Source organism: Nicotiana tabacum, chromosome 12 (assembly GCF_000715075.1).
Source record: "Nicotiana tabacum cultivar K326 chromosome 12, ASM71507v2, whole genome shotgun sequence".
NCBI lineage: Eukaryota > Viridiplantae > Streptophyta > Magnoliopsida > Solanales > Solanaceae > Nicotiana > Nicotiana tabacum.
This window is the reverse complement of record NC_134091.1, coordinates 11193867-11265764: the sequence shown is the minus strand read 5'-3', so window position 1 is coordinate 11265764 and position 71898 is coordinate 11193867. Positions and strand designations below refer to the sequence as shown.

Here is a 71898-nt window from a genome sequence, read left to right as displayed (position 1 = left end):
GGAATAAAATTTACATGTACAAGGTCACAGTTTAGTTTTGAAGCGAAGGACATAAATTCTTAGGCAGCATGAACAGTTTTAGATGACCGGATAAATGATATTACTATCTGGTATAGCTTGATGAGAGTGTACATTTCAGAAGGGGCAGTGTGTTTTGATTTATGGGTACTTCGCTGGTATTGCGGCACTCTCCTGGTTGATCGACTGTTGATATTCAAATTTTTGCTAGGTGGCACGAAAGAATTTTTAAAGTATTTCTCGTGGGATGATTGTGTATGAGAGAGGTGTTAGGCATTCGGGCGGTGGAGGTGGAATCAAATATGGTGATTCATGTGTTCTATGGAATTGGAGATTGGGAGCTCTCAGGAGCAGATTGTTTCATGGTTGTGGACTGTGAAGTTGTGGCCGGAGCTAGCCAGATGATAGAAGGTGTTATGATTCCGTTATTGTGGACTTTCGGAGGTTGTTTATCTATTGGTGGCTGACCATAGTTGATTTGGGGCCCATTGTAGGCCCAATTAGGATGTATATTCTACACCGAGCCGGATTGATTGGTTCCATACTGCTATTATTGAAGGATGTACCATTCGGTTGATGTGAAGCTTATTCGTGTTTTGAAATGATCTGTGAGTTACTCTTCTATGCTACGAGGAGTTGTGATTCGTTGGTTATATGCACATATGGTGCGGTTCTATTATGGCCTTATAGCAGAATTTGAGCGAGAATAGTATTGGATATTGCTTGGTTGATGACGTATTGGTTATGTTCTTTTGGGTTTTATGTGGCATGGTATCGTTTGCTTCTCCGTGGTTATGGTAATGCACTTTGGGTACTTGATGTCGAATTTCGCATGGTTATTGATTTTAGCAGGGTGGCTTGAGGTACTTTTATATGGACCAGTATTTGGATAGGGTCGCGTATTGCAGCAGAGTTATGTGGAAATATGATCCCTCGTGTAAGATTCGTGTGTTATGGTTCTGCGGTGTGTGATGGGTTCTTAGCATTGCGTCGGGGTGGTACTCGTCGAGCTTGCGTAACGGTTCTCCTATTTGGGTCATTGTTACGATTGGGTACATTTGGAATGTTGCTATCTGGTGCATTGATTGCACGGGTTGTGGCTTTAGATTGTATTGATGTGTCATGTCACTAGAGTGGTCGTGTTAGATGAGACGGGGTTATTGGGCCTAGAATGGATGCTATCAGATTTGATTGTGGTATAATTAGGAGGATAATATCGGAAGTCGGCTTTGAAATTGGCTATAGTTCTTGTAGAAGGAATGGGAGCACCATGACCTATTGGTCTAATGAATGGTTATGAATTCGGCGTGTTTCTTTCATCACCGACAGTGTATGAAGGTTTTAGAACGAGGTTTTGTCTGATATGAGGCTTATTACCAGCACTGGGTTGATTTGAGTCGATATTGTGATTTGAAATCATTGCTTCGAGCATTCGAGCTATGCGGTATTTGAATTTGAGTATTTGATTTATAGTTACGGTTTTTGGTACAGCTTGTTCAGACTTATACGGTATGTAGATGCGAACTTCTAATCTTATAAGAAATTTCGGATGTCGGAAATTTGAATCGAAGGCTTGTGGGCTAGGTTGAATTGAGAAATTTTAGTTATGTTGTGCTATCAGACCTGTATGGGATAGGGTGACGTGGAATCACCCCCGGGTATGTGCATGGGAAAGTTACACAGCCATTTATTGGCTTTTGGAACAACTCTCGGCACGTTCGAGGAAGAACATATGTTTAAGTGGGGGAGGATGTAACAACCCGGACGGTCGTTTCGGGAGTTATAGCCCTGTTTCCCCCATTTCTGTTTTCTTTATGCTCTTAAGCTATATTATGATATACCGGGTTAGTTGGTTCGGGCCCGGAGTAATTTCGGAGTGGAATGAGATACTTAGTCTCTTATTTAGAACCTTAAGTTGGAAAAATTAACTGGATATTGAACTATGTGTAAACGATCTCAGATTCGAATTTTGATAATTCCAATAGCTACATATGGTAATTTTGGGCTTAGGAGCATGTCCGGAATATTATTTGGAGGTCCGTAGAGGAATTAGGCTTGAAATGCCGAAAGTTTAATTTTTGAGAAGCTTGACCGGGGGGTTGACTTTTTGATATCGGGGTCGGAATCCGATTCTAAAAATTAGAATACCTCTGTTATGTCATTTATGACGTGTGTGCAAAATTTGAGGTCAATCGGAAGTGATTTGATAGGTTCTGGAGTCGTTTGTAGAAATTAAAAATTTTAAAGTTCATTAGGCTTGAATTGGGGTGTAATTCATGATTTTAGCGTTGTTTGAGGTGATTTGAGGGTTCGACCAAGTCCGTATGATATTTTAGGACTTGTTGGTATATTTGGTTGAGGTCCCGAGGGGCTCGAGTTAGTTTTGGATGGTTAACGGATCAAACATTTGGACTTGAATAGCTGCTGGAATTTTCTGATATCTGATAACGTTTTCCTTCTACGCGATCGCGTGAATACGTTTGCGATCACGTAGGCTTAGTTAGTCAGTGAGGATATTTGTTCTATGCGATCGCGTGGGGATATCTGCGATCGCGTAGGGTTAATATGAGGCAGTGGCAATTTGTGCTTCGCGATCGCGTGAAGCGTGATGCGATCGCGTAGCTCTGAAATTTTGTGACTCGCGAACGCATGACGAAGGTCGCGTTCGCGTAGAGTAAGTGGAGCGGAGTAGAAGTCACGCGTTTTATTCTTCGCGATCGCATGGACTAGTCCGCGATCGCGTATGTCTGTGATGTTATGCATCGCGATCGCGTGGGAAAATCCGCGATCGCGTAGAGTAAAATCTGGGCGATGGAAATTGTTCTTCAAGATCGCGTGGGAATGTTCGCGATCGCGTAGAGCAAATGTCTGGGCAGAGAGTTTAAGTTCTGAACATTTTTTGATGATTTGGAGCTCGGATTGAGGCGATCTTTGGGTGATTTTCAGAGAAAACAACGGGGTAAGTATTCTTAACTCAATATTGGTTAAATTACCAAAATCCATGGTTGTTTTTATCATTTAATTGGTGAATGGAGTTGGGAAAATTTGAAAACCCTCTTGGTTTAAATTGAAGATTTGAGGGTCGAGTTGGGGTCGGATTTTGATAAAATTGGTATAGTTAGACTCGTGGTTGAATGGGCTTCCGAATTTTATAACTTTTGTTGAGTTCCGAGACGTGAGCCCCACGGACGATTTTTTTAGCCAATTTCGGGTTTTGGTCTAATTTTGTAGACTTTCCATTGGAATTTATTCCATTAGCGTATATTGATAGTATTGTACTGATTGTGAATAGATTTGGAGCATTTGGAGGCCGAATCCAGAGGCAAGAGCATTGCGGGGTAGAGATTTGACCGGTTTGAGGTAAATAACGATTGTAAATCTAGTCCTGAGGGTACGAAACCCCGGATTTTTTATCATTCTACTATTTTTAGTGACGCACATGCTAGGTGACGGGCGTGTGGGTGTGCACCGTTGGGGATTGGTGACTTGGTCCGTCCCGTAGCAACTGTAAAGTTGCATATTTTGTTGAAAATATATGATACTTATATGTTTTAGAAAGAGTTTCTGTAAATTGGGCTAAATGCCATGTTTGGGTCTTGCGCCAGTGCTGTTTGGACCCTTAGGGGTTGTTTCTTACTATCCTCTCATTGTTTTCGATTGAAAATCTATACTCAGTCATGTTTATACTTGTTTACCGCATAAGTCAGTTTTATGACTCTACTTGGATGCATATAAATGTTTTGGGCCAAATGCCCTATTTTACTGAAATGCTCGAGTGGCTTGAGAGGTTTATGACTGAGTAAGGCCGAGGGCCTGATTTGTGAGGATGAGTGTGGATCGGGGCTGCCCACCTGCAGCATACTTCATTATTATAGCACGTGAGTTGTCCGTGCAGCACGTGAGTTATCCGTGCAGATTATAGCGCTTGGACTGAAGGAGCCCCTCCGTAGTCTGTACACACCCCCAGTGAGCGCAGGTACCTACTGAGTGTGAGTACTGTGTGCTGAGTGACTGGGAGGCATGAGTAATTGTGAGGTATGACCGAGTGGCAAAAGTGATTGTGAGGCATGCCCGAGTTGAACGAGTGACTGTGAGGTTCGCCCGAGGGGCTGTATATGACTGATGTTTTGCCGAGGGGCTGTTTATGATTTCATCACTTTTGCTCACCTTTGCATTCTTCCTCTGTCTGAAAACTGTTGAAAAATATCTCTAAATGATTTTTACTGGAACTGGGTTAAACGAGATATTTTGATTCAAACCCTGATTTTAAAAGCATGTGGTATTTTACTGAGATTTCCCGATATGAATGTTATATGCTTCATTGCTCGTCACTACTGCTCAGTCTTTATTTATTGTTGTTACTTACTGAGTTGGCGTACTCACGTTACTCCCTGCACCTTGTGTGCAGATTCAGGTATAGTTAGACATGGTAGCGGTTATTGATTGTTCTAGTTGCAGATTTTCTTGGAGATAGCAAGGTAGCTGTTTGGTGATTGCAGCCCATACTCTTCTCCCTCTTATCTTCCTCTAGTTTTATTTAGTCATTTTCCAGGCTGAGTTAGCCTTGATATTATTAGACAGTTTGTAGTAGATGCTCATGACTAGTGACACCCCGATGTCGGACTTTTTTTTCCGCACTTTTATTTTGATTTGAACTCCTTTACGAAGGTTTTTTTATGTTAAATAGCACTGAAATTATCTTTGAAATGAAAATATTGGTTTGTTTTGGAAATGAGTCGGCTTGCCTAGTTCCACAATAGGTGTCATCACGACAGGGCTTTGTTTGGGTCGTGACACTTTATAATCAATGCCTCATTTTTTAGTATAACCCTTGGCAACAAGTCTGGCTTTGTATCGTTCAATATTGCCATTTGAATCACGTTTGGTCTTAAAGACCCATCTATACCCAATTCTTTTAGAACTTTCTTGCAATTCAACAAGATCCCAGACTTTATTGTATTCCTTGGATTTTACCTCTTCCTTCATGGCATCAATCCATTTGTCAGACTCATTACTTTCTATGGCTTGTGAAAATGAAACCGGATCCTTATTAAGACCAATGTCAAAATCTGACTCTTGCAAATAAACCACGTAATCATACGAAACATCCGATTTTCTAACTCTTTGAGATTATCTTAATGTCATTTCTTGTGGTTCATTTGTGTCAGATATTTGTGAGTTAGTTTCTTCATGAAGTGTTTCATCCAAATGTTGCTCGGTGTTGTCAGAGTGTTCTTCAACAACTGGAATAATATTTGGTATTTGTGTGAAAGTAGGCACATTCGTGGGTAATAGAATATTGACCCTCACCTCTTTTATTTCCACACTTTGCTTTTCAACACTCCCACTAATTTTACCATTCTCAATGAATCTTGTATTACCAGTTTCAACAATTCTCGAACTATGGTTTGGACAGTAAAATACATACCCTTTAGATTTCTCTGGGTAACCAATAAAGTAACCACTTATTGTTCGAGAATCTAATTTTTTTTCCTTGTGGATTATAAACTCTAGCTTTCGCTGGGCAACCCCAAACATGCAGGTGCCTTAAACTAGGTTTCTTTCTTGTCCACAGTTCAAAAGGGGTCTTTGGAACTGCCTTACTAGGAACCCTGTTTAATAAATATACAGCGGTTTTAAGAGCATACATCCACAATAATTTGGGTTAATGAGGAATTACTCATCATGCTCCTAACCATATCCTTAAGTGTTCGATTACGCCTTTCTGCAACACCATTTTGTTGAGGTGTTCCTGGCATAGTATACTGTGCACATATGCCATGTTCCTTGAGGAACTTTGCAAATGGGCCTGGACATTGTCATGATTCATTATATTTTCGATAATATTCACTACCTCTATCTGACCTAATAATTTTTACCTTTTTATCTAATTTCCTTTCAACCTCATTACCAAACACCTTGAGAGCATCTGTTGCTTGAGATTTTTCTTTCAGCAAATAGATGTATACATAACGTGAAAAATCATCGATAAAAGTGATAAAATATTTCTCTCCACCAAAAGATGGAACATCAAAGGGTCCACAAATATCGGTGTATATAATTTCAAGAAGATGGATGCTTCTTGTGGCACCTTTCTTACTATGTTTGGTTTGCTTTCCGTTAATGCAATCCAAACATACAGTAAGATCAGTAAAATTTAGATTCGAAAAAATCTCATTCTTTACTAATCTTTCTAACCTTTCTTTGGATATATGACCCAAACGTCTATGCCACAAGTAAGCAGAACTTTTATCTAGTGAACTATATTTAATTCCAATATTATGTTGAACATTAAGAAAGGATTCAGAAAAACCAATATCGAGTTTCAATTTATATAAACCATCACTAATAAAACCAGAACCATAAAAAATATCATTCTTATATAAATTAATACATCCATTTCCATACTTTAAATCAAATCCGAAAACATCAAGTCTTGGAAAAGAAATCAAATTCCTAGAAACTGAAGGTACATAAAGAGTCTGTAATAGATCAAGGTGACGTCCAGTCTCCAGGATCAAATGATAAGTCCCTATGCCTTCAATTGGAGCCTTCATACGATTTCCCATGAACAAGAAATCCTTATTTGGATTTGTAGTTTAGATCGTAAGGAATTCCTACAACGTAGTAGATACATGAGCAGTTGCACCAGAATCAAGCCACCAAGTATTATTAGAAACTTCTATTAAATTTGATTCGAAACATACAAAAGCACTAATTGTACCTTTCTTTTCGAACCAAGCTTTACGTTTCAGGCAATCTTTCTGATAGTGTCCTTCCTTGTTACAGAAATGACACATATCCACCTTATGTTCCTTCTTAGCATCCTGTAGAGCTTTAGCGTGAGCTTTCTTCTTCTTGAACTTGTTGGGCTTCACTTTAAGTCATTTACCAGCTCCTTGACCCATGAGGTTAATTGAATGACTCCCTTGTTTCTTAAGTCTTGACTCCTCCTGAGTAAGCATACTGGACAATTCACTAACATTCCACTTATCCTTAATAGTGTTATAGTTAATTTGAAAAGGTCCATACTCAGGAGGCAATGAGTTCAGAATAAACTGAACCAAGAAGGAATCATCCACTTTCATCCCCAAGGTCTGAAGTCTTGCTGCAATGTTAGTCATCTCGATGATATGGTTTTGCATACTACGCGACCCATCAAATTTCATGGTCGTGAGTTCAGCCATTAGTGTACCAGCGAGAGACTTATCTGCAAAACGAAAACATTCTTCCACAAACTTCAGGTATTCCCTGGCACTTTCTGTTTGTGGAATAGTACTCTTAATGTTGTTGGCAATATTCATTCGCTTAAACATAAGGCTTAGCCTGTTAGAGCGTATCCATGCTTTATGGAAAAACTTCTCATCCACACTGCTCGAATCAGTAATGGCAGCAGGCTTATCATTCAGCAAAGCCAAGTCAAGATCCATCACACCTAAGTGGAATTAGACTTGTTCACGCCATTCAGAGAAGTTCAATCCGTTGAACACAGTAACAGACGAAGCAAGCGAATGAAAAGGAATATCTGCAAAATAGATAATACATGCTCACAAATCAATATGGATGCAACAAAACAGTTAAAGCATATCGTAATTCTCCTTTGGGTAAATACTACGATACACAATCATAATATAAATGCCATTTAGTCTTTAATAGGTAATGAAATATTTTTAACCAAATATATATGTCATCTTTGGACAAACAATATATATTTAACTAAAGAATATTAATTTTACCTCATCATATTCACTATTCATAGAATAATTGATTCACCTTTGGGTAAATCCTTAAGTTCTAGCAATAGTAAAAATTAATTTATCCACTAATTTTTTAATTATAGGCATTTCATTAATTTCATGGATAAACTATAATTTTATGTATACATATTTCATAAACATACTAGTTTGGCTACTTTGGTGACTAACAAACTATATGAACATAAATGCACACATAAAAAAAATATCAGAAGATCTTGTATATGTGAATACTTTAAATAATCTAGTTTAATCACTTTGGTGACTAACAAACTATATAATCAATAATCACATACATCAAATAAACAATGAATGGCTTTATAAACCAATAGTCCACAACATATTACTTAAATATTGACTTCTACGTCTAAAACAGAAACAATAATGAACCAAACTTTATATCAAACAATTGCTAAAAGGCAAGGATTAGATAAACTGCCCAGACATAAAGTATCTCATTATTACCTCTTATATTTTATATTTGGTGGGCCATAATCCAATTATTATTACCTCTTATATTTTATATTTGGTGGGCCATAATCCAATTACCATGATGTTTTTTATCAAAACCCCAAAGCTGTCGTTTTCTATCTTCAATATACTTTTATTATTTTAACATCAAATAATCTGAAGCGAAGGCGTAAGAATTCTCATGCTACTTTTAAGAGTGAATAATAGAGATGAATTTAGTGGATAAAATCAATGAATTCATAATTAATAATTAGGGATTTAACTTCCACCATCCAAAACTAAAATCGACAAATCAAACAGAAAGCCACTAGAGTTTATATTCATCGTAATATTTAATCTATAAACAGAAGACTTCACACGCACAATTAAATTTTTAAAAATATGTGAAGTTCTGATTTTATAAAGCAACATCATAACGCTGACATAATCAAAATATATAAAACTTATTTTATGAAGATTATCATTTCAAACAATCTAGGCTCGGATACCACATGTTAGCATAAACTTTAATTGCATATCAGGATTTTAAACATGATAATCTTACATAAAATTATTACATAAAATATACCTGAATCGTAAGTCATCATCGTGAAGCGGAGGCCTTAATTCAAATTGGTTTCTCACCTCTTGCCCTAGCTTTCGGTACCGCCGACTTTAGTGATGGGCCCTAACTTTCGTTACCGCCGACTTTAGTAATGGAAGAGAGAATAAAATACGATAATCCTAATCAGGGGCGGAGCTACAGTAGTGGGTGCGGGTTCGGGCGAACCCAATGACTTTTTTCGGAACCCTGTATTTGTATTGAAATATTTACTAAATTTATATAAATATATATTGTCGAACCCAATAATAAAAGGGGTCTTGGTTCAACGGTAAGGGTTGTGGGTTCGCTGGGAAAGATGGGATATTCTCGCTGAATGCAGTGTTTTATTTTAAAATTTAGAACCCACACACTTAAAATCCTAGCTCCGCCCCTAGAAGTTCTCACTTAATCTGGTACGTCCGTCAAAATCTTACAACAGCCACTTCGAATACTTTCTCTTCTAGTTTTGAATCCCAAAAATGGCTATTTAAGTCGAAGATGCGAATTCCTAAGCGTTCAGTTTCTCTTTGTCTCTCTGTGTTCTCTCCTCCTCACCACCTCGTTTCATCTCTTTACAGAAGGTTCCATTTCAATTTCGGAATTCTCAGTTCTAAAAGTTCCGACTATTTCCCGGAAAGTGGGAAACCAGTTCGTCGTAAAAGTTGATGCTTTTCTGCTCTTCTTTTTTTTTATATATATTTATTTTTGACCTACTTTTATTGGTGTTTATAGCAATATTGAATTTGTGATTGCAGTAAAGGAATTAACTTCTTTCCCTTTGGGCTTTGGTATAGTGGTAAGAGCGCAACGTGTGATGTGTAGGTATAGGTTAGGGGCACGTCACGAGCCTGATTTGGTATTTAAGTTTATGCACCAAGTTTCAAATCTTGTGTTATTGATCCTCGAGGATTTCCTGGTTATAAAAATATTAGTAGCTTCTTTTTTATTTTGGCATTTTGGTTTTGTAGGAGGGGGAGGGAGATGGGGGAAGGGGGTGTAGAGACGAGGGGTAGATGCTAGAAGGGAAAAGGTTTGTCTCTTTATGTAACGACTTGGCCGGTCGTTTTGACTATTGTAACCACGTTCCCTCATTTACTGCTCAAATTGTGATTTACGGTTGTTATTTGGCTTGCCGGGGTAATTGGTTCGGGTCCGGTGAGGTTTTGGAATGATTTGGAACACTTAGTTCCAAGGTTTAGAATTTAAGTTGAAAAGGTTGGCCGGATATTGACTTATGTGTAACGACCCCGGAGAAATTTTATTAAGGAAATTAAGATTTTGTAGTGCCGAGGTAGATCAAATAGTACAATTGGGTTGAACAATGTACCGATGTCTAAAGGAAAATTTTGTCGGAAAAATGGTCATTTCTACGACCACTATGCGTTCGCAGAATCACTCTGCGGATCGCATAATAGTCGCAGAGTGGATCAGGAGAGGGGCAAGATTTGAGGAAAATCTGCGGTGCACTATGCAACCACAGACCTGTTCTGCGGTACATTATGCGATCGCAGAACAGGTATGCGGGCCGCACATTATGCGACCGCAGAACAGGTATGCGGGCCGTATAATGATCGTAGACCGGGTCAGTCACGCCCAATTTTGGAGACCAAATTATGCGGTCGTTATGCGGACCACATATGTGTTATGCGATCTCATAACTGCGTCGGAGCTTCCATTTTTTTTAATTTTTGACCCGACTCGACTTCGATTTATAGCCCTTGAACTTCATTTTTTAGCCAAAATCTGACATTTTAGAGAGAGGTGAGAGCATTTTAGAGAGAGAAAGTGAAGACTTAATCATTTATCCATCAATTCTTGTTCAAGGGTTGAAGATTTCACAAGGATCTTGCTAGGGCTTCAAAGAGGTAAGAATTTATTTTTTCAATTCTTCAATTTCGGGTTCGGAGTAAAGATGAGTAATTAAAAGTATGACTCTTGGGTGTTAGAGTCTTATTTATACATACACATACCAATAAGGTTAATGGAAGGATTATTGAGTTCAAATGGGTAAAGATTGGGTTGAAGATGGTAAAAATCTTCAAAAACTTTAATTGAAGATTTGAGGGTCGAGTTGATGTCGGAATTTGGTGAAATTTGTATGGTTGGACTCGTGGTTAGATGCGCGTTCATATTTTAAAATTTTTTGGGGTTTCGAGACGTGGGCCCCACGGATAATTTTTTAGTTAATTTTGGATTTTATTGAAAAAATTAGTATTTTTTCATGGAATTAATTACAATAATTGGTATTGACTGAATCGAATTAATTGTGGCTAGATACGAGGCTTTCGGAGACCAATTTTCGTGGCAAGGGCATAGCGGAATAAAGAATTACACGATTTGAAGTAAGTAACGGTTTTAATTCTGGTCCTGAGGGTATGAAACCCCAGAATTTGTGTCATGTGACTATTTTGGAGGTGACGCACATGCTAGGTGATGGGTGTGTGGGCGTGCACTTGGGGGATTATGACTTGGTCCATCCCGTGGAAACTGTAAAGTTGAATAATTTGTTGATAGTTATGTGTCCTCGATGTGTTGTGAAAATTTGACTATAAGTCATGTTAGAAACCATATTTAGGCTACATGTTGGTATTGTTGGGACCCACAGAGATCGTGTACATGTTGAGTTATCTGCTTAAATTGTTATTTTATACTCAGTCAAAGTTTACTTGATTATTTTATCTCAGTCTTTATTGTTCATTATTGATGTATCATATCATTGTTGTTTGGGCTGATTTCATGATTGTTGATAGCCCGAGAGACTAGAGAGCTTTATGACTGAGCGAAGCCGAGGGCCGGATTGTGAGATATTATACTATAGCACGTGAGTTGTTCGTACAGCACGTGAGTTGTCTGTGCAGATCCTTATATTATACTATAGCATGTGAGTTGGTCGTGAAGCACGTGAGTTGGCCGTCCGGATCCTTATATTATACTATAGCACGTCAGTTGGCTGTGCAGCACGTGAGTTGTCCATGCAGATCCATATATTTATGTTGTCCGTGCTGCACGTGAGTTGTCAGTGCAGCACGTGAGTTGTCCGTGCAGATTATAGCGCTTGGGCTGTAGGAATCTCTCCGGAGTCTGTACACCCCAGTGAGCGCGAGTACCCATTGAGTGTGAGTGTTGAGGGCTGAGAGCCGAGTGGTTGAGCTGTTGTGACGAGTTGAGTGACTGTTGCCCTGAGAAGCTATACTTGATTTTCATTTGTTGTTGCACTTAGTTGCTATTTGTCATTGTTGAGAAATTCTCTGAAAGATTTTATATCCGGATTACATGAACTGTATAAATTGACTTGACTTAAACTGCTGGATTTGAAAGCATGTCTACTCTGTGTTGGAAATTACTGAAAATGAATTATAATTGTGTAGCTTGTCACTATCTTCAGTTCCTTATTTATTATTGTTACTTGTTGAGTTGGTTGTACTCATACTACACCCTGCACTTCGTGTGCAGATCCAGGTATTTCCGGACATAGCGGGTGTTGATCGTTTCGCGCAGTTGATTTTTCGGAGATTCTGAGGTAGCTGCCGTGTTCCGCAGACCTTGTCTTTCCTTCTCTATCTTCTTGTTTACTGTATTTGGTCTCAGACTATTATAGACCGTATTTTTCAGATTTGTATTCACATTAGATGCTCATGTACTCAGTGACACCAGGTTTTGGAGAATATTTGTATCAGTATTTGTGGGATTTTGTATTGTATTTAAATATTATGTTTTCAAACTTAGAAGAATTGTGGTTTATTGAGATTATCGGCTTGCCTAGTATCGAGATAGGCGCCATCACGACAGATTGAGATTTTGGTTCGTGTCATTTTAGCTACTTAATCATCTTTATTTTCATTAGCAAACTCAACACTGGTTTTCTAGAGCATGCTCTTGTTGTTACTTGAGGTGTTATTTTGGCCTCATTGGATTGGTCAAAAACTTTTTTTTTTGGTTTGAGTTCTCTCTGTTAGCTCGTGTTGCTTTTCCTGTTCCTAAAGCATCGAACAGGAAGCCCTGTGAATGCTGCAATTTCAGATTGGTAATGGAATTTGACAAGTTCATATACTATCCTCTACTAGCTAATTTTCATTATGATTATACCGTTCAGGGATTGTTCAGTTACATACAAGTTGTACAATGGATGGTGTGGTGTTGGTGTAGATAACAGGACGACGCTGATTGAGAAGAGAAATGGTGCCAATGGTGGTCAACAATCCTGCATATGGTCATCTCCCGAAGGAGGGTGTGAAATTGACATAGGAAAGCAGATATTCTGCAACAGGTCCTTAAACATGAAAAGTATAGTTGATGTTGGCTTTGACATGGATTACACCCTGGCGAAGTACAAACCTGAGACTTTTGAATCTCTTGCATATGAAGGCACTGTCAGAAAGCTAGTCTATGATTTAGGATATCCTCCAGAGGTACGTGAAAATTACTATTAGTACTTTTATACGGAAAAGTCTCAATAAGAATTGATATGCGCTAGTTCGTTGTCTCAATGTGCACTTATTCCTCGGGCACAATAAGATTATTCATCTTAGTTTATGGATATTATGCTCAATGACATGTTATATGTGTATTAGCATCACTAGTGACTTTTAATGACCTAGAACGTTGTATTGGTATGTATATATGTATATATATATATAGTGAGATATTATGTGTAATATTGTTGAGTTGAACATGTATAGTAAATCTATCTCCACTCAAATAGGTGTAAAAAATCGCTAGCTCATCCACGGTTAATGAATAGTAAGACAGTATTAGATAGAGGCTACAAAGAATTTTAACGCCACAACCAGTTGCTCTAATAGTTAAAAAATATTAACAAGTGCGAGATACCAAAAAAAAGTGAGAATTCAGAAGCTAAACATGTAATGGTAAATATATCACCGGTGGCGCGCCAAGTCAGACGAAAGAGTCGTTAGAATCGTGCCACGTGTCAAAACGACAAGACATGCCAAGTCAAATTAAAAGGCCAATGAAACTGTATCACGTGTGCAGGTGACATGTTCTGGCCAATCAAATGATGTTTTGGCACTTCAATTTGATTGGTTGGAAAGAGTTTGTTCTTATCAGACCTCAAGCACTTGGATTAAAATAACATAAAATTCAAGATTAAGCGCGAAGATTCTTTTATTTACTGTCGAAAAGTAGAATCAGGGGATTCATAGAGATTGTACACTCATATTGTTTGAAATAAAATACTACGATTGTTGCAATATTTTTCGATCTTGATCTTATTTTATCATGTAATTTATTGTCTACAAATGGCTCCCATAAAAAAATACTTTTTTTTTTTTTATGTTTTCTCCTATTTGAAGTGCGGGTGGTAAACACATAGTATCACATATGAATGGACTTATCTAAAAAATATGAAAAGACGTTAGACATTGTACTTATTTAAGACTAGCGCAGGTACCAAGAGTTCAATAGGGCAAATGTAAAGCCGAAGGTTGACATTAAAATCAGTAACGGCGACTAGGGGAGATCAATTGGCAGGCTGATGATAAATGTGATCAAATTTATTTTTTATTACCAAATAATTCACAAACTACAAAATTGCATGGTTTAAGAGTACTGAAGGCCTGTCAAATGATGAAGAAAAAAAGATTAAAACTCTATTGTTAGAGAGAGAAAGTGAGAGCAATCTGGAGAGAAAGTGGAATGAAGTTAGGAATTTTATTCTATAAAACTATATTTCTATTTATCAAAATTTTACGTTGTATTTCATTATTAGGTTTGTATGCAGAAAAATTAAGGATAGGAAAATAGAAATAAATTACACTACATTCATTTTTAAAATTAAAGCTCTCACGTAATAATGGGTTAAAGAGAGGTACGCGAGAAGAGCAAATAAGTATAATTAGCAATGGGTTGAAAAACCACCAAAACAGATGCGGGGGATCGAACCCAATTCCTCTCTCATGCAAAGTGTGCGCTTTACCATTTGAGACACATCCCCTAATTGACTGTTAGAGTGTACAAAATTTTATTAATTTGTTTTTCTTCGTTTTTTGGGAATTAAATTCAAAGAATATCCTACAATGTTAGTAGACATTGGACAATATTCGATTGAATTTAAAATGAAAAAATAATTGAAGTTGAAGAAGAATATTTGAAAGTTAAAGCTCCGTTTGAAATAAATTTTAGGTAAAAAAAATTAAGTTCAGTACATGCAAACCATTACTAATATTTCATTTGAAATACTTTTCGAACAAACTTTTTAGTTTTTCACCGATGTTCAAATACTGAAGTATAATATAGGTAAATAATGATGATTTAATCATTATTTTGTAAAAGGAAATTTAATATTTACAAATATTAACATATTAATTATTTATGGCTAGATATATGGTTAAGTAATGTCACATCCCTTTTTACCCCCCACAAAAGATATGTGTTATGTTATGAATTATGGTGGGTTAAAGAGTTTTTTTAATTAAACTTACAAGTTTTATATAGGGATTATTTTATTTATAGAGTCGCCACTTGGAATTGAATTTTGGTGTTCCAAATCACCTTATTGAATCCCTAATCAAAAGAAAATTGACTCTACTTATTATTGGTCTACGAAAACAGGTCTAGGTAAGGAATTCTGTTGACCGGGGGGGAGGTGTAAGGCATTCCTCGAGTCCCGTGGTTCTAGCACGATCGCTTTATTGACTACATTTGACTTGAATTAATTTTGGACAAACTGTATTTTATTGGATTTTCATATTTCACCTATCCTCTTTTAATTATTAAAATTATTAAAGAAAGATCTGAATAATATTAAATTGTCCTAATCGCACCACGCACGCGGATGTGCAACCGAGATAAATTTTATTAATTTTGTCATAACCGCGCTATGCTAGCGAATCCGCGATCATGACATGGGTTATTAGTACGTTATTACTTTTGAAAAAAATTACTACATTCAAAGAAATTATATAGACCGTATTATTATTTTTATTTTTTAAATTTTATTGAAAGTTACTATCGCGCTACGCAAGTGAATTCGCGATTATGGGAATTAATAAAATTAAAAATTAACTAAAACTATTGGATATGGGATGAGATTATTGAATTAATTTAATAAAAATAATATCACGTTATGCAAGCGAGTCCGTGAAGTTAAAGCGCGCCTACTAATTGCCTAGCATAATTATTAAGGAGACTAAGTTGTAAAGTTATTTTAATAAAAAAAATATGATTTTTATTGAGATTATTTGACTAAAATAAAAATATGAAAAGTTGGGCTAACTTGTTATTTTAAAGAGTAGACAACCATTGATTTAAAAGGGAATGAGCCAACTAATTGAGTATCAAAACTGCTGGCCCTTTTTGAACATGCTTTGGCATTGGGCCAACCCTTGCTTATTAAAAACGAATAGGCCAGATTTGTTATCAGTGAAAATTGGCCAACAGGTTAGTTCATTTGGCCATTTATTCTTGTTAGCCCAATCTTATTAAATACTAAACTAATACATTCTACCTACTTTCAAATTCTTCATCATCAAGTCTTTAACAATTTTTCTTTTTCTACAACATGATCAAGATTTTCATAAAATACTACTTAAAGGTTAACAGAGAAATGCTAAGAGGCAATAAATAAATAAATAAAGCAAAAAAAAGTCATGGATTTAACATTATGATCCAATACTTGATTTCAAGATTGAAACCTCAACATTCATCCATATAGTAAATTTTCTTGCATATGCTTCAAGTAATCTAAACATGCTAAATTCCTCATCAATTTCTATTAAAAGAAATCTGCATTACAGAATTTAAAGGTTACCTTGGTCGCAGAAAATAAATATAGCAATGAAGAATAAGAGCTCAGCAATAGAAAGCAACAGAGAACAGCAGCAAAATCGGCAGAAATCCAGCAGCAAATTATGTTTAAACAGCCCGAAAACTTTAGAGAAGAAGCCTAGAAATAACTCTAAAGAAGACTTCTACTTTTCTAAAAGTTTGCACTCTAAGATTCACTCACAAAGCGCAGAAAATTTTAGCTTACTAAAGTATTCAGCTGCTGATTTTTTGTTCAAAGATATGTGTGTTCAAGCAACTCTCCTGCTCCTTTTCTTTTTCTTTTTTCTAAGTGATAGAGTGTGTGTCTTTTATAGGAGAAGGAATCATGCATTCATGATTAAAAATCAGTCTCTTTTGACAAATTTTTCCCCAAAATCTACTCTAAAATACAAAGGGCAAGACTTTCTTGTTCAATCTTGTCCAAAAGAGAGTATTTCAACCAAAATCTGCTCTTCACTATTCAAAGACAGACTTTTGTTCAAAAATTGTCCAAAAGTCCATATTTTCTTATCAAACAAACGAATTTTGAGTTTTGTACTCAAAAAAATTTTGTACTCAAAAGATCTCTGAAGCAGAGCAATCAATCAAGCACTCTATACTTTCAAGTATTCCTTAACTACCTCACTTTTATCAATATAAAACTATTCTACTACTTCAACAAGTGCAAAAAATAGAAAATTTAGCATTTTAAATTTTAAAAACTAATGCTAAAATAATTAATAAGAGACAAAATAAAATCTGAAAAAATAAAAAATCAGCAATGAAAACAAAGAGAGAGAAAAAGAATAAGTATTTTTAACATTTCACAATTCAAGTGGCCGAAACAATGGTGGTATGCCAAGCGAGGGCATTCGGAGAGGTCGCCGGAATTTGGACGGATTTTCGGGGCGGCATTGACATCAATAGATAGGTCTTAAGGAGCTCTATCCGTTGATATAGGTATTGTGGGGTGGTAGTGGTCGGAGCTTCAAGAATTTCGGCAAAAATATGGCGGCTAAAGTTTTCTAGATCTAAAATTCAAGGAGTTTGAGGGGTTTTTGAAGGAATTGATTTGGAGATATGGAAAGAAGAGGTTGTAGAGATTACATGATGTGAATTTGTGGGTGTTTGGAGGTGGTCCGCCACCAGTGGGTGATTTTCGGCGGCGGGGCAGAGAGAAGAGAGAGAAGAGGGAGGAAGAAGAAAAAGAATGATGGGAAAATGGGGTAAAATTTCAGCATTTCTAAGTCTTAAATACCTAGTTGAGAGATTGATTGTGGACCATTGGACGAGAGAGAGATGAATGGATAAGATTTAATCTTGATTCACTTAATAAAATAAAACTACGCCATTTTGGACCAAGTCTTGGCCAGCCATTTTGGACTGGGTATGGCCGAATTGGGCTCAAAATTTGGGCCAATTTTGGCTCAATTTTAATTAAAATACACCAGCTCAATCCCTTTTTCCTCTAATGAAATTATAGTCTTATTTAGTCCTAAAGAAAATGTACAAGTAGAAAGAAAATTTTTTTGGTATATATAATTTAAAGATGCAAACTAAAATATACAAATAAAAGGTAAAAAAATATTTTTGGTACTTTTTAATTAAGGAATTCACATAAAAATGCGCAAATAAATTCAAAGAAAAATAAAAAATAGCTAAAATCATCCAAAAGTTATTATTATTATTATTATTATTATTATTATTATTATTATTATTATTATTATTATTATTATTATTATTATTATTATTATTATTATTATTATTACTACTACTACTACTACTACTGGCTAGAGCATGCAAAAATTAGGTATTCACAGTTGCCCTTCTTTGCTCGAGAATATGAAAAGTTTTCGTGCAAAGATAGTAAATGCCATGATTAACTCTTACTTGCCTATGACTCTAATGAAAGCATTTTTGAAAAAATGTGACCAAACCTTACTTCCGAGGTTGCCTACATATCTTTGGCTATAAGGAAATGTAACAAAGGGTTGGCACCTTGTATTACTGAAAGGAGTGTATCCAAGGGTTGGTAACCTGTATTACTTAAAGGAGTGTAACCAGGGGTTGGTACCATGTATTAACGAAAAGAATGTAACCAGGGGTTGATACCATATATTACTGAAATGAGTGTAATCTGGGTTGGCACCCTGTATTATTGAAAGGAGTGTAACAGGGGTTGTCACCCTATATTACTGAAAAGAAATGTAACCAGGGGTTGGTACCCTGTATTACTGAAAGGAGGCATAAGCAGGGGTTGGTACCCTGTATTACTGGAAGGAAATGTAACCAGGGGTTGGTACCCTGTATTACTGAAGAGGAATATGACCAGGGGTTGGTACCATGTATTACTGAAGAGAAATGTAACCAGGGGTTGGTACCCTGTATTATTGAAAGGAAAATATAACCAGGGGTTGGCACCCTGTATTACTGAAAGAAAAATATAACCAGGGGTTGATACCATGTATTACTGAAAACAAAGTGTAACCAGGGGTTGGTACCCTGTATTGCTGAAAGGAAATGTAACCAGGGGTTGGCACCTTTATATTACTGAAATGAGTGTAACCAGGGGTACTGCTACTCTGAACTATGAGGTGGATCCCCGTAGGCGAAAGGTTCTACTTGGTTAAGCTACGTAAACAAGTCTGAGCGAAGAGTACTTCTACCCGAAAATATGAGCTGGATCCCCCTAGGAGAAAAGGTTTTACCCGGGTTAAGCTATGTAAAACAGGCCTGGGTGAAGAGTACTTCTACCCGGAAATATGAGCTGGATCCCCCTAGGAAAAAAAGGTTCTACCTGTGTTAAGCTACGTAAAACAGCCTGATTGAAGAGTACTTCTACTCAGAACTATGAGCTGGATCCCCCTAGGCGAATAGATTCTACCTGGGTTAAGCTATGAAAAGCAAGCCTGGGCGAAGAGTACTTCTACCCGTAAATATGAGATGGATCCCCTAGGTGAAATGGTTCTACCTGAGTTGAGTTATGTATAACAATCTGAGCGAAGAATACTTCTACCCGGAACTATGAGCTGGATCCCCCTAGGCGAAAATGGTTCTACCTGAGTTAAGCTAACATAAAATAAGCGTGAGCGAAATGTACATCTACCCGAAAATATGAGATGGATCCCCCTAGGCAAAAAGGTTCTACATGGGTTAAGCTACGTAAAATATCCTGAGCGAAGAGTACTTCTACCCGAAACTATGAGCTGGATCCCCCTTAGCGAAAAGGTTCTACCTGGGTTAAGCTACGTAAAACATCCTGAGCGAAGAGTACTTCTACCCGGAACTATGAGCTGGGTCCCCCTAGGCGAAAAGATTCTACCTGGGTTAAACTATGTAAAACATCCTGAGGGAAGAGTACTTCTATTCGGAACTATGAGCTGGATCCCCCTAGGAGAAAAGGTACTACATGGGGCTGGGTTAGCTTCGTAAAATATCCTGAGCGAAAAGTACTTCTACCAGGAACTATGAGTTGGATCCCCCTAGGCAACAAGGTTCTACCTGGGTTAAGCTGCATAAAATATCCTGAGCGAAAAGTACTTCTACCCGGAACTATGAGCTGGATCCCCCTAGGCGAAAATGTTCTACCTGAGTTAAGCTACATAAAATACCTTGAGCGAAGAGTACTTCTACCCAGAACTATGAGCGGATCCCCCTAAGAGAAACCGTTCTACCTAAGTTAAGCTACTTAAAACAGCCTGAGCGAAGAGTATTTCTACCCAGAACTATGAGCTGGATCCCCCTAGGCGAAATGATTCTACCTGAGTTAAGCTACAAAATGGGAGGTATGAACAGTAGAGATGCATGTTGTAAATAAAAAAAATAGAGATTTTGCGGAAACTTACCTTTGGTGATATTCGTCCTTTAATAATCACCATTCTGCACTGCTTTGTTCCTACTTCAAACAAAGAAAAATTGTGAGTTTTAAAAGTGGTGGTCGGTTCGTGCCCTTGATGCCTTTGGCAGCTTGGCTTTGTGCCAATTCGCTTCAGGAAGACCGACTGTATTGGTAGTTGGCTACATTGCTGGTAGACTCTGTTGTTGCTTTCAAGAGATTTTTGCTCTCTGTACCAACCCTAATTGTGTTTGTGGCTCAATCGGCCTTTTCCTAACTGGAGATCTTTACTTAGGTGACATTTTCTGATATCTTGAATGGCATCTTGCTTTTTGAGCAATTTTTTTGTCAAAGAGAATCGCAACTGGGTATGCATCTTTTGCATGATATACACAATTCATATTCTCTGTTCAGTACTATAGGAAACCCGTAATCAATATTGCGGTCTTTTATTTGCTTGTTTTTGACAAGTAGGCAGACAGAAATATCTTTCGGGGAAACCTTTGTACTGCACGAATCCTCAAGACTTATCGACTGTAACAACTGTGTGTGCATGTTACTTCTCCAATGATGTTATCTTGAATGTTCTGGCCATAATTTGCTTTGAGCAACTGAAAAGCTGGTAGCAGATTTTGAAATTCTTTCTTACTTGTTTTGACAAGGACTGACTCAAAGAAAAGGATATAATGATGCGAAGAAACAATATTTACAAGAGATCCCTTCACCAGGAAGGAAAGCCGAAGGGTAATATATATATATATATATATATATATATATATATATATATATAAAGAAGAAAAGTGGTTTTTTTAATGAGGTAACTAACCTTAATGATCATGACATGCATTTTGGACTCAACGACTTGATCTATCAAACTGATCTAATCATTCCTTTTGTTATTCCTTTGGGCCTTGAAGTCAGGCTTGTTTGTGTTAATTCTTTGCATCAGTTTCATGACTTACTTTCGACTAGTGGTGCCCCGAGAGATCTTCACCAACAAGTCTCTCTCATTTATTTATCTCTACTTACCGTCATCTTACAGTGCCTGTGAGGGTTTTCACTAGTAAGACTCTCTTATTTATTTATCTCTACTTACCGTCGTCTTACAGTGCCTGTGAGGGTTTTCACTAGTAAGACTCTCTCATTTTTTTTCTTGATTCCTTGAGTGAGAACCATGACCATGTCCTCCATATGACAACCATTGCTCATTGCGGATTTCCCTTGGCATTCTCAAAACTGATCAGGAGGTCTTGTTTGGAAGGCTTTTGGATATGGTTAGAAAGAAAGGACGACATGAAGGCATAAAGTAGACTCAATATGATAGGTTTTACACTTACAACTCTTGGAATCGACTATTTCAAAAAAACTAAAACAAACTCATACCCCAATTTTAGATACTGGATTTTTTTTTATTTTTTATTTTTTGAGTTCTTATTTGGATGGACCGAACCATGTAAGGCTGCCTACGTATCCTTTTTTTAAGAAATCAAGTCAAACGTAGTTCAAACATCTGACCTAACTAATTTTTTTTTATCTTTCTTTCTTAATTTTTCTTTTTCTCTTTTTTTCTTTTTTTTTTCTCAAAACAATTTTCCTCGGCTTTTATTTCCTTGGGGAATGGATCTTTGATTGTTCTTTTCTTGTTCTTTTTTTTTTCACTTAAACTTTTTAAGAGTTGCCCCAGTTTGTACTCTTGGGGCATGAGCTTTTGTTTTTGTTTTTATTTTGACTTTTGACTCTAAACTTGATTCCAAAATAGGGTGGTCAAAGAAAATAACATAATCTTAAAAGGGGTAACGAAGGGTATAAAGTATTTGGATAGCAGAAAAAGGGTCTCCCAGCCTCAAGAACGCCAAATATAGTATCCTTTCGTGATCACAGCATTGATGAACATGTCTGTCTTCTTAGTGTGTCATGGTCAAAAGACACTTTCCATCAATTGATGTCAAATTTTCCACCAAACTTCAATTAATTCTTCCTCAAACCCGATCTTCACATTGATTTGAAGGTAAAGATCATTAACCCCATGTGTATGACTATTCTAGTTCCACATGAATTTAAACCGAGCTTAATTCCAAAGTGTTTCGACTGTGTATTCATCCTTAAAAGTGTCTTGTTCTTAGTTAACTAGTTCAAGACTAAATCAGTTTTCTAGGATCTGGCCAAAAATTTTGCATGCATGTCATGTCACTAGAACTAGCATGAAAAGAACTATGCATAAAATGGACACAAATTGACTGACTATTTTTTTTATTGAATAAAGGATGGCGGGATCTCATAACATAAAAAGAAGAAGAAAGGACGACAAAATAAGCTACCATGTCTCCTTAATGTATAACAGATGAGTGACTTTCCAGTTAGTAAGCGACGTCTTAGCCACAGACTTGCACATCAGCATTACTACGACATTCAACCATTTTTAATGCTATGGATTCAGCATTCAAATTTTGACTTTTGATAAAACCGCTCCCCATATTGGCTGTTGGATTTTAGGACTTACAACATGTGAACTTTCACAATAACTAATTTTCCAAAAGACTTCGACGAATTCTCATGTCGCCCTATCATCACAGATCATCCAAGCAGAATATGTCTTATTGCTCAAAACTGATAGAAGTCAGCCAACATTTGCCAACATTTTTATCACCAACTTGTCTACTTGCCTTTTCATGACCTTAGTTGGATCAACAATAGTGGTTCTTGTTCCTTCAGTTGAGAAGATGATAGAGTGATCCTGGATTGTTATCGTGATTCACCATTGCAAACCAACAAACCAACCACATTTAACTAGCTTTTATTTCAAAATAACAAGCATGTTAGAATGCACACATTCTTCCTCTCTTTCTTCTCTTTTTTTTTTAAATCATTCGATCGAACCTGATGTGGGTTGCCTACGTATCTTGCATAATTTGGAAAGATTACTTTTATCAATATAAAACTATTCTACTACTTCAACAAGTGCAAAAAACAGAAAATTTAGCATTTCAAACTTTAAAAACTAATGCTAAAATAATTAATAAGAGACAAATAAAATCTGAAAAAATAAAAAATAAAAATAAAAAAATCATCCATGAAAACAAAGAGAAAAAAAAAAGAATAAGTATTTTTACTATTTCACAGTTCAAGTGGCCGAAACAACGGTGGTATGCCAAGCGAGAGCATTCAGGGAGGTTGCCGGAATTTGGTCAGATTTTTGGTCGCCAGATTTTCGGGGCGAAATTGACATCAATAGGTAGGTCTTGAGAAGCTCTATCCGTTGATGTAGGTATTGTGGGGTGGTAGTGGCCGGAGCTTCAAGAATTTGGGCAAAACAGTGGCGGATAAATTTTCCTAGATCTAAAATTCAAGGCGTTTGAGGGGATTTGAAGGAATTGGTTTGGAGATATGGTAAGAGGAGGTTGCGGAGATTACATGGTGTGAATTTGGGGGTGTTTGGAGGTGGTCCGCCGCTAGTGGGTGATTTCCGGAGGCAGCGGCGGGGCAGAGAGAAGAGAGAGAAGAGGGAGAAAGAAGAAAGGAGTTATGGGGGAAATGGAGGCAAAATTTCAGCATTTCTAAGTCTTAAATACCTAGTTGGGAGATTGATTGTGAACCATTGGATGAGAGAGAGATGAATGGATGAGATTTAGTCTTGATTCACTTAATGAAATGACGTAGTTTTATGATAAAACTACGCCGTTTTGGACCAAGTCTTGGCCAATCATTTTGGACTGGTTATGGCCGAATTGGGCTCAAAATTTGGGCCAATTTTGGCTCAATTTTAATTAAAATATACCAGCCCAATCCCTTTTCCCTCTAATGAAATTATAGTCTTATTTAGTTCTAAAGAAAATGTACAAGTAGAAAGAAATTTTTTTTGGTATATATAATTTAAAGATGCAAACTAAAATATACAAATAAAAGGTAAAAAATATTTTTGGTACTTTATAATTAAGGAATTCACATAAAAATGCGCAAATAAATTCAAAGAAAAACAAAAAAATAGTTAAAATCATCCAAAAGTTATTATTATTATTATTATTATTATTATTATTATTATTATTATTATTATTATTATTATTATTATTATTATTATTTTATTTTTGGGAAGAGCGTGCAAAAATTAGGTATTCACAAGTAACCCTTACACAAATTTCCAAATATCTTCTTCAAAGAGGTTGGTAGCTTATCGTTGATAAAAAATGGTTAAAAGTTGTCACGACCTAAAATCCCACCACAGGCGTCGTGATGGCACTTAGTCTCTAAAACTAAGTAAGCCGCTTATATAACAATACAAGCATTTTTTTCAATACAAGTGTCAACACTAACAACAGAAATATTCAACAAATAACCTCCCAAGACTGGTAATACTGAGTCACGAACTCTAACTGAATACATGGAATGATCTCGAGGACCGAATGTACAATACTGTTCGGATAAGAAATTAACAATACAATAAAAATGGAAAGACTCCAAGGGGCTGCGACGAGCAAGCAGCTCTACCTTGAATACTTGCGATCACACTTTAACTCTGTCCGAGTCTGATATATTCAATACCTGACTCTGCACAAAAAAAATATACAGAAGTGTAGTATGAGTACACCACAGTCGGTACCCAGTAAGTATCAAGACTAACCTCAGTGGAGTAGTGACGAGGTACAGTCAAGACACTCACTAGTCTAATAACCTGTGCAATATAGTATACAAAAATAATAGAAAATAAATAACAATGATGGCAACACTAATCAACTAGTGGTATATACAGCAGGGCAACAAGAACACCATTAATATTGCTCAACAAATAATGAATACAAGTACAACCAATTAATCAAGTCCTTCAAATATAAATCTTTCGCCTATATGCTTTTCAAATAATAATCTTCATGATATAATACTTTCCAATAAATATATTTCGAATATACTCCCTTCAAGTAATTATCTTTTAAATATAATTCTTTCAAATAAATCTCTTTCAAATATAATTCCTTCAAATAAATATCTTCAAATATAATTCCTTCAAATAAATATCTTTCAAATATAATTCTTTCAAATAAATATCACCGTGTGACACCTCATTTAACTTTCATGGTGTGAGAAATACATTCAATATATCACATCAAATGACACAGCAATACCTTCGTGCACTTGTCTCATTCTCACCCAATATATATATGTAGATCAAATCAATTGACACGGCAACACCCTTCGTGCATTTATCTCTTTCTCACCGTGCATACATATAACAATACCTACTAGGTGGGAGAAGTGCCAATAACAATAAAAGAAATAAAGTGGGAGGCACACAGAAAGCAACAACGACTACAAGTCACATAGAAAACGTAGGTGCACAATAACATCTCAAGATAAAGGCCTGAATGAACACACAGCGAAAAGATATCACAATATAATGTATGTCTCTTATCCTCGCCTGCACGGAAACACCCTTCGTGCCATGAACATATGATAATATAAAAATAATGGCACGGCCTCACCCTTCGTATTTTTACTCTCATCCTCATCTGATAATATAAATGAAATGGCACGGCATCACCCTTCGTGCTTTACACTCTCAATGGCACGGCATCACCCTCCGTGCTTTACACTTTCAAATGGCACGGCATCACCCTTCGTGCTTTATACTCTCCCTCACATGATAATGTATATGAAATGGTACGACATCACCCTTCGAGCTTTACACTCTTCCTTACCAAGCACATGAATATCATTAACAAGTAAGGTAGGAAGCATAAATAACATCAAGAAGAGTGTTTAGACGACAACACAATACAATAATTCATATCACAATTTGCTCACTAACCACAACCAAACTCCAAAGATGTAGCACAATCAATAAATTTCTCAACAAGTAGCCCAAGTCTCCACACAACGTATATAAAACCTCAAAAACAACAATATAGATGGAAACAATAATTGAGCATAGTACAACACTTTCTTTAATCTCAATTTTTAGATAAAAATATTAATACCTCTTTTAAACTTATTTAATCAATTATTTGTAGATGAAAAATCCATAATATAATTATTTTCAATAAATATCAAATCAACAACTCACGGAATTCACATAAAAATTGAAACGACAATCACACTCAATTATCATATAAAAACAAATTCGACAAACAAGGAATGAGGTATGACAAATAAAGGATTTAATAAATGTCAATAATTATCCAATTTACGATACAAAAATGCCTAAGACTTTAACCCAATAAATTTTGCACATATAAGCCCGAGTACGTACTCGTCACCTCGCGTACACAGCTTTCAATCATACAACTTTCACATAAGACTCAATGCCTCAGGGAAAATTCCCCCACTCAAGGTTAGGCAAGATACTTACCTTTTTGAAGATAGGCTGATATTCTAAAATCACCTTCTTGCTTGAATTGACCTCCGGATAACTCAAATCTAACCAAATTAATTGTATAACTTTATTAAAATTCATCAGAAATAATTCCGGATAATAAAACGTCAACTTAAAATTTTGCATTAAAACGTTAACCAAAGTCAACGTGGGGCCCGCCTCTCGGAACCTGACATAATTTTTACGAAATTCGATCACCAATTCCGTTACGAGTTCAACCATACAAAAATTATCAAATTCCGATGTCAAATGGGCCTTCAAATCTTATTTTTGTTTTTGGAAAGTTTTACAAAAATTTCAATTTCTTTCATCTAAATCCGAAATAAATGATGAATATAGACATGGATTTATGAAATATAATCACTCTTGGTTATAGAACACTTATCCAATGAATTTCTTGAAAAATCCACGAAAAATTGTCACAAACCGAGCTCCCAAAGTCCAAATGTGAAATAATACCCAAACCCTCGGTTATATAGTACAAGAATCTGATCCCCATTGTGCTGACCGCACATTCTTTTGTGCGGTCGCACATCCCAGGAGCTGCGGTCGCACTCCAATTTGTGCGGCCGCACTTTAGCACTCTACATTACCAGGCTTCAGTAAAATGCCCATAACTTTATGTACAAATGATTCATACTATACCATTTTGGAAATTAGATTCAAAGCGCTACAACTTTCATTTTTGAATCATCTCTAAATTCGTTGTATATTAAAAGATATAAGCATCCGAAGTCGGACCATCGAACCTGCAGAACCCCCTGAAGTGTGGCTGGTCCACACTTTTCCTCTGAAGTGGGGTCGCACATAAAATTGTGCGGTCCGCACTTGTCCTCTATAGTCCGCACTTTTCCAAAAGTTTCAGAACAATATTAGAGTGCCGAAATGTCCAGACTCGCTCAAAACTCACCCCGAAACTCATCCGGAACCTCCCGGATACAAACCATATATGAATTTCAATAATAAAATATGGACCTGCTCACGCACTCAAAACACTAAAAAGAGTTAGTCTTGACCCGATATTGACCATGGTCAAACTCCCAAATTTCTTAACTTTACTAATCTCTCAACCAATGATCCAAAAATACACCCAAGCCTCTTGGGACCTCAGTAAAATATACCAGCACGTCCCAAAATACAATACGAACTTAGTGGAGATTTCAAATCATTTCGAAATTACAAATCGCGCCTCGAATCGAATTATGAGTGTTCAAATCTTCCAACTTCTATATTTTACGCTGAAACGTATCAAATCAATCCGGAATGACTTCAAATTTTGCACACAAGTCATAAATGACATAATGTATGTATTTCAATTTTTCAGAATCGGATTTCGGCCCCAGTATCAAAAAGTCAACTCCCTGGTCAAACTTCCAAACTTAAATTTCTATTTTAGCCATTTCAAGCTTAATTTAGCTACGTGCATCCAAATAATTTTCCGGTCAAGTTCCTAAGTCCAAAATCTCCATACATAGCTATTGGAATCATCAAAACTCAATTACGGAGTCGTTTGCTCAAAAGTTAACTCTCCGGTCAACTCTTTTCTTTTAAGCTTCTTAAATAAGAATTGTTCTTCCAATTTGATCCTGAATCATCCGAAAATTAAACTCGACCACACACGCAAGTCATAATACACATCACAAAGTTTTTTGGGACCTTAAGTCGTTGAATGAGACACTAATTCATAAAACAACAAGTTGGGTCGTTACAAAAGCATAATTAGATTGCAGAACAATGCATTAAAATTAGAATGCACAATTTTTTATATTTATGTCGCAAGGAAGAAGAGGTGCTCCTACTAAAGATTTTTGGTTGTTAATGAAAAGTTTGTATTTCATTTATAGAAATATTTATTCTCTCAACATACAACTAACAATAATTTAAATGTTTTTATTTGTGTAATTAGTAGTGTTAAGAAGAATTTACGTAATTCTAATTTAAACTTTAATTCTAATTTTTAATACTCTTTTTAACTTTTTAATTAGATAAAACTTAAATGAGTTATATTGGTAATATATATATATATATATATATATATATATATATATATATATATATATATATATATATATATATATATATATATATATATATATATATATATATATAGAGAGAGAGAGAGAGAGAGAGAGAGAGAGAGAGAGAGAGAGAGAGAGAGAGAGAGAGAGAGAGAGATGTAAACACAAATGTAAGTTTTTTGTAAGTGTAATATTTCTCATAGTAAAGACGAAACAACATCTAATTCGCTATCAGTTGCTAATCTTTTTGTAAATTTATTGATATTTTTAAGATAACGCGAAGTGCGGATAAATTTACTAGTATTAATAGTAAAACTCAAAAATCCATATTGTCTTTTGAAGCGAACCCCATCAAACAAATCATTCACAAAATATTGGAAGAGAACCAAAACATACATTATCAATTCGTCAATTTCTTTTCGAACAATATCAGGTGGACGCCACAAAGAAGTTTGAAGCCACAATAAGTTTCTCCAATATATAAATTTTTATAGACAACAAGAAATATTTAAAGTGTTAAAATCTACGCTTTGACTGTGAGTGTCCACTTTTCATTATTACCTTTGCTATTCACATACTTAGAAATATTCCATATGAACACCAATTGCATTTAGGAAAACACCACTTTTCCCATGAAAACCAACGATCTTTCCTCTAGCAGCTGAAGAGCTAAAATAAGTTCCAATTTCAGTTCCATAGGGTCCATATTTTCCTTTATTTGTATAAAATGCAATCTGTCTTATTGTGTCTAGGCCCCCATTATCATCCACTGGACTATAAAATCCTTCAATTCCAACCAATATCTCACTTTCACCATCAATATGTATCTGCATATCAAATCTCAAACGAGTTAGAATCAACTACATTCATTCCTTTTTGTTCAAGTAATTTCATTATTTAGATGATTAATTGTGAGGATCAAATGGGCGGGTTGGGTTGATTTTAGGCGGGTTAAAATATTTATGCATGGCGAAAGGGGCATTGGAATGGTCTTATCTCCTGAATATTCAGACAATAAAAAGAAAAACGAAAAAAATAAAATTGAGACAGTTATGAATTCCATTCAGTTTTCTTTCTTGATCGAACATCCCAAAATTCAGTTATTTCGATAGATTAAAAGATCCTGAATGGAATGATTTTTGAATATCGGTTTATTAGTAAAAAAAAACCTTCTCCAACTTTTGAATTGTCGAAACAAGCTAAGTCAATAAATGGGCGAGTCAATGGCTCACTCAAAAGTTACTTGGGCCGAGTTGGGTTGGGTCAAAATGAGCTAAAACTTGTAGCCCAACCCGTCCAACTCTTATCAAGCTTTAATTAATATGTTTGTTATTATGATTTGTTTAATTATCAAATAAGACTTTTTTTCTTTTGTTATGGTTATATATAACATATCAAACAAAAAAGAATTATTTTAAAGATATTCTAGCAAAATTACTCATGGATCAATATGGGTTAAAAATCAGCCCAACTTTAGATGGATTGAGATGGGGTGAGTCAAGATGACATGAGTTCAACAAATAGGCGAGTCAAAGAACGGTCCAACCTTGGACGGGTTAAATAGGTTTGGGCTCAAATTGTCATCCATAATTAATTGTAGACTACTTTTACGAACTATTGTAGCCTTCTTTATTTAGCCTTGAGATAAAAACAACAACCCAGTAAAATCCCAGAAGTAAGGGGTTTCGGGAGGGTAGTGTGTACGCATATCTTACCCCTACCCCCATAGAGTAGAGAGATTGTTTCCGATAGACCTTCGGCTCAAAAAAACGAAAAAGAAGAAAGAGATAAAAAGAGGATATTAATTCATACCTTTCTTATTGTGTCATTCCCAGCTCCAAGACCACCATGAAGTTGGGACCAAAATGATGTTTTATCTTTCTTTTCATACTCAATTTGAATTCCTGATATAGCTGAGATATGCAAATTCATATGAACGCGCACTTGTTTGATAGTAGAAAATACTCCATCGTCCCAACCTTTTCCACTATATCCTCCCCAAGATCCAGGACTTCTTGGCACAATAGTCTTCATCACGTCCATTTTCTGTTTGCAACGTGATATATAATGTTTAAAAAAGGTGAAAATTATATCGTTATAAGTGTCATATTAATTAAAGTACTTTATCCAGTATAACGATAAATTAACTAAAACTTACTCATTGTAACAATAAAGCTACTATACTATTTTTTTTTTTTTGTAACATTACAGTAACTAAAATTTACCGATTAAAATGATAAAACCTACCTATTAAGGTGGATTTATTGTTATGAAATGTATAGTTTCTGTCATAGTGGGTAAGTTGTGATTACTTTAATGCAGTAAAAGGGCAACCCGGTGCACTAAGTTCTTGTTATGCGCCGGATCCGGGAAAGAGCCGGATCACAAGGGTCTATTGTACGCAGCCTTACCTTACATTTCTGCAAGAGGTTGTTTTCACGGCTCGAACCCGTAACCTACTGGTCACAGGGCGGCAACTTTACCAGTTACACTAAGGCTCCCCTTCACTTTTAATGTAGTAAGTGAAATGAAATTTATCCATATTTAAATTAAGAGAAAAAGTAATATGTACATCATGGATTTCAATTTCTTCAACCATAGGTTCATTCGGCTCAATTTTTTCGGCTTGAGGTTCCTTTGCCGAAGTGGGAGGAGTAAGCTTCTGCAAATAAACACCAATAGCATCAAGGTATAACCCAGAACGGCCGTGAAATCCAACAATAGCTCCACCTTCTTTCATCACAAGTGAAAATGGGGTTCCACCACCCTCAGTACCAAATGGTCCATAATTCTTTGCATTAGTTATAAAACTTAGAGATTTCACAATCAAATGGCTGCCATGATGTCCCAATGTTCCTTTTATGCCTGTCAAATATTCCAACGGTGTTGCCTCAATATTAACCTGACATTGGCGCAAATCACATATGGTTTAAATTAGTAGTGAAACCAAGAATTCTAACAAAGATTTTAAAAAGTGCTAGAACATCTCTCGTAAGGTTTGTAATTTATGACCTAAACAAGTTTAAATCACCTTTGTCACTATATTAGAAGCTTCCCATACATCGAGAGAATTCAATTAATTTATATTTATATATACAAACAAATTTTGCTTTTAGCCTTTTTGCACAATGTATAATTATCCGATGAAGAGAATTCAATTGAGCTTCATCCTCGAGCTCGAAGGATGCCTATAGTCAAATCAACATATAATACCTCTCCAGTCTTTTATCAACAACTACAATAATTATTGCTATAAGGTTTTCAACTATAATCTTTTTAATTGCACTAATAATACTAAAAAGAATTATTTTGTCATGTGACATGACACAAAATTAGCTTGAGAAGAATGTGCCAAACATGTGAAAATAATATTTTGGCCACAGTTTGTGACCTACCTTGTCTCTTCGACCTCCCCCATTGCCACCAAACTTTGGTGAATCAACTATGGTACTTTCTTTAGTAACGGTTCTGAACATGATAGAATCTATAATAGATCCATGGGCAATGACTATTTCTTTAATGGGACTTTTTAGCTTGTAATTCCACTCTGATCCACCTTTGCCTCCCCACGGCTCCACCAATATTGACTCCCCTTCATCATAACTTACTTGATTTCCCTACACATACATATCAAATCATTGACTTCATTATCAAATAAATAGATAATAAATAATAAAGATATGGGGGATGCCTAGGCAGTGGCAGAACCAAAATTTATACAAGAGAATTCAAAAATAGGATGGTCATAGTTGAGATTTCAACCAATGACCTAAAGCAATTTTCGAACCCCCTTTACTACAATATCTGAATTTTTCTTCACGTCAAAGGGATTCAACAGCTCATATATAATCAAATAAAAAAATATTTTTACCCTATTTTTACAGTATAATTTTTCAACGAAAGACCTTCACTCTACGTAGTTCCGCGAGGAATGCCAAGGTGAGGAAGCATTTCAGTTAAAATATATGAATGCATGAAAGTAAAAGTCAGAGAGAGATAAACCTCAAATTTTATTAATTCTTATATAGGAATTTGTTGGAGCAATTTTGGCCTTATGTAGAAAGGTTACAGAGATCTCACTATCAATTTCATCCGGTGGAGTAGTAGTTATTGACTTATTTATTACTAGTAATATTGTTTTGCGTTGGAAAAACAAAATGGCAAAAAATAAAGAATGTAGACAGTTATAATGTAAAAGCAGAGAAGCAAAAGTACCATATATTTTGGTGATTTGCTGCGATTTTTGAAATGTTCCTTTTCTCCTAATATTTCGTATGCTTCACTTCCTGATCATCTCCTTTTAAGTTTTAAGTGTTCATTTTATATAAGGTGTTAGAAGAGTAACATACTAACACACTAGTTTTAAGAAAGGAATATGTGCTTGTTTAAGTATGAGGTGAAGTAAAGGAATTGTAGAGATGATTAAGCAAAGGAGGGAATAACAACTTATGTGAGAATTTTTGGTGAAGCTAAAAGTTATTTCTGTATATGTATATATCAACTTGCGGTTGTAGAGTTATTTTTGGTAGGAAACGCTTTGTCCCTAGAGAATTCGGGTTAGTCAAAATATGTATCAGGACATCGGGCGAGTAACAAAAAAAAATGCTCTTCCAAAATGAAAATTTGAAAGAAATTTCTCCTCCAGATTGTTAAAATGTTTTCTTCAATAGCATTAGTCTAGAAAACAAATTTTAAATTAAAAGCTTTTACAGAAAAAGATTTTGTATCTAATTAAATCCATTCGGGTTGAAACAACAACAACAATAACAAATTCAGTGTAATCTCACATATTGGGGTCTTGGGTAGAATATACGCAGATCTTACTAGGTCCTACTTTGTGAAGGTAAAGAGTCACTTAATAATTTAATATTGTTTGTTTCTTTTAATTCATAAATATGGTTATTGGTCAAAGTTCCTTTTACCGTCAATAAGTTCTGTATTTAAGTCAAAGTATTCATCTTGACCCAACTCTTTTTAGCCCGAGTAAACTTTAGACTGGGTTCCCGGCTTGATTAAAGGAAATTTTACCTCCTATAGCAAAGTTTTACACCTTATTTATTATAAATAAATATCCTTTTAAAATATTATTTTCTATAGCTACCTTTTAGGTTTTATAGCAAAATATGTATTTATGGTCACTTCCTACTTTTTAGCCATTACATACGCTGGGTAATATTTTTCTATCCTACTTTGTGTTCTTTCTCTCACAAGACCACCGTATAGTATACAACTTCAGAAACCAAGATCTCTCTCCACAATCTCTTTCTCTCTCTCAACGCCAGTCTCTTCTCTATGAATACAACCATGATTCTCCACTGATTCATCTCCATTGTTTCGCGAAATTTTCAAATTGTTTTTGCTCCAAAAAGCTGTGGTAAGTGTTAAAGTTGTTAGATTTTCGCTGATACATTGCTTCTTCTGATTCTCTTTACTAATTTTTTTAGAAATAATCACCATTGTTATGCTTTCACTAGAAAACTCGAAATTTCATCTCCAATGGCTGATTCAACAACTCACAAGAGGGTTACCCGATATTGAAACAAGCCCAATTTGAGAAATCTTCTAAAGAATCAACACTTTCTGATGCGGAAAAGAGAAGAAAACTTATGGATGATGATTCGGGGGTTAAGGGAAAAGATACTTTATTTTCATTGTATTCAATGTATCTCGTTGTATTCCATGTATTTCATCGTATTAATTGTCTTTAGTTTTTTCTACTTTTTCAATATATTCACTGTATTTAACTGTATTCAAGTTAAATACAGATTCAGGGGTTAAGGGAAAAGATACTTTATTTTCATTGTATTGCATGTATTACATTGTATTCATTGTCTTTAGCTTTTTCTATTTTTTCAATATATTCACTGTATTCAAGTTAACTATATAATTTCAAAGTTTCACTTTGTTTCACTATTTTGTTCAGCAGTATATATTCAGCAATATGTATTTAATGTATTGTAGAATGTATTCATATGTTTTTTAATTAATATAATTTATGTATTCAAATGTATCTGCAATATGTATTCATATGTTTTGCACTATAAATGACCTGCTATACTTCATGTATTCAATGTATTGTATGTACTTAACTGTATTCAATGTAAGTATATAATTTTAATATATAAATCTATTTGTAAAGATACCACTAAAAAAAGAAAGGATGGATTGAATCTCTGAAGATTGCTCTATTTTGGGGTGTTTTTGGACTGTGAATCTTTTCTATAACTAAAAATATAAATTTTGCGTGTTATAATTGAGTTTGTTGAGCTATATTAGGAGTCTATCGCGTTAATTGATACACTTACAGTTTTTAAACAGTTGTAGACCTTATTTTTCGCAGATTTCCGTTACTGTATTCACGAATACATCTCACGAATACATATGAATACAGTCTATGTTTAGCTGGACTTCCTTGTTTTTCGCCAAATTTTGCTATTGCATTCATGAGTACAGTAGCTCGAATACATCGAATAGCTCGAATACATCGAATATACTCTATAACAAGTGAAAACATAGCTATATGAAGTAATTAAGTAAATGATAGCTATAGCAAATTAACAGCTACTAAACAATAGTCATTTCTAAAAATTACTCTTTATTGATGAATAAATCTATTTTAACCCGCCCAAATTCAATTAAATCCGTCCATTTGTCTCCCCTATGTATAACTAATTCACCCATCTTTCTTTCCCCTGAGACCCTGAATGAACATCCGTTGTCATTCCAGCTATAATGGAGTATAATTTGTAAAAATCCTTTGTTTTTAATTAGACAACGACCTGGTGATGTTAATTGTTTTGACAAATGACAAATAAGAAACGAATGGTCTTGATTTGATTAATTTCTGCACGTGAATAAATGCAATGCAATTTATAGTACGTAATTTTTAAAGCCAAAAGCAAAGTGGACGATTAAGAACGATTAGACCAATAAAGAAGATTCTCGTGATCGGGTAATTAAGTTAAAATTTCCTTCCAATTACCAAAGATATGTTAAAATATTATTATTGATTAAAACTTTCTTGATTATAAGATTACTCTCCATTAAAAATGTGAATATATCTTAATTTTTTACCAATTGAGTCAAACTTTTATTTTTCTTTATTTAATTATCTGGTGTTCTGGTTCTATTCTCAAAGTTCGAATATGAATATTTCTAATTAAGCATAAAGAAACATTTATTATTTTACTATAATTTTTTGAATGGTTAAACTCCTTTCGTAATAAACACATGAATATTTACACTAATCTAATAAATATATAACACATATGTCTACTCCTCCTTGGTAGGGCGTATGAGATTGTATTGAATATAGTGTATTAAGTTTGATGAGATTAGTTATGTTGATATTATTTCTTATCGACTGTTTGGTTTGGTGTATTAAAAATAATATGTATTGCATAAATATGTTTTGAAAAATTATTGAATACAAAAATACCCTATGCATTCTTTTGAAAATGGTTTGGAAAAGGTTTTGAAAGGGCAATTTTGTCTTTATACATATTTATCTATATATTAAAAACTATGATATTGCTAATGTCATTATTTGCTAGGTATAAAAATAATATCAAATATAATGTATAACTAATATTAAGTTAAAAATAAAAAATTAATAATATTAAAACTAATACATTTATTATTTTCCCTTTACATCCTGCCAAACGATCCGTTATTATTAGTATACGTTTTATCACTGAGGATGAATATTCAGTAATGGAATAAAAAAACAAATATATATATATATATATATATATATATATATATATATATTACCGCGGTAAATTTAGGTAGCAGAAAAAACGGTCGCCTCTAAAATTGTAATGGCAGTGAAAATTTCACCAGTCTACATCCCGACCCCTAAACTAAATTACGCTTCCGCCTTCCGCCATTCTTCCTTCTACCACCACTTTCTGCGTCACTCTCCGGTGATTGACAGTCGGAACCCTAAACTTAAACCGCCACACGTGGCAACCCACCGTATAGTCACGTCATTTCCTTCAAGCTCACGATTCAGAAGAATTCGATTCCGTATAGAAATGGGAAACGGAATTCAATTCCCGTAATCCAAACAACCATTTTTCTAATCATAAATACAAAAGAAAAAAGTATATACAGTAGAATAGAATGAGAACTATCCGCTTCTGTAAATACTTTATGTTAAATTATATGTATGAAGGGGACAAGTTGTTGTAATGATCCTATAAGCATAAGAATAGCATCATTATCGGTAACAGCCACTTCGAATACTTTCTCTTCCAATTTTGAATCCCAAAAATGGCTATTTAAGTCGAAGATGCGAATTCCTAAGCGTTCAGTTTCTCTTTGTCTCTCTGTGTTCTCTCCTCCTCACCACCTCATTTCATCTCTTTCCAGAAGCTTCCATTTCCATTCCGGAATTCTCTGTTCTAAAAGTTCCGACTATTTCCCGGAAAGTGGGAAACCAGTTCGTCGTAAAGGTTGGTGCTTTTCTGTTCTTCTGTTTTTTTTTTATATTTATTTTTGACGTACTTTTATTGGTGTTTATAGCAATATTGAATTTGTGATTGTAGTAAAGGAATTAGCTTCTTTGGGCTTTAATATAGTGTTAAGAGCGCAACCTGTGATGTGTAGGTTAGGGGCACGCCACGAGCCTGGTTTGGTATTTAAGCTTATGCACCAAGTTTCAAACCTTGTGTTATTGGTCCTCGAGGATTTCTTGGTTATAAAAAAAATAGCTTCTTTTTCATTTTGTCATTTGGGTTTTGTAGGAGGGGGAGGGAGAGGGGGAGGGGGGTGGAGGGACGAGGGGTAGATGCTAGAAGGGAAAAAGTCCTCTTTAGCTACTTAATCATCTTTATTTTCATTAGCAAACTCAACACTGGTTTTCTAGAGCATGCTCTTGTTGTTACTTGAGGTGTTGTGCGGTCCTTTATTTATTTTTTCTAATGGTTTCTTAATTCTGTAGGAATGGGTTCTTTATGACCAAATCTATTGTGACTCAATAAAAAAATCATTGTAGCCTGGGATTTAGAGTTGTGTGGCATTTTTCATGGTAGTTGACTCTTCTTTGTTTAAGACTAAAAATGAATGAATGAATTCAGTTTATAATCTGTCATTTGAACTTTATTTTTCGTCTTAGTTTTGTTATTATGATGATTTATTTTGTCTGTGGAACTTCAAAATATTGAGAATTTTGGTTGTGCAACTGGTATGAGCTTGAACAAATTTTTTAAAGGAGCAGAATAGATTCTGTATCTGGGAAACTAGATTAGGTCCCGTTGAAAGCTGTTTTTTTAAATTTTTTTTGTTACTTTGATGTCCTTTCAATGTGGCAAAACCCGTGATCCATCTCTCTCGTTTCTTGTCTTAGTTTTGGTTTCTTACGAGCACTATTATGAGACTATGCTTCTTGAATAGTTGATCCAGAATAGACTGTTCTACTTACTAGTAGGTTATTTGGAGTTTGGCGCATATTAATAGGAGTTCGATTGTAACGAGTGAAATTCACTTTGGTGAAATATAGGTATTCATTGGAGCATATCTTGGAGTATAGGCTTACACGTTGGGACATAAATCTGGTGCTTTGAGTTGGTTTACAATTGTGATTAAAGGTAAGATACTAAGATTTTGGTTTTAGGATAGAGTCACTTCACTCAAAAGTATACTCCTTTTCTTACGGTTTTTGTTATTTTCCTACACTACCAAAGTTACTATCTGTAGTACTATTTTCCTCTACCTGAAGAAAGCTGAGAAGGTTGGTGTTGATGAGTTTGGTGTATGTTACTGTTATATCAGAGCTTGACATTTGGAATTTTGAAAACTCATTTTAGATGCGGCTGAGATTCACATTCAAAATTTCTCTTTGTACCTTCGCCTAATTTCCCTGCATGGTTTGTTATTAGTATACAGTGTTTGTGCAAGAGATGATTCTGATAAGGTTATGTAATCTAATATAAGATAATACTAACGTAAGATAGCAGTTGATGAATACCCATAATGAATTTTTAATCAATGAAGAAAGGCTTTAACTGAGTGATTGTGATCAAAGGCCAGAACGATATGCAACTCTTCATGGGTGCCAATTCTATAACTCTCATTTCTAAGGCTACATTTTGGCCTTGTCTTATTGAAACCAGCATTGGATTGGTCAAAAACTCTTTTTTTGGTTTGAGTTCTCTCTGTCAGTTCGTGTTGCTTTTCCTGTTCCTAAAGCATCGAACAGGAAGCCCCGTGAATGCTGCAATTTTCAGATTGGTAATGGAATTTGACAAGTTCATATACTATCCTCTACTAGCTAATTTTCATTATGATTATACCGTTCAGGGATTGATCAGTTACATTCAAGTTGTACAATGGATGGTGTTGGTGTAGATAACAGGACGACGCTGATTGAGAAGAGAAATGGTGCCAATGGTGGTCAACAATCCTGCATATGGTCATCTCCCGAAGGAGGGTGTGAAATTGACATAGGAAAGCAGATATTCTGCAACAGGTCCTTAAACATGAAAAGTATAGTTGCTGTTGGCTTTGACATGGATTACACCCTGGCGCAGTACAAACCTGAGACTTTTGAATCTCTTGCATATGAAGGCACTGTCAGAAAGCTAGTCTATGATTTAGGATATCCTCCAGAGGTTCGTGAAAATTACTATTAGTACTTTTATACGGAAAAGCCTCAATAAGAATTGATCAGAAATATCTATGTGCTAGTTCGTTGTCTCAATGTGCACTTATTCCTCGGGCACAATAAGATTATTCATCTTATTTTATGGATATTATGCTCAATGACATGTTATAGGTGTATTAGCATCACTTGTGACTTTTAGTGACCTAGAACCTGGTATTGGCATGTATATGTAGTGAGATATTATGTGTAATGTTGAGTTGAACGTTTTCGTTTTCATGATTTAGATATTGAATGTCCAACCTTATTCTGTCTTTGGTGTAAAAGCAGTTGGCTGTTTTAGGATCAATTGTTGACGGATGGTGATTGCCTTAAAAAATCACTGCTCATTTATTGTATGTGCTGGCGGTTTATTTGACTATTGAATCTGATGTTTCATTTTCATTATTACTGATGTCTGAAGTGATAACTGGAAAATTTTTCACCATGTTGGATGTTGTGTAGCTGTTGGAATGGTCATTTGATTGGAGCTATATGGTCAGAGGTTTGGTTCTTGATAAAAAGAGGGGGAATATATTAAAGGTTTGTCGCGACGTTGTCCTTGCATTGTAATTGTTTCCTGTCTTAATCATAAATTTCACTTCATCCTGGTTATGGTTGTAGTTGCACTTCTTTCTTATTTAAATATTCTTCCTTTTTCTGCTTGCTCATGTAACAGATGGACCGACACAAATATGTGAAAGTTGCTTACCATGGATTTAGGGAGATGTCCAAAGAAGATAAAGTTGCTACCTATGGCAATACCTTGCTTCGGGATTCATTTGATGAACCTGACTATGCACTTATTGATACCCTTTTCTCTCTGGCTGAAGCCTACTTATTTGCTCAGTTGGTGGACTTCAAGGACAAAAATCCGGGAAAAGTTCCTGAAAATGCAGAGTAAGAGAGTAACCAGAACTCTTTTTTTACCTTTTACGGACATTAATGTTAATCTGTATTTCTGCCAATGTGTTCTTTAATCCGGCTTTGCATGCATTTAATTTAAGTAGCGTCTCGTCATTTCTTTTTCTCTTTTCAATTAGCTAGGAGGTGTAAACACGGGATTAACAGATTTTCTTTTTCTCACAAATATTATCTACCAATCTATCTTTTTCTCACAATCTATCTACCAATCTAATTCTAGCTATCTGTTTTTGTAGCTCTCACTTGTAGTAGCTTTATTGAAGCAATTAGATTTCTTCAATGAGGATGCACCGTAGATATATCTTCAATAAGTGATTTCGTCTACTTTCAGCTTGTTCCATAGAGATGTTGTTCTATCTTTCAATTCAAGCAATTTTCCATGGTCTTGTCATCGTTTGTCAGTTGCTTCAAGATTTATATTGTCAGAAGTGTAAAATATTTAATATTTAAAATTTGTGACTAGTTCTTGTACCTTGGCAATTTGATATGTATGTGTCAGAATGCCCATGCAGCAATATGCTTTCGCAAGAATAACTTGGACTAATTTCATTGAACAGGAAGTTGCAGCTTATTTATGGAGGGTATGTGCATGCATGTGATGAATTGTTTACAATTTTTTCTTTTTTTTTGGAACCCTTGCTAAGCATCAGACCTTGTGCCCACACATGAATAAAATTTATTACTTTATCACAAAAGAAATGTCAGACCTTGTGCTAGGTTGTGGTTATGTTATAGGACGATTCTGTAGTTTTGAAGCTAATGCGGCTGCTCTCTGAGTTCAATCTTAGCATGGAATTCTATGGAAACATCTCATCTGAGCTACTATTTGGGGGGGGGGGGGGGGTTGTTATGGTGATAGTTGGCCTCTGGGTTACATTTACTAATATTCCTTCTGTGTTTTCACTGTCGCTGCTTTATTAACAGCAATTCTTCCTTCAGTACTCTACATGGTCTGCTTATTTGCTAACACTTCTTGCAGCTACTCTCGCATGTACAAGGATGTTAGAGCAGCAGTTGATTTGTGCCACCGTGATGGGACTTTGAAGCAGATGGTTGCAAAAGATCCAAAAAGGTATGGGCAACTGTTTTGTTGCTTCTGGAGAATGTACCATATTTAGTAATTAGTAGCTCTTTCATAGCCGGTGAAGGTAAGATATGGTGGACCTTAGGAAACAATACATGCTTGATCCTAGGGTGTTGGCCTTAAAATTAAATTTTTTCCCTCTTAGTTGTCGCACACGCACGTGTTATGTTTGTTTCTGTGGGTGATTTATTTCTCTACAGGCTTGCGTGATATGGTATCCCCAACTTTATCTTCTTTTCTTGTAACCCGTGTGATAGTTCCCTAATATGAAAACAAGGATTTTATTGAAAAGGAAAGGATATTAACAATTTTAATATTCTGAACGAGGAGTGAGAGGAAAACTTCAACCATCATGCACTCAGTTCAGAAGCCTTTTCTTCGCTCTTTCAATCTCTTATCAAATGTACTTTTTGTCCAACATTTTTTCCACAATCATTTACTTGTGTTGTTTTTTTCTTCTCACTTGCAATAACCAGTGTTATCAAAGGCGAAAAGCGCAAAAAAGCTCTAAGGTCCGTTGGGGCTTTAAGCGCAAATAAAGCGTGGGCTTTAATGAAAAAAGGCGCTACTGGAGAAAAAGTAAAAATATGTATATGTAGTCCAAGACTAATAATTATAATCATGAATAACAAATATATGGACAGAGAAATTGAAAAATTTTTTACGATAAAGTGAAATATCAAATGTTTAATGTCGCATTTTCAGGATTACACTCATTGGCAAGGAAAAATATGTCTTAGAGCCTTGATGCGACACTAAAACGCCCACAAAGCGAAACGAAGCGCTCAACATGTTTTGAGCCTCGCTTTAGGGCTTAAGTGCGCTTTAAGCGCGTCTTTGACAACACTGGCAATAATAAAAATGTTTCAGTTTTTAAAATATAGGTGATCGCAGAAGATTGGCGACGTCTCGTTGCCGTTCTTATAAGAATTATAAATTATCCTAGCTATCCTATCATTCACTAGTTAGGTTTAGGGGGAAAAAAGTAGCTGGAAGTAATCTCTCTCTTCTCTGTGAAAAGCTAAAGGCCAGTTGTAGGTGTGGTGCATGTAGGGCAGTAGAAGAGATAACTGTAGCAGACCATATTTCAGGAAATCTAGAAATCTTCAGTAGTTCCTGTCATTTATTTAAGGTGTGTAGCCTCAGTGCTTTTCTAAAACAGTAAAAGGAGAAAGGTAAACTAAGAAAAGAGAAGACTTAAAATCAAGAGGATCCAACACTGACTCAGAACCGATATGCTGAAATGTTTGACATCTTACCCATCTTCATTTCTGATTGATCAAAGAGCTAATCGTAATACTTTTAAATCTGACATCTTATGTACAGATCTAGTTTAATAGCTCTTTTGCTGCGGGTTTATCTAGGGACCATCTGTAGTCTGATTTCAAATCTTAAGATCGAATTAGAATTGGCTTCTAACACAGTAGGAGAAATTGGTTAAGAAATGTCTCTTAAATTAAATTAGAAAAGCTTTGAAGAGAGTGATGTATAAGCTTTGTCGCCTTAAGAATTTCAGGCTTGAGAGATGAGAATGGGTGGAGGCGTTGAGTAGTTGAGAACATCTTCTATGATCTTTAATTAATTAGAAATATGCAAACCCTATGGTGTTGTTATCCTTATTGTCTTGTATATTCTCATAATGCACTCCTTGTTTGACTAGTTTGTTTATATTGTTCTCTGCCGCTGCCACCATCAGATATATCAATGACAATACCTCAATTGTTCCGATGCTCAAAATGCTTAGAGAATCTGGACGTGCTACTTTCCTGGTAACAAACAGGTGATGCTTCTTTCATTTTTTGGTTTGTTTTTCTTTCATGGGAGTTTTTTTTTTTTTTTTTTTTTGGGGGGGGGGGGGGTGGGGGGGGGGGGGGGGGATGCTCTCTCTAAAGTCTTTATTAATAGCCGTATTGCCTAAATGGTTCTTCAAATTCCATCAATAACTTTTCCAGAGCTACTCATATTATTCTCTTTTGATGTTCTATGCATTTTAAACGGTTCCTAATCATATTTGTGCAGCTTGTGGGACTATACAAACATTGTTATGAACTTTCTCTGTGGGCCTTCACCTTCAGATGGATCGTCTACTTCCCGTTATGATTGGCTTCGGTACTTTGATATAGTCATCACTGGCAGGTCATTTTCTTTCCTTTAAACTTTCTTGAATATGCAGATGTGATTCTTTTGGTGCCAACCATATGCAGCCTTGTGTAGGGCAAATGCCTGTCGCTGTTTCCTTATCTAGCTATTGTTTGCAGAGTTATGATCACCCTGCTGACAAACAAGTACTTGATTTTTATGCAGTGCAAAACCAGGTTTTTTCCATGATGAAAACCGTGCAAATCTTTTTGAGGTTGAGCCTGAGAGTGGCATGCTTATTAACACTGATAATGGAACTCCTATGGCACAGGTCAGTGCAGAAAAACTTAGTTTTCCCTATGCCACTGCCTTGTCCATTTTGTTCATGTTCTGATTTGTCTGGTACATTAGGTGGGAAGCACTTCTATAAGATTGCCGTTAAAGAGCTTGAAGAAAGGCTGCAGAATTTACCAGGTGCGGATGCAGATATAATTTGTGCTGCTTAGTTTGTGGAATTTGATGGTTTGTGTAAAATGACTGTATATTTTTCCTAATTTCTCTTCAGGGGGGGAATGTTGGCCATTTGCATAAATTACTCTCAATTGAGTCAAGCTCACAGGTATTTTGCAAATTTTATATAGTCTTACTCTTGATTACTACTTTTTACTTCTTTCAGCATTCTTTTTTGTTAATGATTTACAATGTACGAGCACAAATGACATATCTTTAAATACTCAATGTGGCTGAAAGAGACAGCACTTAGCTTTGTCAGGAGTCTAATTTCACTCTAGGAAGTTGTGGAGAGAAGGAGTAGTGGATTTACGTGGTGTTATCATGAGCTTGGTCATGTATCTAATTGGGTGACAAAGTATGGTGTTTAATTTGCATTTTTTATTTACTTATTGGGATGTAACACATTGTTCTCTTCAATTAGGTTCTTTATGTTGGAGATCACATTTACGGTGATATCTTACGCAGCAAAAAGGTTTTGGGTATGCATTCTCCATTTCATTTGTTCCTCTTGCTATTTTCTGTCTCTTGTTTTTCATATATTGGTAAGGAGTTCTAATAAGGCTTCCGAACAACTTTCTAGTTCATCAAACTACGTAAGCAACTAATACATCCAGTATGTTAGAGCCATATTAGAACAATTATGATAAGTGATACTTGTATGCGTCAGATTTAATAAAAATAATTATAGGTGGGCATTTACATTATTTGTGACCATGTGTTACTAAAATCACTAAAGCAGTTGACTAGCTGCTCCTATATTTAAGCACTGATAATGATATTAAAAGAATATTCCAAGATTTTCAAAATCACTATTTTCATGGATGGAAAGAATATTAATATCCTCCAAATTTTCTCCCCAGTAGAGTTTTCCATGGTCATGGCTATCTCATATCCAACCCGTAGCTGCTCCTGCATACCTCTTTCTTTCTTTTTTCCCCCTTTGCTTCTTTTAATAGTTTGAATTATAGACTTTAGAATCTTATGATGTTTGAGCAGGTTGGAGAACAATGCTTGTTGTTCCAGAACTTGAGAGAGAAGTTGAACTTCTCTGGGAACTAAGGGACATGCGGAAGGTATATAAACATATCCTTCAGCTGTTTCTGTGTACTCCATTAGATTTTTCTGTACTTCATATGCTTTTTAGCTCTTTATACGTGAGAACATAATCAACAAGAATAACTAATTTGGCTTTGGAGAGCCTTTAGGCACAACTGTTCCCTCAACGTTGGACACTTTAACAACAGCTTTACCGGTCTTTTTGAGGTTTATCCTTGATTGGTATCTTACTTTAATCACATTTTTTCTCTTTTCTTATTAATTAGATCTTTTGATATATTTATAATTGGAAATTTCAGGGAAAAGCAGTTTTGTTGTCATCTAAGCAAATAACTTCCCTCCATAGCCATACACTAGTTATACGTGAAAATATTTTTTTCCTCTATGGTCTTTGAGCTAATGATGAAGCAAATGAATTATGTGTAAATTTATGGCATTTTACTTTACACCCGAAAATGTCTGCTTTATGTTATGCTACATGTTGATGGTAAATGGTAATATAAATAATTGCAATTTCACATTATTTTGCAGCAACTTCAGTTACTGAGGAGTCAGCGTGATCACATTGAAGATGAAACTCACCATCTTAAGTGGTCCCTCAAGTAATAATTCTCTCCCTTTCATTTTGAATTGTAGAGCTCATACTTGCATGGTTTTTTGGTTTTGCTCTTTATCTGTGTGACTCTTTTCATCTCTAGTCCCTTCTGCTAAGAAAGTAGGAGAAGAGAAAATTGAGGAGATAAAGAAGCAAAATCAAGGTGGTTGGAGAATTCATAAAACCGACTTCATAGTCTTGGATTGAGATTTAGTTGATTGAAGCTGGTCGGAGAATGACAGAGAAGAAGGAAGCCCTTTATTTGTGAATACAGACTTTCTGCCTCCATGAGACCTTATTCCAGTGTGGAGTAGTCTTATGACTGAGCAGTAACAAACAAGTTTCCCTTAAGTTGAGATATAAGAAGCCTTTTGTATGTGCATCTTGGACGAAGATCTTTGTCTGTTCTTAGAACCATTTTGACAGAGGATACTCCTATAATTGTGTGAAAAGAAAACTTTTGTATCATCAGAAATCAGCTCACTTTTAATTTTCCGTTTGTCTTGAATCATTTCATGAGCTGTTATATGCTTCAGGTCTGAAGATACTAATGATACCAGCAAGGAGAAGATGCTGTCCGAGCTTGACAAGCTGAAGGTTAGTTATTTCAAGATCTAGAAAGATAAATTTCAACCAACAGAAACAGTCCTATATCTAGTCAATCTCTCTATCTTGATATCTGTAATGGGGTTTAACTAATCTGGTTCTAATGGTGTCATTTTATAGTCTCAAAGTGAGGAGGTCAGGCTCAGTCATCAGCAGGCACAACGAGAATGTCACCAAAAGGTATGATTGTTAAAGAGACATAAGTTTTTTCAAATGTGGGATTATTTCTTTAGGGAACAGTTCATCCTTGTCTGGAGAAAACTGTAGTGAAAAATCTTTTAAATAATATGTAGTAATACATTATCTGGCTAGGCTTGGTATTAATAAATTGATTTAAATTTTCAAAATAGATAAATATTATACTTTCTCTTTGCTTATAAAGTCATCAAACATTTTCAGTTCCACAATGTCTGGGGACAACTGATGAAGACCGGCTATCAGAATTCTCGTTTCGCACATCAGGTACGATTAAATACTTGAGAAGTATCCTGCTCTTGGTGGGTTTGTGAAGTTCTCTTTACTTGAGAACTGAAGTTGCATTGTGTTGATTCATAGGTGGAGAGGTTCGCGTGCCTTTATACCAGCCAAGTGACAAACTTGAGCCTGTATTCCCCAGATAAGTACTATAGGCCGAGCGAAGATTTTATGCCCCATGAATTTGACATCCTCTCTATTTGAAGAAATCATATCAGCCAGGAGGCGCAGGCAGTGCATTTTGAAGAAGAGCTTTGCTCATTCTAACTTTTAGGTGCATCGACATGTTTTATATATTGAGTTCTTTGATTTAGGTCAGCTGGGAATGCAACCCTTTAAGTTGTACCAACGTAGAAAGTCTTTATGTTTTGTGGTTAAATAACTCAAATGTATCATATTTGTTTTGTGCTATCTCATATATGCACTCGCCTGATTGTGAATTTGCATTATATTCTCTATACTTTATAAGATTGCATGGATTTTACCGTGGTGGAATAGTTTGGATTTTCCAGCCTTAATCAGAATTTAGAGGTCACGAGTTCGAACCTATGACTAGGGGTGGCAAACGGGCGTGTCGAGTCAGATATTGGCGGGTCGAAAACAAATCATGCAAAAAACGGATAAATGATCCGACTCGACTCATATATAATACGGATAGAAAACGGGTTAACCGGATAATATGGATATACATATTATCCATGGCTTCTTGAATATGATTATTTTTGGGAGAATTTTTAGTTTCCCAAACTTGAGAAACCCTAAATTTAAGTCTTTATAAGTGTAATAGTTAAACCCATTAGTTATTTATTGCTTAGCTATAGGTTCTCTATTTTCTAAGTAGATAATAAGGTTCTTATCCATATTTGATCATTTTTTAAAAAATTAATTATCCAATCTATTTTTAGTGGATAATATAAATAAATAATAATTATTTTTTTTATCTATTTTGCCACCACTACCTATGACAAAGAAATTAATAAAAGCATTGCCCATCGTCTTCAAATTAGAAGAGAAAAAGAATTGAAGAAAAGAACATCCAAATCCTATAAGAAAAGATGATTCTACTGAATCTTCTCTTTACTATAAGGATATGTCAAATGGCTTTCATTCCTTTTTAAAAAATGCTACAGCATCACCATGTTCCCTGGGTTATGGATATGATTTTAGATTGTTGTTGTTCATTACAGGCTGGAAAATTCTGCACTTTTTAATCCCTTATCTTTGGCCCAAAATAGATAAAACATTTTATCATGTGATTTTGGAGCTTGTTGAAAATTCTTAAAGATTTCATCTTGCATAACACATCTTGGTGAGGGAATCACATCCTTTGACTTTAAGCAAAAGGATGAAGCAAATTCATTGGACAGTCCCCTCAAAGTAAGATCAATTTATGCTTGTTCCTATCAGGCTAAGCAGCAACAACAACAACAACAACAACATGGCCAATATAGTCTCGCAAGTAGGGTATGGGCAGAAGCGGACCCATGTGTACGGGTGAGGAGTCACCGTAGTGTGTGTGTGTGTGTGTGTGTGTGTATATATATATATATATATATATATATATATATATATATATATATATATATATATATATATATATATATATATATATATATACACACACACACACATGATTAATTTAAAACAGTTGACACCCTGAACACTAAAAGCATTTGGGGGCACTGGTTGAGCAAAATAATGTGCCCTCGTCCCGTAAAAATTATGGGTCCGCCTTTGGGTATGGAGAGGGTAGTGTGTATGCAGACCTTACCCCTATCTGGCGAGGTAGATGGGTTGTTTTCGATATACCCTCGACTCAAGAAAAGATGAAAAGGAAGAAGAAGAAGAGAAGAAGAAGAAGAGAAGAAGAAGAAGGAGGAGGAGGAGGAGGAGGAGGAAGAAGAAAGAGAGAAGACGGAGACAAAGGACGATAAGGAAAAAGAGAGAAAAAAGACAATAACAACAATAACAAGTAAAAGAAAAAGTAGGATCAAATAGTAACAATTCGGAAAATACGATACACGAAGCGAGCGAATAATAGACAAATACTAGAGAGGTCAAAGAATACGAAAAAACAGGAGCGCTACTAATACTACTAGAAAAGAACGGAAAACTCTAGACTACCTACTAGCCTTCTACACACTAATCTTTGACTTTCACGCCCTTCTATTAGGCTAAGCGAACCTATAAATACTTTTACATTTGATTTGTCCGCTTTAACTAAGCGTTTGCACGATATTTTGGAAAAAGGCCACATTATTAATTAAGAGAATCATATAGTACCTTATATGCAACTTCTTTTAATCAACTTTCATTGCTAACTTTGTTCGCACACGTAATATAATATTTTTAAAAAATCAAAATATATTTCCTCTTTTCTCGTGCAAGAACAATCTTAGCCTTTGAGTTGGAAGAATCCACACAATGATAGAAAGTCACACTTGGACACTAGAAGTAGAAAAATGTAAGGTTAGGCAGTAAGCTCAAATTGCAAGAAGGGACCATTATTAGGACTCCAGGAGAATAATTACAGCATGTCTTTCAAAGGTTTTTGACAAAGAAATGAGATAATAAAGAATCTATTTATCAGTAGCATGATGTATATTTGAGTATCAACTTTTGAAAAGTTTCCCAAGAAAGTTGAAAAACTCATTTTCTATGCACCTTCTTCATGATTTGGGACAGTGACCTAAGAAATTTGAACAGCCCAAACCCCAATATATATGAACTGAAGAAAATATACATTATCTAGAAGGAAATTAGGTTCTGAAACCTACTAATATCAGATGACTTAATTTCATGTATGGTCGCTAACATTTTATTCATTATATTAGGTAAGTCACGAAATTATTTTTTGTCGCTTAAAAATAATTGAACATTACTCTGTAACTGTAGAACCTATATATCTTATTAGTATAGTAAGTATAGTTTTGTGTCTTTACTGGTTACTTTAATGTGACAAAAAGTATTTTATGAATTTACTCATATTACAACGGATAAAATTCAGTTACTTTAACATGACAACAAATAATTTTATAACTTTACGGTTATAATGAATAAAGTTGTCCAACATATGCTTGGACATTTGTTAATGTTACAATCGTGCTTTGTTGTGGCAATAGATCTTTTATGTAAAAATGACTTATTCCCTATCCTTTGTCAAGTAAGCTGAAAAATGTCAATATGGTTTTATTCGAAATGAAAGAATCCATCCAAGCAGACTTATTCAAGTATATATAGAATATAAAAGCCCGACTTCAAGTTGCAAAAAAAATTGGGTGCCCAAGGAAGAAAAAAAAATAAAGGAAAAGGATAATAGTACTGGTGAAGTTAAAGATTATGAGGAGGACAGAAAAAGTATATCCACAAATATGAAAATTACTGGACACCAACGTGGATGATAAGGATTCCATTCCATATATCACCTCGATGATCATACGACATCAGAGTGCGGTGAACAAAGTATCTCGTATTCACATAGGGTTCGGAAAATAACCGCACCTCAAAGATATGATGTAGACAGCTTAATCTAATGCAGGTATTATTGACTACTTCCACGATTCGAGTCACACGGAGTTGTACCTTTTTCGCTTCCTTTCCTATTGCCATGTTATTTTCAAGATAAAGCTATTTAGAGTATATTTCTTCATCTTCTACTTTAGAACCTTAAACTTCAACCACAACCGCAGTGAACTCCTAGACAATAGTTTTTTAAAAAAAAAATCAAAAAACTATTCTTAGTTAGAATAGGTCGTCAATTCAACATAAGATATAGGGAGTAAAATCTCCGTTTTAACAATTTACAAGCAGAGAGAAAAATCATGTCTTAAAGCTATTATTTCTATTAAAAACAATACTACATCCTATTTGGTTGAATTCAAGGATCCAATTGCCAAGGCAAGGTCAGCCTACTTACTAGGATTAAATAGAATTTAATCCAAGATAATTGGAAATAATCACATAAACAGGCCAAGGGGTAAGTATATATATATATGTAGGATCATGAAAATGTTAATAGACTTTTTCTTCCAAGATCATAATCGGTCTCAATATAAACCCCAAAGATTATTTCATGTTCGAGGACACTTGGATAATCTTCAATTTATTAAACAATTAGAAGACAGAGATTGAGAAACATGCTGATGATAAAGAAGAAATGTAAATAATTAGAGGCGGAGGTAGAAGGTAACATATATGAGTTCCGTTATACACAGAAATTTTAGTCCAAACCTTGTGCTTGTATTAAATTATTCACTATATGTACAAAAATTAAATTTATAACCCAATTACTAACACCTGATGTCGTTAATTGTCCTAGAGTTTAAAATTCATAAAGTTAAAATTCTTATTTTGTATTTATGTACACAATGCAATTCTTGCTTAGGTCATGTCGTACTAGACTATTAATTATTGCGCCACTAAGGATTATATCTTTAACCAGATGTCTTACATTCCAACCTTCTGGAGCTTCCAGAACTTCCAGAAGAACATTCCAACCTTACATTCAAAATTAATTACGTTACTGACACTGAATTTCGAATATTAGATGGTTGAAAAAAAATAATACTATTAATCATTGCGAGACAAAGATTATCAAGGAGTAGCTGGACTTAACCCTGAACAAAATGTACAGCTATTGTACGGAAGAAAACTTAGCCAGCTAAACTGATATGGAACTTTGTTAAAAACAGGCAAAAGTCAAGAAGAAAGTGAGCAAGCCTTATCACGTTTAAGATTTGTCCCAAAAAGGAAAACACCCAACACAAAAAAAGCTACTTTTCATTTTGCCATGCACACAGCTTGATCTCACTCTCCTTCATTATATTATATACTCTTCAAAAACTATTTAAAAGTTGAAAACATGTAAAATAAAGAATAATTAGCTAGTAAGGGCGAAGCTAGTGTGTAGGTTACGAGTTTTGGCTGAAACTATTAATTTTGGTCCATATCTTTAGTCTTAAGCAATTCAATGTATATATGTAAATTATTAATTAAAAATTCACTAGCTTAAAAGGATTAGAATTCCGAATTGATAAGCTACAAATCTTGGAATAAACAATAGAACTACTTTTCAGCCGCTGGAAATTGATTTTACCATTTGCTTTTCAACCCCATTGGGAAGTGGACATTTATATTTTACGTTACACAACTAAGAAATACCCAGAACTCTAAGATCTAGCTAGATTTGACGAAAAAAATATGGGGTTAGGGAACAACTTTTCTTGGATTAAGGAAACCTTGTTTCTTGAAAACAATTAAGGAAACTTTGTTTAAGCTCGTTTGGTTGCTGGGATTATTAAGAGGATAATTCCGGTATAAAATTCAGTATTATTTTATACATAACAATCGAATTGGATTAGCAAAGCCGAAATAAAACAAGTAAAATGAAAATTTGCTTCATTTTAATGCAATGAACTAAACAAACCATAAGTACTTATAAATAATTTAGGAATTATTAATTCAAGAATTACAATTTTTATATCATAAAGGACAGTTCGGTGCACAAGGTATCTCGCATTCACGTAGGGTCCGCATCCCACGGGTGTGATGTAGACAACATATTCTAATGCAAGCATTAGTGGTTGCGTTCACAGCTCGATCCCGTGACATAGGGAGACAATTTTACCGTTGCTCCAAAGCTCCCTTCAATTTGTACATTATAACTCATGCATAATACGAATCGAGGGTTAATTTATGTAATAGTTGGGAAAAAAAACCATGTTGACTTTTACGAAAATTCCCATGGTTTTTAAATAATACTAACTATACAACATGCTGAAGAAAAAATAAGAGAACGCCTCTTCACCGGCCCACCATATTCTGTCTATTTCTGTCCCCATTGTTATATAAATAGAACAAACATGTTAGCTTTCTCTGCACCAAAACGTTCACTACATCTTCTCTTTATATCATTTTCAACACAACTATACATTTATTACTTTCCTTGTAGTTTTAACCAAAAAAATGGCGTCAAATTCGACGTGGACAAACCAGCAAAACAAGTTATTTGAGAATGCATTGGCCATTTACGACAGGGAAACACCAGACCGGTGGCGTAATTTGGCCAAAGCAGTAGGTGGAAAATCTGAGGAAGAAGTGAAAAGGCATTATGAAAAACTTGTTGAAGATATTAAACACATTGAGTCTGGAAATGTTGCTTTGCCTAATTACAACAACGCAAATAATGGTGGTCATAACAATTATAAAGGCTACAACTTCATGGATGAAGAACAAAGGTACGTAAATTAAATAAAAATCTCAAAATGTTATCAATTAAATATCTAGCTATTCCTCGATTTTGTGAATATTGCATGTAGTTATAGTGATCTGACAGCGTAAAAATTAATTGACATTGTAGGATATAAAAGTTAAAACCGACTAAGATTATTACTCGTCGTAGACATATATATCCTTGATTAGAGATTCAAACATGTTTTTTCCATGTAGAAATGTACACGGCACATTCGTTATTCTTCTTTACTCATATATTATTAGTACATCCAAAACCTGGAGTTAATTTTATTCATAACCTCTCAAATTTCAACCTCTCATATTTCCTTGATAAATAGTACTATATAACAACCATTTCATTTACAATAATGAAAAAAATGTAAGTATTGTCTTTGATCCTAACAAATATTTCTTTGGTGATTTTACTTAAATACACAAACCGTGTAATATTTTTTAATCCCCTTTCGCTTATTCGCGTGTTTACTTTTTAAATTTTTTGAATCTCTTTGGTGAAGATCATGCTTCCGCCACTGCCTCTTAGATTCTCTTAGGATGAGTTGAGATTGAATTCTTCTTCTTATGTTTTTTTTTCTTTCCATTTTGGACAGGCTGAAGTATTTGAAGCTCCAATAAAAGCAAGAAACAGTGAAGTACATTAAATTATTCAGAAGGAGCCTATTTTATATGAGCAGTGGAACTCCAAATGCAAAAAGCAAATAAGAGAAGGATATATTTGATTATGCCTTTCTTTTCTACACCTTTCATAATTATTTTGATTTTCATTGTTGGATAAATTTCCCTCGATAGCAACTATATATTCCAAATATAATTGTCCATGTTGTGGTACTGTTATAATGGTGTTATAATGGATTCCATGTTACAAATTTGTTCCTCTTTATGAAAGCTCATTAATAAAAAGTATAGCCAACATTAATGTTTGCATTAGTGGCCGCTTTCCCTAATATTCAAGAGAAAATCAAAATCGACATTCTTACTAAGTATGAGTCAGAGACGAGCTTCAACTTTGTCTTTTAGAACGCTTATGCATTGCATTATTCACCTTATATGCTCCAAGAAAGCATCTTTCACAGTACTGTGCACTCAATAACATTTCTTTTTAATATTTAATTGTTACTTATACAACATTTGGCTCATTCTTGGTGTTGTTGTTGTTGTTATTATTATTATTATTATTATTATTATTATTATTTCTGTGTAATATAAGTCTAAGATGAACTTAAATTGAGCTGTAAAAAGAATTTATATAGCAGACCCCATCTATTTGTAATTTAAGAACCTAATGACTTTGAGTATTATTATGTACTTATATATGTGTAGCTTGAAAATAATTTTTGCACATCTTTTGCTTGTGAACTTTTTATAGCTTTATTTCATTTTTAATAACTTTTTGCATTTTTAGACTAAATCGAGTTAGTATTAAAAAGAATATGAAAAAAAAAAGGATCAAGGGAATTTTGGTAATCCAACTGGTTGGCTATTTGAACTTTCACTTTATTTATTGGTAAGGATTTGATTCCCACCTTGTAATGTATAATAAAAGAAATAAGTAAAACGCACCACCTGCTACCCTACTGAGGAATTAACTTCTACATCACCTTGCGCCTTTGCCTTATGAAAAAAATGCAACTAAGATTTAAACCTTTGCTTAATTGGGATGCAGTAAAATAAGCCATAACCGATTATACCATCGGCAATGAGATGTAAACTGAGAGGATTTCTTAAAGTACAACAGCTGATAACCGATGCCCATTACTAGCTGATAAGCATAGGACATCCAGTACATAAAATAGCATTTATGATCTTTGAGTAAACATTTGGACTACATCTTAGAGATCACTGACATAGAACTCAATTCATGATGTCACTCAGAAATGTCATAAATAGGAATGAGGTCGGACCAACAAAAACGACTATGCCTTGGTCCTAAACAAGTTGGGGTTGATTAATGAAGTAAGACTTGACCCAGAAAAATTCAACGTCATATTAGAGAACCTCCTTTATAAGTCGTTCAGTCAGAGCTTTTGGGAGACCCATCACGCTATCAGTTGAACCAACCTGCCCAGATAAAAACCATCTTACAAATTATTACAAGTCATAAATATACAGAAACAAGAAAAAGAAAAAGAAGAAAAAGAATATTCTGGTATATGCAGAATATTTGACATCAGATGCTGATGCAAGTTGCCGTTTAGTACTAAAAGAGGCTTGGAGGGTCTTTTGGGAATGCTTAGCTGCAAGAACCAAAAGGAATTTTCCATCAGAAGGAAAGAAAGTTCTATTCCTTAAGTTTCTGAGTGGTTGGCAACCAAGTCACAAAAGCATTTCATTAAGGTTGTGGTACTTCTTGTTCTTTAGAGAACTTTTAGTGCTTGGTAAAATCAAGTAAAAGGTGTGACATGGCCTAAAGCCTAAATTTTTATGGAAATGCACTTCTAAAAGGTATCTTTAATGGTACATTTTATAGAAACGACAAGTTCCTTTCACGATTAACCAAACACTTTAATATCCTTTATATGCTGTAAGACACTCGTAGCTCTTTCATGCCTTATGCAAAAACACCTTCTCGAAACTCTAGAGCAGCTTTTCCATAGACCTAATGAGCATATCGGCTTCTTCTTGACAAGAGCCACTGGGAAGCATTCGTATACCTATCAGGACAAGAGTAGATTTGGATTTGTATCCGGGCTGAATATACACAATCTGGGTATCCTGCCTTAAATAAAAACCAGTGAAGTTCTTTCATTCGGTCAGGTATTCCAGAGATATTCTGTTCCATCATTTTATTTATTAAACTGGCATCAATGGCTTCACGAATGTTTAGGTCTCTATAAGGACAAAGGGTCAAACAAACAAATGTTAACACCATCATGACTATGACTTGTGTTGGATGATATTTGAGAGAAAGGTGGTGGTATAACACTCACCACTTCTTTAATATAAGGCAAAACAAGAGGATGTTCAATTATCAAGCCACCAGCTGCATAAAGAACTATCCCTTCCTCAATCTGATTAGGGAAAAAAAGATCTTAAGACAACAGACTACAGCATGCATCAACTGATAAGATCAATAACTAACAATTCAGCTGAAAGTTATACCAGTTTATCTATAACTTGATCTGGTATGTCATGGAAATAGATCTGCAACCAAAAGAAATGTCATTGCTCTTTTTGGATGACTGGCAAATAAAATTAAAAGAGATTATGCTGAAAATCTCAAGCAGTTAAGGTACATAAATAACTAAGCGCAAGGTATAAGAGGGATAAAACAAAAAGGGTCTCTCTTTCTCTAGCGATACACGAGTTTAACCTCCCATTAGCACAAACAATCTCACTCTGGCGAACCTTCCATCTCCAACTCATTGAAAGTCAGTTCAAATCACAACCATCAAATTAATTAGAAACTCTTGGATCACTGAGCATATTGTGGAAGGATTTACGGCAACTTCCAAAAATCTGCACTTAAATATATAAGAAGATGCTTGTATTGACTTTTCGGAAGAGGACGCATGGGAAAAGGTATGGCGGACTTCTTAATTCAGGGGGAAAATAAAAGTAAAGGTACAAATGGTACTTCCACTATTAGATTTCATTAGCTGCAGTATTGAGCTTGTTCTGCAATCCAAAATTCAAACCAGGCTAATGAAAAATATACCCTTAAGGCCTTAACCACCTCAGCAGATACGTCTTGAAAGAACTTACACAATCAGAAAGAGAGCCACTTATGATTATGGTCTTCACTTAGGTAACTTGTTATAACATTTAATGATCAAATAAAAGCCAAACAGGATAAAAGCGATTTTCCAGATTTAAGACAATAAGCAAATGTAGTGGATATCTGAATGAATCTAGAAAAAGGTCAAGCATTCTTGAAGGAAAATGCAAGTGTAAAAACTCAATAAGTTCATCTATCACTCGTTTGTGCTTTCTGGTAACATGCTTAAACACTTGATTAAGCTAAGCCGAACATACACCAAAAATTTCCAGATCATCAGACAATAGGTGCATAATTGTGGATGTAATAATCTTGAGAACCTAAGAACATGGTAATTGAATATGTCGGAAACAGCAATTAATACAGTGTCATCAGTATTTGAACACCATTTCAGCAGTTACGTAGTTTCAATCCAGCCCAACTTCAACTAACTTCTACTTTCCACAAACTCATCTCTGTAAACTTTAATTTGAATGGCTTTTGGGAATTGGAACCTTGTGAAGTGTTCAATAAGCCTAACCCAATGCGTAGAAGTCATTAATCAGCACTGAGCATTTTATACTTTTATTTATTAATATTTAAAATTAGAGGTATTCATTGCAAATTTGAGATTGCAAGTAGACGCAAATCCACTGAGAAGCAAAAATGCATAAAAAACCATAGAGAGCCATCTGATAATTAAAAATGAGAAGAAATCAACAGAGGTACCTCTACTTTGTCCCATTCTCCTCTTCTACATCCTGTTACCAGGTTTGTAACAAGAACAGAACTAACGGTTGCTGCATGTCCATTAGCGTAATCTGCAAATTGTCAATGTAAGACTAGCAGAATTACAAAACTAATATAGCAAGAATCAATTAAAGCACTGGTAAAACCTTTCATGAACTGTCGTGCTTCTGCTTCACTGGATGGTTTTTCCCTGACCATACCTTCATAGACCACCACCTCCAGATCATTTCAAGTTAGAATAAGATTAGGATAAGATTATTAACATAGAAAGTTCTCATACCATTAAATAGACTGAAAAAAACTAGAACAATTGGACAGAAAAAAAAAACCAAACAAGTAAACTAGAATGTCCCATCATCAGAATTCTTGTGAGAAGGCAATGGTGATAGAAAGATGATGCATCTAATCAAGTGGCAAACTGTTTTGAGAGGCGAAAGGCCGCGAAACAGATGGGGACTGGGATGAGAACTTGATCTTGCAAAATAGCAGTCTATTATTTAAATGGCTATGGAGATTCAGTGAAGAGAAAGATGAACTGAAGGAGGTGATCAAAGGCAAACATGGAGTGGAGACTACTGGTGCAATAAACCAGTCAAGACCTCTCATGGTAGGTCTCTGGAAACAAATCAGCAAATTAAGGAGTGATTTCCAACCTTTCACAAGACTAAAGGTGGGAATATTACAGGAATAAGATTATCGCAGGATAGCTGGACCGGATATGCTCCCCTCAAAGAGATAAATGGATATATTATCTAACGATCACGGAAGATGCATTATAGCAGAATGCAGCAGTGAAGGGAGAAGGAATCTGAACCGGAGAATAAACATTCAGGATTGGAAAATAGGGAGTCTTACTTTGCTGGTTGGGGTGCTGGGATTACATATGACTAAGCACCAATCAGATATAGACAGTGGACTTTGAAGGAAGATGGTATCTTCTCCGTGAAATCTTGTTATCAATTCATGCAAAAGGGAGAAATAGAAGGGTATAGACAGCAGCTACAAAGGATGATCTGGAAAACCGAGGCACATTCCAGGGTAGCATGTTTTGGATGGTTAGCTAAACATGACACATGTTAGACATCTCTTTCTACACAGTTAGAAGAAATGGAAGATCTGAAGCATGTCTCTAAACTTAATGGGGCCCGGTGGGTGATGCCTAATGGCCTTAACAGAGGAGTAGAAAGCTGGCAGGGACCTGCGGAAAGATCAGAGACAAGTGTGAAGAACCACTCCTTCGTGCATATCTTCACCAGTTTGGATAGAGATAAGTCAATAGACTGCAAAGGGAAAGCAACACCCATATCCTTTATAAAATTTCACTGTCTTTATCTATTGAACTTTTAGTAGATGATGACTTCGTAAATGAAAATTATAACATATTCGACTTCCTAGACTTTTTTCTTATAGGATAAGGTATTTTATTAATGATAAGAACCAAGAGGGTACTTCAGAAATATAGGAAGAGAAGATCAAGTTCCCATCAATATTTACATCATAGACTCCAAAAATTCCAAAAGAAAAGATGGATTTTCCAGCGTACTACTCCTGGAGCCTTCTTGGTGCTACAGAAATCAATAAAAGACTCTTTCTTTATTATAAGTCTAAAGAAATCAATGAAAAGTTTTGTTTTACCTATCAAGAAGAGAATGTCCTATCACCAGAAAGAAACTAGTGCATGAGGATATAGAACAAAGTACATAGACTTCAGGTATCATGCCACTGTAAGCATCTCTAATAGAGGAATTATGACCTCAGATAAGTTATGCGGAAACCAAGGGCAAGGCGGAAGTATCCTATCAAATTATAGCTGCTTCATTCGCCAAATTCACACCTCAAAACCAAAATACTGAAATAGTCAGACTCTTGGTTCTCTAGGGCAACTTAATCTTTATTTACTATGACCATGTGAAGTCATCAACTCAAAAGTAGTACAAATAGATAAGTGGCGTCAGCTAGTTGAACACATTGTTTGACTTTTCAAAGAAACTTATGACACAATTTTTCTAGCCAAAGTTGAGTTTAATCAACAAGCTATCAACTCGAAAAGCACAAACAAGCATGCTATAGCCTCAGCATTAGGCCCTCATAAAGCAATGAAAGCCTATTGCCATAAGTAGAACCAAACAGCTAACCATATAAATTATAATTAAGTCATCTGCTTGAACAAACTGTACCAAATGAAAGATGTTGCTCTAGGTTGTGCCAAACTGCCAACTCTAATTACAATATCTTATCCTGGAAAATCAGATTATAAATTTTCGAAGCACACCAGGTACTACAATGAATATTGGTTGGTTTCTGCTGCTTAGGCTAAAAAGTATTGGCAGTCTTCTTGTTAAGCTAATATTGTATGAAGTTGTTAACAGGTATGCATCCGATATGGCTGTGCTGTTAGCATCCGATACAGGTAAGTGCAGTTTTTTGGTAATGTATTTTGAAGAATCAGCACTAAGTATGCATATCCACGTTTATAAACACACCACTTTATGATCAAACAAAAATTTCTGTAAAAGTGTCATATTTCAACCAAACACCTCAAGTAAACTAGTAAATTAGTTAGGGGGAAAAAACGAGAAAGATAACAAAGCTAATATTTTGTAAAAGCATTATAGTAAATCAATCGGATAATTAACCATAAATGATGACAAGAACAGAAATTAGGTATACTTGGTCACAGGTAATTAGAAGTGTTGGCTCGGCATCCCCTTCGGATTCGCCAATGGAAACCCTTGGTATGATGGCTTCTGCCTGATTATAGGTTCCAGCAATTCAGATCAATGCCAATTATGATGTATGCTTTCAGACTATATAGCGAAGTCCAATAATTGCAGAATTCATCATGAGAAGAAAGAAAATACATGTGTAATTATGCAAGCTTGTGGACATCACAATTATCCTCCAATATCCCAAGAAGAAATCTAATCATTCTGAAAGAAGAAAGGCAAAACAAAAAAAGGTATATACAGTACAGAGCATAAAAGCAAGAAAAACAATACAAGAAAAGAAAAAGCACACAACTTTTCCATCATTCAAAAGCACCGGCAGAAATAGCATATTATCGGTTTCAAATAGAAGCTAGAAAAAGAACTTCTGGTGGGAAGATTTTAAAGGCAAAAAAAGCAAGACATACTGTGTCAGCTGCAACCAAAAGTGTTGGATTGGAATCCTTCTCTAGGTTTTCAGTATTTCGAAATTTTGATATGATAGCATCAGCCTGACATGCAATGCAATTACATGGAATTAAAATAAGCATTTTCAGAACCAAGGCTTCAATAAACTATGAGCCAAACCAATTAACTCAACTAGACCAGGAAATAGAACAGCCGAAATGATTTGCCTAAATAACTGATACACAATCACAACAAGGTATGTAATAGAGCACATTTACAAATAACATCAACCCCGAAATTGAAGTGCCATAAATCACGACGAGATACTCTGAAAGTAAAGCATCACGCCTTACATACAGTGATTCATAAATCAAAAACCAATGCCACAGAACAAGAGTAAATCACAATGTCATCATCTATAACAGTATAAGCAAACGTGCCTTAACCCATACAATATTCTATACAGCAATTTCAAAGCAGTAAACCACTTCAAGAATATGTTCTGAGATGCATGGATTTGCACAAGTTCTTAGGAAAACAAACCTTGGCCTCTGCAAGAGCCATAACTAAATCTTCGGGTTTTTCTTTCCGGATAGCTTTCTCATCTATATCTGCAGACTATGTTACAACAATGTGTAAATCCACCAATTTTAAAAATAATCAATCAACTATACCTCAATCTCAATCTGGTTGGAGTAGTAATATCAATCCTTTGTTATCTATTCAACTAAGAATTGTTAATGGAACACCCGGTGCATGCACCAAACATGACATAGTGTCTTTTACATACAGTTTTATCACTTAACAATACTGTTAATTAGTAACTATCATGGAGATTTGGTTCTATATCAATTACAAACGTTATTTTTGTTATATGACCTTTTTCATATGTGATCAGTAAAAGGTAACACAAGAGATCAGTAAAAATAACACAGAAGATCTTCGTAGGGACATTTTCTTCTATTCAAATGAACGTGGGCATAGGAGATCATTTCCTCTAAGTATATTTTCCTCAATTTCACTTAACCGCGGCCAATTAAAATGATTTGGTGCAGGAACTGGTCCAAGTCTAAGTCTTTTTTAATTGTAAATACATCTCCACAGAAATAGGAGCATATTTACCCATAGAAAAAACAAACAATAACTGATAATTGGAAATTTACCATGGTTGTGAACTGGTATCCCATGTCGGCTAAAATTTTTCTTCGTGCAGTAGAGGATGAACCCAAAATTAGCTGGAAAACAAAGGAGTTACATGGAACATTGTATCCAAAAAAAAATAATAATATTGCAAACTATGCAAAAGGATTTCAGTAATTGAACTGAGAAAATAGAAAAATGAATTCACCATAAATAAAATACGAAACTTTTTTTCCGTAGAGAAAAGCAATACCTTAAACTGAGGAGCATTGGGTTCCATTTTCGCCGGAGAATGAACGGATTAACGAGGGTCCGATTGGAGGGAAATTTACTGAACGAAGTGTTACTGTTTGAAACGGGTATTTCAAGCCGTTATAGCACTATCAATTGCCCTAACCCGCCTACGCTTATTAAATTGACAAATGTCATCCAACTCACCGAAAAAAATAATAAGGAAATGATACGAATAATCATATAGAGTACATATCTTTTGTGTTTTATTACTTACCTCCCTTCTCTTTTAGTTGTCAAATTTTGTTTCTCGAAAATCAAATTACATGAATTTTATCAAATATTTTAATATATTTTTTTTTACTATATTGATATAAGAAAAATTGTCAATTATAGTACTTTTTGTATAGTTCTCGAATTTCTAAATTTTTATTTTAATATTTTGAGATAATTAATTTAATTAACTTCAAAGATCAGTCAAATTAAATATCGAGAAGCAGATTTGACGAGTAAATAGAAACGGAAGGACTAAAGTATTACTGTAATTATTTATATAGCGATTTACATGCAATTCTATAAATATTTTTGCACCAATAACCATCACTTCTATCTATACTAGTAAGAGATAGCTCGTGCTGCGCAAGAGCCCAAGCTTAAATGGACAAACTAACCTAATTTAAGTTGATTAATTATTTAACTTTATATTTTATTGAAAATTTTGTTTAAGGAGTACTTCAAAATAAATGAGGTTTTCACTCATAAATTTTTAGTAAATTCTTTGAAGTCAAGTTCATGTCCACACATAATGCACACTTTTCAATTTCAATTTCATATATTTTTTCAAACTCAATCAGATATTGTTTGAATGTTTACAAAATTTTGAATTTAAATCCTACCAATTTTTTTTAATTAGACCTTTATTTTGAGGATAAAGAGATATATAATAAAATGTGACTAAGATCTAACATTAAGCTATAGTAGTATTATTCTTTTTTTCTTTAAAGAATAGCAATGGCACGGTATAAGCATCAAACCATCTAATATTTATTTTATGTTTTTATTATGATAATAATTTTCTTTCGTTAATATCATAATTCAATTCTATTCCTATAATTCTAAATAGTTACCTAAGTAGTATTTCATCATTTTATCTCCTTTCGCTTTGGATGCCAATTAAATTATTTTTTTCCTCTTTATTCTTTTGTGAAAATGTTTTAGGTTCTTACTCCATTTTTGTAAATCAATTAGCATAATATAAATGGCTTTCTTCTATTTTATTAGAGAATCTATCTTTAATATAATTGTAAAATAGCTAATACTTCCAACAATTGTTACACTAAGTTGCACCGAGTTTAATCATGTAGCATGATAATATTTATATTTAAATATGAATTGACATAGGGGTAAACTGATAATTCCATTATCATTCTTTTCTCTTAAAACACGTGCACTACACTTGGGTAAAAGTAATTTATCGTGTAAACGTAAGACTGAAGTCAGTGGCGGAGTCAGGATTTTCATTAAGGGGAGTCAAAACATAAAGAAATAACTTCATCAAGAACTCAAGGGGTGTCATTATATAGTATATATACATATTTTTTTAAAAATTACCTAGTTATATATTGTAATTTTTCGGGGTGTCGGTTGATACCCCTTTGGTGAATGTGACTCCGCCACTGGCTGAAGTGTTGTTATCTTTATCCCAATTTGATATTCTCCTCCATCAATATTATCCCATTTTGCACATGCATGTGAATAAGATGAGGTAAGAGATAAACAGCGTACTTTTTTCTTTATCTACCCATCTTATGCATTTACACTTTGGTTCCTGTTTTCATGGGCAACTTTGAATTTTGCTTAGTTTTAATATATGTTATTTCTTGTCGGACATGAATGCCTATGAAATTCTCCTTGCATTTTCGCTTTCATTTTTGTTTTTAGTATATCGTCTCTAATTTTTGTTATTTGATTATTGCATATACTGTCTTTAGTCTCTCTTCACGCTTTCTTAGTGGATTTTGTATATGCATGTAGTTGATTGTTTAAATTCTCCTATAGAAGTACACTGAATTTTTCCATGAGGAAGAAAAAATAAATTGGAATGAATAACAAAATCTTTGATTCTTTTTACGTGAGTAATACTTTTGGGTAGCCAAAAAAATTGTGCAAACTAACTACAAATATTATAAAAAATTTCACAGAAAATGATGACGGCATTGTTTGTAAAGAAAATAGAAATTGTGGTGTGTGCAAAGCCAAAAATAGAATGGAATTATATTTTTATGAATTGTTGGAGAATACAAGGAGAGAGCCAGAGCCCAGAGGGGACAGCATAGATGCGTAACTTGGCTTCAAAAAGAGAGCACAAAAAAGGTTGTTATGTACTATTGGGGGACCCACGTGGTCAGGAAATTGACACGTATCCAGGTGGGCCTTGCAATTTCAGCAAACATATCAGCATGTATAGTTGATAAAGCTAGCATGTACAATACCTTTAAAGCAGATAAAGTATGAAACTCCGAAAATACTCTTATAACGGAGAGACGTTAAACTCTCACTAATAAGAGACTAGTGGGGTAGCCCGGGTTTTGCCCGACCCAACGTGAACAAAGTATGTTATTTCGCTATGCATTGTATAACCCGATTCTACCCGTAACATCAGTTAAGAGTGGTCTTATTGAAGTTTTGAGACCCATTTGGACCCTCCATTAACTTTCAAATGTAGCCTTTTAACAGTAAATGGCTTTTACTATTTCTTCAAATTTGTAACTGGATTTGAATTTGATACAGAAGCAAGATAACATATATGTGTGTTTACCCGAAAAACGGATAGAGTTGAATTTGTACGTAGTTCTAAGGGTACGTGGTATAACTTGACACAAATCTTAAGAGTAAGTAGAAATGTTGAATATTGACCGTAAACAATGAAATACAAACAAAGTTACAAGGGAAAGATTTATGAATAAGTAAGATGAATCAATGTATAAGGCTCAAAAGAATAATCTCTCAATATAGGAATGTATCAACAGTATTTGAGCTACAGTATACTAATGACTTGCCTTACAGAAATAATAGTCATCCCTCTTATAGTGGAGGGATCCTACTTTTAGATATAATAAAAAATACATAGTGGGGAACCCATGATAAATCAGGTTTTTCCTAATTTCCGCCGAGATTCCTTTTCTTAGTGCGGCTGCAACGGCTCTTGTCTCTTGGTTGGATCTTGATCGGACTTGGTATCAGTCGGTTTCTAGGCTTAGAGCTTTATGTGGGCTCGAGCTTGATATTAACTCGGGGTCCGGTATTGACTTGGGCTCGGTATTGGTTAGCGTCTCGCTCTTAAGCTCGATTCCGTCGTTTCTCATAATAGTTCGATTCGGACTCGAGCTCGATAATGATGTCGAGCTCGGTATTTAATCTGATACCGAAACTCGAAGCTCGTTCGTGCTTTCTTCAAATCTCACCTCGATATTATGAAGACGTTCTTCGGTCCATCTTCACTAATTGTACGAAGGTCGAAAACGGTTTTGACCGTATACAGATAGTCCCCTCGTTTCTTGGGAAGGTTGTGGCGAGAAACGATATGATTTCCTAACAGCTCGATTAGATATACACTGGCGTTTGCATGGAGCCCGACCATGACGTACGTGATAATTGTCCCGTTGGTTCAGTTTACCAAGGCATTAAATGCATGTCAGACGGTGGTCGACCACTGCTGCTATTGAACCGTTGTCGCTCAATCTATAAATAACCCCCTTTTTTTACCATTTATCATATTTACGCCTCCAACCTCCAAATTTTTCTAAGCTCTTTCTCGTATCTTCTGAGTTCATCTGTAAGTGTATGATTATTACTGCAAAAATCTTCCTTTAAAATACCACATCTTTGTCATCTCCTTCTATTTTCGTTTTCTAAAATAAAAAATGGCAAAAACATCTAAAATCATTCCTCAAAAATAAAAAGCTTTTTCTTCACAACCTGCCGTCGACAAAACACCGGTGGAGCCACGACCTGAGGAGTGTGTTCCCGAGGCGTGTGTTCTTACCTCCGATTTTAAGATCGACAAAGGCTCGATGGTTCCCAGTCGATGCGAGCCAGTATCGAGGTATATGTTCTCGATAACCGAGGGGCATCTCGAACAAATAAGGAGAGATTGCAACTAGGAGAACAAAGAAGTGGTAATCCCGGCTCCCGAGGAAGATATTACTACTCACGTGAAGGGATTTTTAAGTATGTATTCCTACCCTTTCACGTTAGGCCCCCTCGACCCTATTGTCATTGATTTTTGCCGTAAATACCAAATAATCCTAGGCCAAATTCATTCTTCTTTTTGGCGGATCGTTATTCTGATCCGCTTCTTTGTGAACAAAATTGAGGGGATGCCTTTCACCCTCGACCATCTTATTAGATTGTACAACCCGCTCCTCTTTCGAGGCGGGTTAATAAAACTCCAGCGTCGGGCTACCAAAGTATTGTTCTCGAGCATAGACGAGGACAAAGATCGAGGCTGGATTGGAAGGTTCGTTCGAGTGATGACTTCAGACCTTATTCCGGTCGAGAAAATGCCATTTTCTAAGGAATGGAACATGAAGCGTAAGTATAATTCTGTTGTTATCTCCTATTGTTTTGCCCTTCGTTTCTTTCTCACCGATATCCCTTTTGCGATGCAGCGGTTCCTTGGATGCCCGGTGCAGTTCCTAACCTTAAAAGCTGGGTACGAGAACTGGCTTCGACCTCTACATACGCCGAGCGCTCGTGGCGTGATTTGTTAAAGGGTCAGTGGGAGGCCAAAAATCATGGTAAGCTTTTTCCACATGTCTTTGATAGTTCGAATGAAATGTTCTCCATATACTTAACCAGTTTTCTTGTGTGTAGGCCTAGGCAAGGATGCGGTTTTGAGGCCCCCGTTTGGTGAGAAAGAGACGTCGGCCCTGGTCCCGAAATCGGCGAAGGACCATAATTGAAAAAAGGCCTCTACTTCCGAGGATCCACAACCTAAGACAAGAGCAGCTCGTAAGCCGAGGAAGAATACCATCCCTTTAACCGATGAGTCAGTTCGGTGTCTAAGGGATGAAGACGAGAAAGAAGATGAAAATGATGGGTCCGTACTACTGGCCCGAGTGAAGAAAACCATCGATGCCCCAAAGGGAGATGGATCGATGGTGGTTTTTGAGCCTCTGCCTCGAACTGAGAGGATAACGGAAAAGGGTTCGGGCAAAGTCCCCGAGTTGCTGGAGATCGAGGATGCCTCCCACCAAAGTCAACAAATGGTGGATATATCTGAAGGGCTCGATCCTGAACACCTTTGAACCGGAGAGAATGCCCCAAGCGACTCGCCTACTCTCCCCGCTTTTTCCGAATGGGCGATTTGGGAAGCCCAAACTTTGGGGACCCTCGAGGTAGGCCAGTGCCATGAAGGAGAGGATCCCTTCCGTGAGTTTTTTACTGGTATCGAGGATGTTTCTGGCCCCAAAGATGTGTCGGGACTTTTCTACGAAGTGCAACAAGCTTTGAATCGGGTATGTTCTAACTCCCTTCGTTGGTACCACCTTTACTTTTATTTTTCTTTTCTAACTTCTTTTCTTCTTCCTTCGTAGGCCTCAGTGGTTCATCGAGAAGCATATTCTCGATCTCGAGCTGAGCTGAGTTGGTACGAGGCCGACCTCCGAAGGGTCACTGAAGAGAGACATGCCCTTAAACTTCTATGCGGGCAAAGGGAAGAGGAAATCAGAGAGCTCCGAGCCAAGTTGGCCAAGGCTCACCTAGACCAGACCGACCTGACTGAGCATGTAATGATAATCTTAAAACCTTATGGGCTTGATTCAGGACCGGAGGCTAATATTTCGATCTCACAGCTGCAGCAGAAGCTCGAGACGATCGAGCAGCTTCGTGAGGATGTTGATATAATAAGGGCGGAGACCATGGGATGGAAAGATGGCATCGGCCGCCTTGCTGCAGAAAAAGAAACTGTTCAAGCCCAATTATTATCGGCCGAAAGTCAACTTCAAGGTATAAAAGGATAGGAGCTCGGTTCAAACAAGGAAAATAGAGGAGCTCGAGGCCCGGTTGGCTTCAGAACTTGCTAAGGCCAAAGCTGCAGTAGAAAAAGCAAAGGCCGAGGTGAAAGCATTCGTGGCTGTCTATCGGGCCGATGCCGAAGCCGCTCAGGTACATGCGATAAAGGCCACCGAGACCGCTCAAAATCGAGCATAATGGGTTGCTAAAATCGCCAAATGCCAATCTCAGAAGGACACCCTCGAGGAAATCCATGCTCGAGGTTTTGATCTCACCGAAGAGATAAAAAAGGCTAAAGAACTTGAAGCCGAAGCTGGAGCCCTGGCTTCCGATGATGATGATGATGATGAGAGTAAGAGCGGGTCTGAGAGCAAGGATGAGCTCAATGGTGAAGAGGCTTCTCCCGGAGCTAATCAGGAACCTTAGGTTTTTTTTTAATCTTTTTGTGTTTGGTCCTGATCGGACATTGGAAATACTCATATATATGAAGATCTTTTCCTTTCCTGATTTGTCTTTGTTTCATATTCTGCCTTGTGAAAACTTTATTTTAGTCAAGCCTTATAAAAACTTTGTTTCATTCATGCCTTATGAAAGTTTTCATAAGTTCGAGGCTTTAGGCAATTTGATCGAAGTCGGATCTTGTAATCTTTATAACCGAGTGCCTGTATGCCTTTAATAGTCGAGCGAGTAATTTCTCGAACTCAAAATAAGATTAGCCCTTAGTCTTAGTAGTCGAGTGAGACGTAGCCATTAGGCTTAATGGTCGAGTGAGTGATTGCTCGAACTCGAAATAAGAGTAGCATGTAGGCTTTAATAGTCAAGTGAGTGATTGCTCCAACTCGAAATAAGGATAGCCCATAGGCTTAGTAGTCGAGTGAGTGATTTCTCAAACTCAAAATAAGAGTAGCCCATGGGCTTAGTAATTGAGTGAGTGCTTGCTCGAACTCAAAGTGAAGTAGCATGTAGGCTTAGTGGTCGAGTGAGTGATTGCTCGAACTTGAAGTAAGAGTAGCCCGTAGACTTAGTAGTCGAGTGAGTGATTGCTCGAACTTGAAATAAGAGTAGCCCGTGGGCTTAGTAGTTGAGTGAGTGATTGATCAAACTCGAAATAAGAGTAGCCCGTAGGCTTAGTAATTAAGTGAGTGCTTTCTCGAACTCGAAGTGAAGTAGTCCATAGGCTTAGTGATCGAGTGAGTGATTGCTCAAACTCGAAATAAGAGTAGCTTGTAGGCTTAGTAGTCGAGTGAGTGATTGCTCGAACTCGAAATAAGAGTAGCCCATAGGCTTAGTAGTCGAATGAGTGATTGCTCGAACTCGAAATAAGAGTAGCCTGTAGGCTTAGTAATCGAGTGAGTGCTTGCTCGAACTCGAAATAAAGTAGCCCATAGGCTTAGTGGTCGAGTGAGTGATTGCTCGAACTCGAAATAAGAATAGACCGTAGGCTTAGTAACCGAGTGAGTGATTGCTCGAACTCGAAATAAGAGTAGCATGTAGGCTTAGTAGTCGAGTAAGTGATTGTCAACTCGAAATAAGAGTAGCCCGTAGACTTAGTAATTGAGTGAGTGCTTGCTCAAACTCGAAGTGAAGTAGCCCGTAGGCTTACTGGGACTTGATCTCGTTGATTTTTTGGTTGGCAACCCCCGATTTATGGGGTAATGGTCGGCCCTTAAGCATGTTTGCATAATAAATCACGAAATAGAGGATGGATTCTGAGATATGAGATATCGGTAAAATATTCTCTTTATGTTATTATACATATGTTTATGTTCTATACCAGGGATCGAGCAAACTACATGATCATGGTTCGTTTTGACCATTTGGATCTTACAATGTTTCCTATCGAAACCTTGTTGCCATGAAGTAGCTTTCTTGCTTTGAACTTGATAATCGAACTTGATATATTCGAGGGTAATGCCCCCCAGTATTCGAGGTTTATTGTAAATATTCCTCAGATACTGTTTAATTGTACTAAGTTAGCACGATCAATGGTTGCCTCATTAAAAACCTTGCCGAAAAAAACCCATTTGGGACAAAAACCGATCAAAGGGGAAAAAAAGGTGCAACGCGTGCTTTCAGGCCTGAAGGCTTCGAGCCGAATAATCCATTCTTATTTCTGATCGAACACCTGAAAGGGTTAATTTTGAAATATAAATGAATATAGGGGGTTATACCTTAACAGTAGTATCATTTTAGGTGCGACAAGTTTTAATTACTTGGTAGTTGCTTGCCGTTTCTTATACCGAGCTTATAGGATCCTTTACCGACGATTTTGAGGACCTGATATGGTCCTTCCCAGTTCGGACCCAGATTTCCTTCGTTCGGGTTTCGGGTATTGAGGGTAACTTTCCTCAGCACTAACTCCTCGATCATAAAATGGCGAAGATTGGTTCTTCGATTATAGTATCTTTCGATTCACTATTTTTGAGTGGCTAATCGGACGAGAGTTGCTTCTCATTTTTCGTCCAATAATTCAAGGCTCATGTTCATTGTTTCGTTATTCGACTCATTTGTCGCATACCGAAATCTAACGCTAGGTTCTCCGACCTCAATCGGGATAAGAGCTTCGGCGCCATAAACCAATGAGAATGGTGTTGCTCTGGTACTGAATTTTGATGTTGTTCGGTATGCCCACAGGACCTCGGGTAGTATCTCTCTCCATTTACCTTTAGCGTTGGTTAATATTTTCTTAAGATTTTGGATGATGGTTTTGTTTGTCGATTCAGCCTGTCCGTTGCCGTTGGGATGATAAGGTATCGAAATGATCCTTTTGATTTTGTGGTCTTCGGGAAATTTGGTCACTTTGCTTTTGATGAATTGCTTTCCATTATCGCATACAATTTCGGATGGCATCCCGAACCGACATATGATGTGGTCCCAAATGAAGTCTATTACCTCATTTTCTCTAACTTTCGCGAAGCATGTGCTTCAACCCATTTAGAGAAATAATCATCCATAAACAAAATAAACTGAGCCTTACCTGGGGCTAGTGGGAGGGGGCCAACGATGTCCATTCCCCATTTCATAAAAGGCCAAGGAGATAGGACCGGTGGAGAAGTTCCCCAGGTTGATAAATCATGGGTGCATGTCTTTGACATTTATCGCATTTTAGAACGAACTCCCTTGCATCTTTGTCCATATTGATCTAGTAATATCCTGTTCTGATTATTTTTTGGACTAATGAATCGGCACCGGAATGATTTCCATAAGTGCCCTCGTGAATCTCACGTAGGATGTAGTCGGTATCTCCCGGTCCCAAACATATTGTAGTGGGCCATTGATCATCCTTCTAAATAACGTTCCATCATTGGATAAGGTGAACCGTGCAACTTTTGTACGTTGAGCTCTTGACTCCTTTGGGTCCTATGGAAGTTTCTCGTCCTTGAAGTATTCTATATATTTGTTTCTCCAATATATATAGACTTGTGGAATTTATCTCAGCATGACCTTCCTCGATTACGGATCTCGAGAGTTGGACGACTGTCCCCGAGCTGATATTATCTTCCTCAACCGATGACCCCAAATTTGCAAGTGCATCGGCCTCACTATTTTATTCTCGAGGCACATGCTGTAAAGTACATTCCTTGAAATGATTCAAAGTTACCTGCAGTTTGTCCATATACCTTTGCATTCTATCCTCTCGAACTTAGAAGGTTTTGTTTACTTGGTTCACTACCAGTAAAGAGTCATAATTGGCTTCAATGACTTCTGCCCCCTAGCTTTTAGTCAGCTCGAGACCTGCAATCATAGACTCGTATTTGGCCTCATTGTTAGTTAACCTAGAAGTGTTGATAGATTGCCTAATAGGGCTACCCGTGAGGGGTTTCAAAATGATGCCTAGCCCGGACCCCTTCCGATGGTTTACCCGATTTTAACAACAGTTCCTTTTCAACTTCGGGTACTAGGGTTGGCGTGAAATCTTCCACGAAATT

The 71898-nt window shown here is 35.8% G+C and overlaps 5 protein-coding genes across 12 annotated transcripts; 2 read left to right on the top strand and 3 right to left on the bottom strand.

Annotated features, from left to right (window-relative positions):
* Window positions 1–6902: 6902 nt before the first annotated feature.
* Window positions 6903–7448, bottom strand: LOC142167009 (uncharacterized). Its single transcript, XM_075227159.1, has one exon. It carries the CDS (start codon window positions 7446–7448, stop codon window positions 6903–6905), a length of 546 nt encoding a protein of 181 aa, XP_075083260.1.
* A 21733-nt stretch (window positions 7449–29181) lies between these two features.
* Window positions 29182–33129, bottom strand: LOC107824000 (agglutinin). Its single transcript, XM_016650722.2, has 5 exons — window positions 33020–33129; window positions 32200–32421; window positions 31377–31706; window positions 30617–30850; window positions 29182–29631 (listed from the first exon to the last, which is right to left on the bottom strand). The coding sequence occupies exons 1-5, from the start codon at window positions 33020–33022 to the stop codon at window positions 29383–29385; spliced, it is 1038 nt and encodes a 345-aa protein (XP_016506208.1). The 5' UTR covers window positions 33023–33129; the 3' UTR covers window positions 29182–29382.
* A 3492-nt stretch (window positions 33130–36621) lies between these two features.
* LOC107800665 (uncharacterized) lies at window positions 36622–47272 on the top strand. 5 transcript variants are annotated; one of them, XM_075226142.1, is made up of 18 exons: window positions 36644–37260; window positions 38307–38394; window positions 39107–39417; window positions 39912–39989; window positions 40126–40346; window positions 41350–41442; window positions 43151–43234; window positions 43474–43590; window positions 43759–43864; window positions 43945–44007; window positions 44099–44152; window positions 44468–44525; window positions 45043–45119; window positions 45634–45704; window positions 46234–46294; window positions 46424–46483; window positions 46703–46765; window positions 46859–47272. In XM_075226142.1, exons 3-18 carry the CDS (start codon window positions 39136–39138, stop codon window positions 46979–46981), a joined length of 1611 nt encoding a protein of 536 aa, XP_075082243.1. In that variant the 5' UTR covers window positions 36644–37260; window positions 38307–38394; window positions 39107–39135; the 3' UTR covers window positions 46982–47272. The 5 variants fall into 5 exon arrangements, with proteins under 5 accessions (XP_075082242.1, XP_075082243.1, XP_075082241.1 ...); XM_075226144.1 differs by having other exon boundaries at window positions 36717–37260; window positions 39155–39417; XM_075226143.1 differs by lacking the exon at window positions 36644–37260 and adding an exon at window positions 37754–37835.
* Window positions 47273–52645: 5373 nt separating this feature from the next.
* LOC107800666 (protein RADIALIS-like 3) lies at window positions 52646–53781 on the top strand. Its single transcript, XM_016623886.2, has 2 exons — window positions 52646–53013; window positions 53617–53781. The coding sequence occupies exons 1-2, from the start codon at window positions 52742–52744 to the stop codon at window positions 53639–53641; spliced, it is 297 nt and encodes a 98-aa protein (XP_016479372.1). The 5' UTR covers window positions 52646–52741; the 3' UTR covers window positions 53642–53781.
* A 942-nt stretch (window positions 53782–54723) lies between these two features.
* On the bottom strand, window positions 54724–62156 carry LOC107800667 (uncharacterized). Of its 4 annotated transcripts, XM_016623887.2 has the most exons (10): window positions 61977–62154; window positions 61747–61818; window positions 61127–61201; window positions 60604–60687; window positions 60141–60221; window positions 57617–57686; window positions 57450–57541; window positions 56126–56167; window positions 55954–56034; window positions 54724–55084 (listed from the first exon to the last, which is right to left on the bottom strand). In XM_016623887.2, the coding sequence occupies exons 1-10, from the start codon at window positions 62001–62003 to the stop codon at window positions 55013–55015; spliced, it is 696 nt and encodes a 231-aa protein (XP_016479373.1). In that variant the 5' UTR covers window positions 62004–62154; the 3' UTR covers window positions 54724–55012. The 4 variants fall into 4 exon arrangements, with proteins under 4 accessions (XP_016479373.1, XP_016479375.1, XP_016479376.1 ...); XM_016623889.2 differs by lacking the exon at window positions 55954–56034 and having other exon boundaries at window positions 61977–62156; XM_016623890.2 differs by lacking the exon at window positions 60604–60687 and having other exon boundaries at window positions 61977–62152.
* Window positions 62157–71898: the final 9742 nt, after the last annotated feature.

What these genes read in the sequence shown, in the direction of transcription:
- LOC142167009 (XM_075227159.1), bottom strand. Translation starts at nt 7,448, where the DNA reads ATGGATCTTGACTTGGCTTTGCTGAATGATAAGCCTGCTGCCATTACT.
- LOC107824000 (XM_016650722.2), bottom strand. An exon ending in GGGGAGGTCGAAGAGACAAG is followed by an intron (nt 31,707 to 32,199) that starts GTAGGTCACAAA and finishes CGCCAATGTCAG; the next exon opens with GTTAATATTGAGGCAACACC. An exon ending in GGAATGACACAATAAGAAAG is followed by an intron (nt 29,632 to 30,616) that starts GTATGAATTAAT and finishes TTTGATATGCAG; the next exon opens with ATACATATTGATGGTGAAAG.
- LOC107800665 (XM_075226141.1), top strand. Translation starts at nt 36,975, where the DNA reads ATGAAGGGGACAAGTTGTTGTAATGATCCTATAAGCATAAGAATAGCA. An exon ending in AAGGCTGCAGAATTTACCAG is followed by an intron (nt 44,008 to 44,098) that starts GTGCGGATGCAG and finishes ATTTCTCTTCAG; the next exon opens with GGGGGGAATGTTGGCCATTT. An exon ending in CCGAGCTTGACAAGCTGAAG is followed by an intron (nt 46,295 to 46,423) that starts GTTAGTTATTTC and finishes GTCATTTTATAG; the next exon opens with TCTCAAAGTGAGGAGGTCAG.
- LOC107800666 (XM_016623886.2), top strand. Translation starts at nt 52,742, where the DNA reads ATGGCGTCAAATTCGACGTGGACAAACCAGCAAAACAAGTTATTTGAG. An exon ending in TTCATGGATGAAGAACAAAG is followed by an intron (nt 53,014 to 53,616) that starts GTACGTAAATTA and finishes CATTTTGGACAG; the next exon opens with GCTGAAGTATTTGAAGCTCC.
- LOC107800667 (XM_016623887.2), bottom strand. Translation starts at nt 62,003, where the DNA reads ATGGAACCCAATGCTCCTCAGTTTAAG. An exon ending in TGGCTCTTGCAGAGGCCAAG is followed by an intron (nt 60,688 to 61,126) that starts GTTTGTTTTCCT and finishes ATTGCATGTCAG; the next exon opens with GCTGATGCTATCATATCAAA. An exon ending in TGCCTTATATTAAAGAAGTG is followed by an intron (nt 55,085 to 55,953) that starts GTGAGTGTTATA and finishes TTATCTGGGCAG; the next exon opens with GTTGGTTCAACTGATAGCGT.